Genomic DNA, 66733 nt, shown 5'->3' on the forward strand with positions numbered 1-66733 from the left:
CAACTGAGGTAAATCCAGGGGGTTGGCTCATGTAGACTTCTTCATTCAGGGTGCCATTGAGAAAGGCATTATTGACATCTACTTGTTGAATATCCCACTTGTAAGTAATAGCAAGAGTAAGGATAACTCTAATAGTAGTAGGCTTGACTACAGGGGCAAAGGTTTCAGTAAAATCAAACCCCTCTTCTTGATGAAATCCCTTTGCAACCAACCTAGCTTTGTGTTTATGAACAGAGCCATCAGAATTTTGTTTGAGTTTGAAGACCCACCTACACCCTACAGCAGTTCTATCAGGGGGTAAAGGTGCTAAGGTCCAGGTTTTATTTGCCTGTAAAGCATTGAATTCATCTTGCATAGCTTTAGCCCAAGATGGACTAAGTAAGGCCTGTTTGTAACTGGTTGGTTCAGAATCAGTTTGAGCTAAGAAGGCTTTAGGTTTTGAGTTTCCAGTTTTAGCTCGAGTAAGCATGGGATGAGTATTCTGAAGAGAGACTGTAACAGGTTTGCTATTGCCAATAGAAGGAGATTGAGAAGACTCAGAGATAGGAATGCAAGATGACAAAGTAAGTTCATTGGAAGAAAATGTGAGGCTAGGAGGTGAAGGAGGGATATTACCATTTTGTGGGTTAGAAAGAGTGAGAGAGTGACTGACTGTATTATCAGTAGTATTAGGAACAACATTATCTTTAGGACAGTTGTGCAGACTATTGGCCTCTGGAATAGAGTGAGTAATAGGATTGTCCTCTGGACATTGGTGCACATTAGTATCCTCTGGACCTTTGGTAACACCATTACTAGGAGACCTGTCATAACCCTCACGGTTAAAGGAACCCAAATTGCCACTATTAGAGTCAACATTGGGTTGTGGAAAACTATCAGGCTGAACAGCTAAGATATCTCTAGGAATATGTCCAGGATGTTGACTAGACACAGACTTGGCAGTTAAATTTAAAGCTGAATTATTGCCAGGAGTAGCAGACTGATGGGACTGCTGAGGACTCACATGGAAAGTAGGAGAAATATGGGTAGGAGATACATTGTTGGGATTAGTAGAGATCCTAGGAGTAGCATGGCCAGACTGAGCCATCAACTCATTACTGACTGGAGTACAGGAATGCTGGTTGTTATTTAAAGATGTAGGGAGAAACATAGGCTGCAACATACAGGGTGAGTGAGAAGCCTTAGTAGAAAGTAAACCAGAATCATCCCTAGGAGAAGTATGGGAAGAATACTCAGAGGAAAACATAGTAGGGAAAGGAAACTTAGCTTCATTGAATGTAACATCTTTGGATATAAAGATTTTGCCCTCAGAGCTAAGACATTTAAACCCTTTATGTTGTGGGGAGATCCCTAAATAGACACACTCAGCACTCCTATGTTGAAGTTTGTTTTTGTTAAAAGGCCTTAAGAGAGGAAAACAGGAACAACCAAAAACTCTTAAGGTTTTGTAATCAGGGTGTTTTCCATAAAGGGCATAGTAGGGTGAAAAACCATTTGATAGAGGAGTAGTAGGTAGTCTATTAACCAGATAAGCAGCTGTAGCAAAACTGTGATCCCAATAAGAAAGTGGGATGGAGGAGTGAGACATCATAGTGAGTCCCATTTCAACAAGGTGTCTGTGCTTTCTTTCCACAGTCCCATTTTGATGAGAAGTATGTGGACATGTCAATCTGTGGGTGATCCCTAGTTCAGTTAAAAATTTGGTGAAAGGTCTATATTCCCCACCAAAGTCAGATTGGACAGATTTGATAGTGACATTAAACTGAGTTTGGACAAAGGCATGAAAAAGTTTGAAAGCTTAAGGCTTCAGATTTTTGTTTCAGAAAATACAACCAGGTATACCTAGTGTGACCATCTACAAATGCAATATAATATTTAAAACCAGCACTAGAAGGAACATGTGAAGGCCCCCACAAATCAGTGAAAACAATGTCAAATGGTTTCTTATACACAGTATTAGTCAAAGGTGCATGAATTTTATGAGCTTTGCCTATATTACAAGAGGTACAGAAGTAAGAACTGTGTTTATTAGATGTAGAGATATTACACATTTTGAGAATATGAGAAACTGTATTGAAATTAGCATGGCCTAACCTATGATGCCAAAGAATGCTAGGATTACATTTAACATTGTTATAAGGAGCTGTATTTGAAACAACATAGCTGTGAATGGCAGCAGGCAGAAGCAAACTCTTATGGGAACTGGAACAGCTGATGAGTTCCAATGATTGTTGGGAAAAGCAATACAATCCATTAGCATCACGGGCTCCTTCAACAAGAAGTTGCTTAGAAGCCTGAGATTTAATGAAGCATTTATCAGGCAGAAATTCAAAGATAACATTATTATCACTAGAGAACTTAGAAACAGACAAGAGATTCCTAGTGATGGATGGAACATGAAGGACATCAAATAAGCTTAGTTTATAATTGGGTAAGAGTTTGGAATAAAAGTGCAAGGAACCTATAGAGTGTATGGTAAGGGTTTGTCCATTTCCTACAAAAACTCTATTTAATCCAACATATGGTTTCTTATTCTGTAAAAGTAAATCATAGGGAGTAAGGTGATGAGTAGCACCTGAGTCAGCGAACCATGATTGTGATTCCAATTCAGCAGGAAGAGAATACTCTTGAGTATACCCAGCACGCTTGGTAGTGGCCATCATGGCTATGGCTTGATTAGGTTGAGTTCCATCTTGAGTAGTGTCCTGCTGTACAGTAGCACTATTGGTGGAGTTTGCTTGAGTTGTGGAGTTGGCTGGTGGTGAATAATTCTCATCAAATCGATGCCAACACGATGCTACAGCGTGTCCATATTTGCCACACAGTTGACAAGTAGGACGAGAACCAGTAGATTGTCTTCCTCTTCCACCACGGCCTCTGCCGCGAGGGTACCTGTTACCTCTTCCTCTATTGCCCGAGTAAGCTCCTCTGGAGCCATGACTCTCTTGTCCTGAATGAGCAAGATTCGCTGCGATGGTTGCAGCAGCCAATTCTTGGCGGAACTTGTCTAATTGTGCTTCTTGCACATACAGAAGTGCCTCTACATCACAAAGATTAAGGGTGACTGGACTACCATACATTTGCATCACAAAAGGATTGTATTCTTCTGGTAATCCTTCAAGAATGGAATCAATCTGATCCTGTTCCGTAATAGAGTCACCAACTACAAGGAGCGAGTTGGCAATGGCTTTGATGCGAAGAACATACTCCGTGACTGTGCGATTGCCTTTCTTCGTAGACTTCAGCTCCACACGCAATTGACGCACTCTAGCCTTCATCTGAGCATTGAAGTATTGGTGAATCTTGTCCCAAACTTCAAAGGCGTGTTTGCACGCTAGAACCCTAGGTAAAACAGATTCGGAGATTGTGGATAGAAGCCAGATAAACACAGCTTGATCTTGAACAATCTAGGCTTCATATTCATCGGAAACAGTACCTGAGATACGATCTTGAGCAGTCTTGAACTTCACCGGAACTTGCGGATTCGCCACGATTTTGTGCATCTTCTGAGTAAGGATTACTCCTTCAACCTGTTGATTCCAGAGAAGATAGTTATTCTCCTGAAGTTTGATCGAGAGCTTCGGTCCGAACGAGTGAGCACCTTTGGAGGATGCAAACATAGTTGCCAAATATTGATGTTGAAGGATAGAAAAACACTTAGAAAGGGGGGGGGGGTTTGAATAAGTGTAGCTTTAAAAACTTGACAGATAAAAATAAATTGCACAGTTATTTTTATCCTGGTTCGTTGTTAACTAAACTACTCCAGTCCACCCCCGCAGAGATGATTTACCTCAACTGAGGATTTAATCCACTAATCGCACGGATTACAATGGTTCTCCACTTAGTCAGCAACTAAGTCTTCCAGAGTCTTCTGATCACACACTGATCACTCCAGGAACAACTGCTTAGATACCCTCTAAGACTTTCTAGAGTATTCTGATCCACACGATCACTCTAGTTACAACCTGCTTAGATAACCTCTAAGACTTCCTAGAGTATTCTGATCCACACGATCACTCTAGTTCCTTACAACTTAATGTAATAAATTCTAAGAGTATTACAATTGCTTCTTAAAAGCTATAATCACAAACTGTGATATTTCTCTTAACGTTTAAGCTTAATCTCACTAATATATTACAACAGCAATGTAGTGAGCTTTGATGAAGATGAAGATTCTGAGCTTTGAATAGAACAGAGTTTCAGCAAGTTAATAGGAGTTGTTTTGTGCAGAATCGTTAACCTTGCTTCTCATCAGAACTTCATATTTATAGGCGTTGGAGAAGATGACCGTTGAGTGCATTTAATGCTTTGCGTGTTCCGTACAGCATCGCATTTAATGTTATACGCTTTTGTCAACTACCTCGAGCCTTGTTCACGCTGTGTCTACTGACGTTGCCTACAATAGCTTTTAACGTTCCTTTTGTCAGTCAGCGTAGCCTGCCACTTGTACTTCCTTCTGATCTGATGTTTGTGAATACAACGTTTGAATATCATCAGAGTCAAACAGCTTGGTGCAAAGCATCTTCTGATCTTCTGACCTTGAAGTGCTTCTGAGCGTGATACCATCAGAACTTCAGTGCTTCTGATCTCATGTTCTTCTGATGCTTCCATAGACCCATGTTCTGATTCTGCTTCGACCATCTTCTGATGTCTTGCCAGACCATGTTCTGATGTTGCATGCTGAACCCTTTGAGACAAAGCTTCTGAGCGCTAAATTATGCATACTCTTTATATATTTCCTGAAAAGGAAATTGCATTGGATTAGAGTACCATATTATCTTAAGCAAAATTCATATTATTGTTATCATCAAAACTAAGATAATTTGATCAGAACAAATCTTGTTCTAACAATCTCCCCCTTTTTGATGATGACAAAAACATATATAAATGATATGAATTTGCGATCAGAAAGAGCATACAGCAAAAGACAAATTACACAGCTATAGCATAAGCATATGAATATGTCTCCCCCTGAGATAAATAATCTCCCCCTGAAATAAATACTCGAAGAACTTTAATAAAAGACTTCCCTGATTATTTCGGTAGAGACGATCATATAAGCTTCTGTCTTCAGAGAATTCATAGCTTCTGACTTCTGCTTCCATTGGACAGCTTCAGAACTAGAATTTCTTTAGATCCTTAGAACACTCACAGCTTCTGATTCCTGCTTCCATCTAGGACAGCTTCAGAACTTGAATTTCTTTGATCTTCAGAACATTCACAGCTTCTGATTTCTGCTTCCATTTAGGACAGCTTCAGAACTTGAATTTCTTTGATCTTCAGAACATTCACAGCTTCTGATTTCTGCTTCCATTTAGGACAGCTTCAGAACTTGAATTTCTTTGATCTTCAGAACATTCACAGCTTCTGATTTCTGCTTCCATTTAGGACAGCTTCAGAACTTGATTTTTCTGGATCTTTAGAACCTTCACAGCTTCTGATTTCTGCTTCCCTCGGATAGCTTCAGAGCTTTGAATTTCTACCAACATCACTTCATGCTAGATTTGTATCAGAACATTGTTGAATGTACCAGAGCATCTTCAGAGCATCTCTACATCCTGAAATGTTACAGAACAAAAACTAAACGACAAAAGTCAGCATGAACGAGTCAGAACATAAAATGTATATTCGAACACATGATATGTATTAGAGCCATATAGGCTAAAATATTGTATCAGAGCAAATAGAATTTTGTCAGAGCAAATAGACAAATATGGATCAAATTCTATTATCAGTGCTTCTGATTTCTGAAGCTTGACAGCACTCAGCTTGCTTCAGTTTCCATGAGTTTATTCTTTTTACAGAATAACACTTCTTATGGTTTTGCTTCTTGTGTTTGCTTTGAAGATTCTCTTCACTTCTTTATACCTGCAAAACACTTAAGCCATATAGTTCACTTCTTTATACCTGCAAAACACTTAAGCCATATAGAACTTGCAGTTCTTGTTAGTCAATGCAACTGATTAAATCAAATCATTTATCACATATTTCTCCCCCTTTTTGTCATATCATCAAAAAACAAAAAAGATTCAGAGACAAACAAAACGAAACACACGGAGGAAGAAGATGATTTCATTGAAGTTCAAACAGCAGGTACAGAAGTACATGAAGATAAGTAAGATCAGATGCACAAAGACAGATGCAACGAAAAGAAAGAAACAACACAGACTCAATCTAAGATGGCCCTAGCCTTGACAAGATCTTGGCCAGCATCTCTTGAACCTCATTGTTGTGTCCATCTTGCCTCACCATGAAAGCTCTATACTCAGCATTGAGTGAGCTTTGCTCATCCTGTCTCTTCTGAATTTCTTCCAGAGTCCTTGCAAGACGAGAAGATTCATCAGAAAAAGCTTCACCGCTTTCAACCACAGGAATAGCAACTTGATCTGTAGCTTCCATGGATAGATCATTTGCAGGGATTTCCTCAACAGGATCTGATTCAGCAACATGATCTTCAGCATCTGCTTCTTGCATAGAAGCATCTCCATATTCTGCAGCAGGAATTTCCAAGTCTCCATTCTCAAGTGCCTGAAGAATGGCAGCTAGATTCCTGGGAGCAGAAGGACCTTCAACTTCTGGTGGGTCAACAACTTCTGGAATGACCAAGCTTGGATCTTTCTCAGAAGGGTTTTCCCTCAGATAGTCAAAGAGAGTCTTGAAGTCTCCGAGCAGAACAGGATAATCAGGAATAAAGATCACGATATCCCTGCATGGATTTGCTTCCATTTCAGCAGCCAGTCTTAATTGTTCCATCTCATCCAAGAAGGGCTTCTCTTCCAACAGATGTCTTCCTTTGAGACTAGCAAACCAGAAGTCTTCATAATTCCTCAGAATTCCACGAGGCCGTGGGGCAGCAGCTACACAGGCTTTCTGAAGTTCTAGAAACAGAGCATCTGATTCTCTGCGAAAGATCCTCCAGAAGTTCCGCATAGCAACATCATTCAATCCAGAACTTTCAGCAATTCTGAGAGTATCAAAGATACTTCTGAGATTCCTTTTTATGTTTTCAAAAACTACACCAATAGGATATACAAGGCGGAATTTTATTTGGGTTTTTGAAAAGGCAGGGTTGGAAGTGAAGTACGGATGAGGTTCTCTATCCAACCTATAAGAAGATTCTGCTTCAGTATCAGAATCTAACACTACCACTTCAGCTTCAGGACGAGGCTTGGGAGTGTAGTTGCAATCACGGAGCAGCTGCTCATGTGATGCAGAGGTTGGAAGAGGAGAATCACAAAGATTGTTTTGAGAGGTGGAGGGAGTATGTTCAAGGGTGGCATTGAGAGAAGGTTGAGATGGAAAGAGAGTTTGAAGGGGTGGTATATCCAGAACAGGATTTATGGTAGGTGGAGAGGAAGGAATGGTTATAGGAGAAGATGGAGGTGTAAGAACATGGACAAAGACAGGTGATTCTGATGTGGCTTTTTCTGGTTCAGGTGTAGGGACAACCTCTATTGGTGCAACTTCTGAACGAACAGCAGGAACAGAATCAGGTTCAGAAATGCATATACCTTTGGAACCTCTCAGAAAAGCTTTGGCCACATCCTCAGTCTTCTTCTGCTTCTTACTCTTCGACTCTTCAATAATCTTTGCTTTGCCGCTAGCGATTTCTTTCCTTCTGACATATGCCAGAACTTCTGGTTGATTCTCAGCCTCTTGAGAGACATTTTCTTCATCAGACTCTTGAAGAATCATCTTCCTTTTTCTTGTTTTCTTCTTCTCAACAGCTTCTTTCCCTTTCTTCTCAAACTCATCAGAGACAGACTTAGCAACCTTTGCAATGACCTCTTTAGAAACATCTTGTTTCTTAGAGACAGCAGAAGGATAATCGTGCTTTCTTTTAGTCCTTTCTTCCTTCTTCTTATTTATTTTCACTGGAGCACCCTTCTCTTGATTTTTGAGATATTTATTTTCTTCTTGTGATAACAGATACCTAGTTTTGACTCCAGGTACCTCACAGTTGAAGAAAGTTTCAAACTCAGCAAGAACAGGTGCTCTTCTGATTCTTGTATCAGTAAGAGGTTGAGGAGTCTTACTGATAGTCTTAATTACTTTCATCTTCTTCAAAGTGAATGCATTCAGACAAGCCCCAGATGTGACAGCAAGGTCTTTCACAATACCTTCAGATTCCAAACTTTCAACAATCTTTGAATGCACCAAAAGATTTGAAATAATCCTTCCAAAAGGAATGATTGTTCCACCTTTTTCTCTGAAAGCGTTTCTGGAATCCTTTACTGCTTTCCACAAGTGGTTGAAGATGATGTAGATCGCATCAACCTTCTTCCTGGTGGCAATGCAATAAAGAATATACTTTTGCTCATTACTGATGAAATCCGAAGCATGTGTTGCTTTCCTATGGTAGAAACACCCATGAATGATCTTTGTCCAGATTTTGTAGACATCTCTCAAATCCTTGACGCTTTTTGTTTTCTTGACATTTGGATAGAGAGTGGATAGAACATCTTCCCAAACTGCCCTTTGATCAATCTCAAAAGCCCCTTCAGGGTTTTTCAGATCAAACATCACTCTTAGGATGTTTTCAGTAATAACAACAAACTTTCCATGGACGAAAGAAAGTATTGATTTTGGAGCAACCACCGCATGTGCCCAGAACTCCTTGACAAGATCCGGATAAACTGGGCCAACGAACTCAGTAAACAACGAGGTCCATCCTTGAAAGATGATGTCTTCTTTAAGATGAAATCCATGTTCTTCAAGGTTGTCAAAATCAACTATAAGTTCACATAGAACTTCTAATTTGTCCTTGGGAATAGAACATGCAACAACAGGAGTAAGTTGCAACGTTTCTTCTTGGAGATGGTGAGGAACAGATGAATCAGCATTTTGGGATGAGAAGGCAGCCATGGATGCAGAATGAACAAAAACGAACAAGAGAAGCGAACTGGGTTTTTGATTAGGGTTTTAGAAAACGGCTAAGAACTTTTCAAACGAGAGAATGCAAGAAGAAAGAGAGACAAGGGAGCGAAAAAGATGTATGATATGATTTGAAAATAATATAAGGAGACGAATATAAAATAGAGAATAAATAAACAAAATGAATAGTTTTAGAATCAAAAGAAATCATTTTCATTAAATGACGAGTGACGTGAGGAGAGAGATCGTGGTAAAAGAAATGATTTAAAACAGTTACCTAGGTCGGCGTCTTTTCAACTGCACGCTTCGTACTGACCGTAGAGACACGTGTTCATCATCAGATAATGGATGACAGGTGTGAAATATTCAATAGGCTTTACGCCTTCTGATTCCAATCACTGCTTCTGAATTGATCAAGTTTCTCTTCTGGAAACACTCCTTCTGAAGTGTGCTGATATAAATCTGAATGATCTTCTGATCCATTACTTCTGATATACACAGCTTCTGGAGATTCACTTCTTTGTTCTGCAGCTTCTGGTAAGACAAAACTGTATCTGCAGAAATTCTTAAGCTGCTTTGTTTCATCAGAAACAAGTTTATCATCAAACCAGATATTTATTGATTCGTTCACAATCAATGTTTCAATATTGTATATTCTGTAGCATTTAGAGCATTCAGAATAAACAAGAACGAAACATCAAAGCTTTAGAAACAAACAAAACAGATGGTTCCAAGACTAATAAACTTTCTTTTCTGATCTCCTACGAACATAGTTTCTTCAACAGATTTAAGTACCAGAACTTGGAAGACAGTCCTTCTTCCCTTCAAGTGTTGAGACCAACTTGAGTCCAGGTGACATGTCATGTTGACTTTTATCTTCTTTGTCGCCAAGAGAATCTGCAAAAGAAATAGTCTTTTTCTTTGGTACCCACATTTTCTTGGGTCCTTTCTTGTTAGATTTTCTCAAGTTCTGATTGAACTTGGGTTTAACATTGTAAGCAATAGGAGGAACAGCATGATAATTTTTAATGTGAGTTTCATGATATTTCCTAGGTTGTGTCACATGCTTTTTGGTGTGTGTTATGTGAAAACTTTGAGCATGTGAAGTGTGCCTAATATCATGGGAGTGGCCATACTTGAACTGATCATACAATGGCTTGTATGTGAATTTCATTTCATCAACAGGTTCAAGTTTGTATGGGGTTTCACCCTCAAAACCAATGCCGACTCTTTTGTTTCCAGACACAGCATATATCATAGAAGCTAGCTGACTTCTGCCAATACTTCTAGATAAGAACTTCCTGAAACTTAAATCATATTCTTTCAGAATATGGTTTAGACTAGGAGTGGATTTTTCTGAATCAGAAGGGGATCCAACATTATTGGATAATTTTAAAAGTTTTTCTTTTAATTCAGAATTCTCCAACTCAAGCTTCTTTGTTTCAAATTCAAATAGCTTTTTCAGCTCTTTGTATTTGAGACTAATCTGAGACTTGAATTCCAGAAGTTCAGTTAGACCGGAAACTAACTCATCTCTAGTAAGTTCAGAAAATACCTCTTCAGAATCTGATTATGATGTAGATTCTGATCCGTCATCTTCTGTCGCCATCAGCGCACAGTTAGCCTGCTCATCTTCAGAGTCTGAATCATCTTCTGACTCATCCCAGGTTGCCATAAGACCTTTCTTCTTATGAAACTTCTTCTTGGGATTTTCCTTCTGAAGTTTTGGACATTCATTCTTGAAGTGTCCAGGCTCATTGCATTCATAGCACATGACCTTCTTCTTGTCAAATCTTCTGTCATCAGAAGATTCTCCACGTTCAAATTTCTTTGAACTTCTGACGCCTCTGAACTTCCTTTGCTTGTTCTTCCAGAGTTGATTTAGCCTTCTGGAGATCAAGGACAGTTCATTTTCTTCTTCAGATTCTGATTCTTCAGGATCTTCTTCTCTAACCTGAAAAGCGTTAGTGCATTTCATGATATTGGATTTTAATGCAATAGACTTACCTTTCTTTTGAGGCTCATTTGCGTCCAGCTCTATTTCATGGCTTCTCAAGGCACTGATAAGCTCTTCCAGAGAAACTTCATTCAGATTCTTTGCAATCTTGAATGCAGTCACCATAGGACCCCATCTTCTGGGTAAGCTTCTGATGATCTTCTTTACATGATCAGCCTTGGTGTATCCCTTGTCAAGAACTCTCAATCCAGCAGTAAGAGTTTGAAATCTTGAAAACATCTTTTCAATGTCTTCATCATCCTCCATCTTGAAGGCTTCATACTTCTGGATTAAAGCGAGAGCTTTAGTCTCCTTGACTTGAGCATTTCCTTCATGAGTCATTTTCAAGGACTCATATATGTCATAGGCCGTTTCCCTGTTAGATATCTTCTCATACTCAGCATGAGAGATAGCATTCAGCAAAACAGTTCTGCATTTATGATGATTTCTAAAAAGCTTCTTCTGATCATCACTCATTTCTTGCCTTGTCAGCTTTACGCCACTGGCATTTACTGGATGTTTGTAACCATCCATCAGAAGATCCCATAGATCACCATCTAGACCAAGAAAGTAACTTTCCAGTTTATCTTTCCAGTATTCAAAGTTTTCACCATCAAATACCGGCGGTCTAGTATAACCATTGTTACCGTTGTGTTGCTCAGCAGAGCCAGATGTAGATGCAGGTGTAGACTTTGCAGTTTCATCAGCCATCTTTTACTGAAGCGTTTTTCTCTTCCTGAATCTTTTCTAAACACGGTTAAGTGCTTGCACCTTAGAACCGGCGCTCTGATGCCAATTGAAGGATAGAAAAACACTTAGAAAGGGGGGGGGTTTGAATAAGTGTAGCTTTAAAAACTTGACAGATAAAAATAAATTGCACAGTTATTTTTATCCTGGTTCGTTGTTAACTAAACTACTCCAGTCCACCCCCGCAGAGATGATTTACCTCAACTGAGGATTTAATCCACTAATCGCACGGATTACAATGGTTCTCCACTTAGTCAGCAACTAAGTCTTCCAGAGTCTTCTGATCACACACTGATCACTCCAGGAACAACTGCTTAGATACCCTCTAAGACTTTCTAGAGTATTCTGATCCACACGATCACTCTAGTTACAACCTGCTTAGATAACCTCTAAGACTTCCTAGAGTATTCTGATCCACACGATCACTCTAGTTCCTTACAACTTAATGTAATCAATTCTAAGAGTATTACAATTGCTTCTTAAAAGCTATAATCACAAACTGTGATATTTCTCTTAACGTTTAAGCTTAATCTCACTAATATATTACAACAGCAATGTAGTGAGCTTTGATGAAGATGAAGATTCTGAGCTTTGAATAGAACAGAGTTTCAGCAAGTTAATAGGAGTTGTTTTGTGCAGAATCGTTAACCTTGCTTCTCATCAGAACTTCATATTTATAGGCGTTGGAGAAGATGACCGTTGAGTGCATTTAATGCTTTGCGTGTTCCGTACAGCATCGCATTTAATGTTATACGCTTTTGTCAACTACCTCGAGCCTTGTTCACGCTGTGTCTACTGACGTTGCCTATAATAGCTTTTAACGTTCCTTTTGTCAGTCAGCGTAGCCTGCCACTTGTACTTCCTTCTGATCTGATGTTTGTGAATACAACGTTTGAATATCATCAGAGTCAAACAGCTTGGTGCAAAGCATCTTCTGATCTTCTGACCTTGAAGTGCTTCTGAGCGTGATACCATCAGAACTCCAGTGCTTCTGATCTCATGTTCTTCTGATGCTTCCATAGACCCATGTTCTGATTCTGCTTCGACCATCTTCTGATGTCTTGCCAGACCATGTTCTGATGTTGCATGTTGAACCCTTTGAGACAAAGCTTCTGAGCGCTAAATTATGCATACTCTTTATATATTTCCTGAAAAGGAAATTGCATTGGATTAGAGTACCATATTATCTTAAGCAAAATTCATATTATTGTTATCATCAAAACTAAGATAATTTGATCAGAACAAATCTTGTTCTAACAGATGTTGCGTTGAGTCTTTGATCACGGAATCTTGTTGATCATCAGAATCCATTGACGAAGCTTGAAGGAAGACGAAGAGGAGAGAATGATGAACGGTTTGATTTTAGGGGGAAGCGTAGTTGATCGTTACCGCGAATGATACCATGTTAGAGATAGATCTCTGATCTCATCTCACACCAGAAAAATGAAGAAGAAGGTAAGAGTAAAGTTTTCATTAATTATCCACAGAGCAATACAAGAGTTTATATACATGTTATCCATAGCCTTGTGTAATACGGTGAACTGACTTTTTATCGATCGAAATGTCGCGGTTAAGCATGAGTCGCCACCGTCTTTTATTTTATCCAAACAAATTCAGAAAGGCAAAAAGAAACAGAAAAAAAACCTTTTAAAGAAAATCTGAGTTCGGGGGGTAATTTATGCAAAGGGAAGGTTTAAGGCACCCTTTGCATCCATGGTTTTCCATGGGCTCTTAATTGCTTTGCTTGCTCGTTTGTTTTTAGAAAAAAGTAGATGGAAGAAAAAAGTGGACTTTAGCTCGTAAATGAGCGTAGCCAGTTTTCGAAGAATTGTGAGAAAGAATATTAAAGATGAGCATAGCAAGGCAATTAGGGGCAATTACCTTAAACTCAGATGATAGGTCTCTTTTTAGCCTTTCAGAATGAGAGGGTCTATCCTTGCCATAAGAGGGCAGGAAGCCTTTCGTTTGGAGGTTGAAGGGTCGTCGAAGCATCCTTTGCCCAAAGACTGACCCATGCCATAGAGGGGCAGGTAGTCTAAGGGGAAAGATCAGAATAGCCTTTCGTAGGCAACCAGAAGATACCTCAGCCCTTTTCCGTAGGCAACTTCCGAGGGTCGAGGTCATGTTAGTGTATCGAAGGCAGCATCATTAGGGACCATGACCTTTAATCGAGGCAACATGGCTGAGGTATCCTCATATTCGAGGGACTGGCTATTCTGCAAAAAATACAAGGCAACAAGGCAACAGGAACAGGCAACAAGGCAACAGAGAGGTTACCCAAAAGTGTGCGTGTGTGCACCAATCATGTGATTATATTCAAATATATTATCTTGTAAATTTAGTGATTCTATGTTCAGTTCAAAGGTTGCACTCCCTAGGATTACTAACCACGCATTTAAATAATATAATCAAACAGATATGGGGGAGGGAAATTGTAACCAGCGGATCCCTTAATAGGGTTTGACATAAGTAATAATAAAGCATAAAATAAAATAGGGTTTAGGGTTACCAACGACGTAGCTTTGGCATTTGACAAACCCTGAAAAGGAAAAAGAAGAGACAGAAAACAGAGAGTGAGTGCATTACCGGTTCGAAGGCGAACTTTATTAACCATAAAAGTAAAAATAATGAAATTAATAAATAAAATAATAATAAAAGACACTTAGCTTCGAATTTGATCTGATATGGTTGGCGGAAAGCCTCGGGGGTAACCCTGAAAAAGGCAAAGGCAGAAATAGTGAAGGCAAGACAAACCCTTGATTTTAAAAGAAAATAAAATATGCTTTAAATATAAGATACTTAGCTCTGGTTTTTTTGATCAGGCGCGTTGCCGGAGTGAACCATGTCGATAACCCTGAAAAGGCATAAACAGAAAAGAAAATTTTTCAGTGTATATGAATGTTCGTCCTAAACCCTGATTAGGGCACAAGTTAACTATGGTTAATAGAGTAAATAATCGATCTTATTAATTATTGGTTTCTCAACCTAATTAATCAAATCGATAGACAGTAAATTTAATCGGAAAGAAAAAAAACATTCCCATAATTTTTGTTAATTAAAACAAATTAGTTATGATTTTATGAAAGAACGTGGATTTAAGAAATCAATTAAATAAAATAAAAAATAATAATCAAATAAACCAAATAGAAGTTATATTATAAATAAAAATAAAAGTTTTATTATATATATATAAAAAATAAAAGGTTTTATTATATATATAAAAATAAATTTATTAAAAAAACAATATGTATATATGTATAAGTGAAAACTAATTTACATAATAGTAGATAAATAAATCAAAATTAAAAGACTTAGCTCTTAATCCTGTGCTGCATGGTTGAGTGTCCATGTGATGATCCTTCAACATGATGTGTTGGATCTGATTGTTAGAAACATCTGAAGGTAGATGCGTGATGGTGTACTGTAGGTACGTGCCTATGTGACGCACTGGATCGGTGGAGTGAACAAACCACTAAAAATGTAATTATATGCAACCTCAGGAATCGAACCCGTTCCCATAAGGTTACATGCATCAGGCTTTGCCATCTGCGCCAGGTTAACTTGTTGATAACATAACAACACCGTACCGATATAACATAAACAAAAGGTTAAAGAAAATTTTAAATCTAAAACCAGCGCGCCTAGTCTTCGTCTTCCTCAAGAAGACTGACTTTTTGCCCACGATACAGCTATGGTTTTGCTACGAATGCTTTCATAGCCAATTCCTGCGTTTTCAAAAAACTCCACAAACCAAGTTGTAAATAACAAATAAATACACAGATCAACTAATAAATCCATCCTGAATCCAGTAGTGACATTAATTTTGGCCAATTTAGCCTACAACTCATAGCCCCAAATCAGAGCTCCTATTACCTAACAATGGCGTTTTGCAATCCCTGCATCAAAACTCAAAACCAGCGATCCAGAAAGCTTCTATGCATTGATACGAACATGAATATGCAACGAAACAGTTTTTATGATGCATAAATTAACTGAATCGAACAAGATAAGATAGAGACAAACCGTGGCAAATTGGAGATCGTTTGAAGACTTCTGGTTGTTGGAAAGGGTGCGTTTACGTCCAGGGATCCTTCAGGAATCGATTGAGACACCTCTTTTGGTCTGAATCAAGCCGCAACTCTAAAAACGATTTCCAATTTTCTTTGAATTTTGAGAGACTCGGTTAGTGCCTTTGAGACTGCAAAAACGTGAACCCTAGTATGTGGATTGGTTCATGTACTTATAGAGATGATTTTAGGGTGAATCTTCAGTCTTGAATCTCAAGAGATCTTTGATTGAAAATATGGGAAATTTGATTTGATACAAGCTTCCAAATTTGGACTTTGATTGATTTTTTACACCTCTAATTATGTGGACGAAATTTTATTGTTTTAATGAGGAAATTTGATTGATATTTGGCTTGAGATTGGAGAAAAAATCATATCTTTTATTTTTATTTTTTTACATGATTAAATTATGATTTTTAATAAATAAAAACCATAAAATATCAATAAAAACAATACCAAATGAAAAAATATATTTCTAGGACGTGCATGGGCCTAAGATGAAGTTTGGGTGAAAAAAACATAGGCCCATTTGGAAATGTTTGGAGTTTTGAACCTTTTCTCTTCACACATTTTTTCCAAGATAGTCCAACTTTGACAAAGCGTTTCTCCCTCAATTTTTGAGGTATGGAAGTGTTCTAAGACATTTTAGAAACCTTGGAGAGTCCTCTAACCAGTGTCTTTGGTCTCATATCAAAATCATTTTCCATGCTCCTTGTATGTCCTTTTTGAAAAAAGTGGCTTTTGTTGACTTTTGAAAAGGACCTGTAATGTATGAAGTCATATCTCTTAAACCATTGACCTATGAGCTCCGACTCTTGGACCATTGGATAGAGGAATGAATTCCCTTTAAAATGAGCTTTAGTGGGAATTTTTCTGATGAAGTATGAATATTTGGTGAATTTCCACAGTTTGGTTGACTTTTTCAGTTCATGCCCAAAATAGTAACTTTTGACTTTTGACTTTTCTGATCTTTCCTCGCATCATCATGATCAAACCTTGAACAAATGATGATTTTAGGGTTATGAGGATGTTTGTTGACCAAATATCTTGAATTTTGACTGTATATTGACTTGAAATGACTGTTTTGCCCTTGGGAGTCGACTGTTGACCTAATCAGGATTTGAGGGACTAAATTTGCTCTGTTTGACTTGAAACTTTATATGGAGATACTTTGGGATGTTAGTGACCCTATGGAACCATCTTGAGCCATTGATTCAATGATTTTCCATTGAATTAATCAAACCCTAGTTCAGAGCTTTTGTATAGGAGAGTGTGTTTTAGAGCTTTGTCTTTTGTTTTGATTTTATGTGTGGAAAATAACATGGGCAAATTTTGGGGTATGACAACTGCCCCTGTTCAATTATCTTAAACCTGAAGATGTAGAGTGGTCTGTATGCCAGTCGGTATCTGAAGGTGGAAGATGATTGAACACTAGAATACCAAGAAATTTGCCCTATTTGCAGTAGGGACTTTTGTCGGAGATGGGCTTGTAGATGCCATCTGGTAGTTGTTGGAGTATGGATTGTTGCAAAATTTCTGCTTTTGTTGTCTTCTTTTTTTTGAATGTTGAGGAACCGTCAAAGGTATCGACTCAAACCTGTGTCGGGTTATTTAAGGAACCATCAAAGGTATCGACTTAAATTTGAAGCATATTGTTGAGGCACCGTCAAAGGTATCGACTCAGATATGCAGACAGATTGTATAAGGAACCGTCAAAGGTGTCGACTTATATCTGAAATGTGTTGTTAAGGAACCGTCAAAGGTGTCGACTTAACTCTTGATGTGGGTTGTTAAGGAACCGTCAAAGGTATCGACTTAACTCTGAAGCATATCATTGAGGCACCGTCAAAGGTATCGACTCAGATATGTAGATAGATTGTATAAGGAACCGTCAAAGGTGTCGACTTATATCTGAAGTGTGTCGTTAAGGAACCGTCAAAGGTGTCGACTTAACTTTGATGTATTAAGGAACCGTCAAAGGTGTCGACTTAATACTTGAGAATAGATTGTTAAGGAACCGTCAAAGGTGTTGACTTAACTCTTTGCAAATAGTAATATCCTGAAAAGTAGAGGTTAGCTTTCTTAGGTCATGATGCATGTGTTATGTAATGAGTACCTCAAAATAAATGAGAGACTTTGTATGTTTATGAGGTGATGTATGCGATGTATGAATATGTTTGTGCCGTATGGTATGCGAAATATGATTTATGTTGTCTTTTTCGAGAAAATAAATCTCTATGTCTTTGTGATTTTGACGTCTGGTCTTGTCTTGAAGATGTTTAGCTGGGGATTTATGACTTCTGCTTGGGGATGAATAGTAATTTGATGGATCCTGACTGGGGATGAAAGATATTAGTAAGCCATGTTGGAGAAGAACAAAGTGTCGGTGGTGTTGAAGATGTCAACTCTGTTGGGGATGTGATTTTATGAACCTGGCTCTGTGGGGATGTGATTTTATGAACCTGGCTCTGTGGGGGGACATGGGTGTCTTGAGAGTTGCCCCCAGTATTATAACACTTGTCATTCCTGGATCTGTGTTGATTAGAACGTGCCAATGAGTGTTGATCGAAGATGTCAAACTAGACTTGCATAGATTTGCCCCAGTTAGCAGGAACTTTGGTAAGATTCGCCTCGCGAGGACTTTATGAGAGGTACACTATGGGTGATATGCTCCCAGCGCTCATAGGCTCAAGACAATGTCCCATGTTGATTGGGGGGTATCTTTAGGTATACTTGGATGCGTGCCCCTGATTGCTCAAGTATCCATAAGAGATTCTCGGAATTTTGACTTGATTGCCCCAGATTTGATCGCGACATAGTTCGAAACCCTCTTGCGATGTATGCCTCTTGACTTTTTGGCATTTGAGAGATTCTTCGACTCTTGACTTGATTGCCCCAGATTGATTGGGCAAAACGGGCCATGCCCCTTGTATACGTAGAGACATCGCTTCTCGGAGTAATTTTGTCTATCGGGATAACTTTCAGTCATTAGTTGTACCCTGTGCAAGTTTTTTCTGATGCTAACTTTTGAAATTATATAGCAGAATATGTTTAATAATGAATTCATGAGATGCAATGCATACGTTTGTCTTGAGTTTTTTTTTTTGAAACATTTAAAACAGGATGTAATAAAGCATGACATTTGTAAAAGCATGATATTTGTAACAATGTGATGTTTGTAAAAAAGAAATATCAACTCAGCATTTTTGGTAAACCTTAAGGAGTCAGGATACCCTTTTGGTGACAGTACGCTTTCGAACTAACCATGCTTCAATTAGGACTTTCAAGGGTTGTAACGTGGCTTGGTTCACGGTTTTAAGAAACAAAGGATAATGGCTCAAAGTTTATTGTACCCACCCCTCTTCGTGATGATCTTCAGTCCTAAGCTCAGCTAAATCAAACTTATGCATTCAGGTTCCAAGAGACTTTTGGATTTGCACCTTTGATAATGATGATGGTTCACGAGCAAAGAGAACTTTTGAGACGGCAGTCACTTCCTTCTTTTAGTAGTCATAACATTGCGTTGTTCAGAAATTTATTGACTTCTCTTTTTTTTTTTTTTTTTTCTCTTTTTGATATCCCTAACTTTTGCCTGAACTGTCTATTTTGAGCTTACAGTCAGCGGGATGCCTTGATTTTTGCCTAAGTCACCTTTTTGATTTTTGACTTAGCAGGCTTTTCTTTGTATATATGTTTTTTCATTCATTTTTTTCCTTTTGAAAGATATTGACTGCCTTGTTTGATGATTGATGAACCGTCATTGTCTTTTGATTGACATTTCTGATACTTCTTTGATGTGTGTAGATGAACACGGGTGTTTGAAACCTTTACTGGAAGGTGTACTGAATGATTCTCTCAAAATAGAATGCACAGCCAAATTAACTGAGAACTACCCTGCCCCAGGTTATGATCAAGGGTTCTAATTAGTACAAGAAAGAAAACTTCTACTTCTTAGGCTCAAAGGGGTTAACGAGGGATTAACATCCTTATATCTCCACTGTTTAGGAATTGAAACAATGCCTGTACATCGTCAGCATAGTCTGTTCAAAAGCATACTATATGAGGTTGCGGTATCGTTCTCGTCATCCTCCCTTAAAAGGCTTACAGCTTAGCAGGAGTTGAGTATCACAAAACATATGCAGAGTAACGACATAATTTAAAAAGAGTGATAGCGAAATAATTTATTCAAGACAAACATATGCAATGCACTGATGATGATTATTAAAACAAATAATGTCTATCATAATTGGAGTGTTTAAACAAACAGAATAGAAATTGCAAATGAAAGTAAATCTAATGATCTAAAAAGTTCATCCTTCTAGGTATTAATCAATCTTTTTGTGATTAGGCATAGGAGTAGTGATCACCACAGGAGTCTTGGGATGATAGAATTTAATTTCACCAGCATCGATCATGTCTTGAATCTTGTTCTTCAATGGCCAACAATCATTCGTATCATGCCCAGGGCTATTGGAGTGATATGCGCACCTCGCATTGGGCTTGTAGCTAGGGGCGGCAGTGTTAGGCTTTACAGGAGGATCCCTTAAAGTAATCAAGTTCTCTCTCAGCAAATGTTGTAGTGCCTGAGCCAGTGACATGTTGATCTTTGTAAACTGACGTTTAGATGTATCTGACTTGCGTCTTTGTTGTGGAACTGGTGTAGAGATCAGAAATGTCCCCACAGATTGATTGTGTTCGTTGCGACCTTTCCGATTGTACACAACCTTAGTCATGCGAGGTTCTTCAGGTGAGTTGAAGTCAATGATATTTTCATCAATTAAGTCTTGAATCTTGTGTTTCAATGGTCCACAATCCTCTGTATCATGACCAGGACTATTCGAATGATAAGCACATCTCGCATGATACTTATACCCAGGAGCGGGATTAGTAGGAAATGAATATGGAGGCAATAGAGTTATCAAGTTCTGGTTGAGCAGTTGTTGCAGAGCTTGAGACAGCGGCATGGGTAACGGAGTGAATGACCGCTTAGGTTTGGATTTCCATTTATCATGCCCACCTTGCTCCCTTTGTTGGTCCTTCTCCTTCTCGGCCAGAAGTGCCTTTAATTCTTCTTGCCCCTTGGCCAAGTGAAAGATTATTTTCTGGAACTGGTTATTCTGAGCCTGAAGATTTTTGACAGATTGTTCGAGATCCATTTCCTTGCTGAAATAAACAGCGGGAAAATGAGGCATTTGTTTTTGTGAAACCTGTGATGCCATGTTTATGAATGATATGATTATGCATATGCAATGTTTTCGAGGACCTTGGAATTCAAATTTGTTTAAAACAAAACAAAAGAAACTTTATTAATAATACTTAAGGGAAAGAATTTGCAATTTGTTTTATTCGTATCTTTTACAATAATGAAAATATAAAACTAGGAATAAAAAAAAATAAAAAACAAATAATAAAAACAAAAGTCTTCAAGTCTCCCATGGACGCTTCCTTTTTGAACCGATGAAGTTGTTGATGCCTTGCTCCGCTTGAAGTAGCCTTGTGAGCTCTAATACTTTCTTTTCTTTAGCACGAAACTGAGCTTCAAAAGCGTCTCTTTCTTCTTTTAATTGAATCCAAGATCTCTTTAATTCTTCGATGTCAGTTGCCATGTCTGGATGAGCAATAACTTGAGGAACTTTTTCCTCGCAATCGGGCTCCACTATCACAGGTAGGACATATGGATAAGGCATGACGAGACGTTGAGCACGAGTGCGCACCCATCTAAGATAAGGTCCCAAAGGAATGGAGTTTCTCTGCCCCAAGCTCTTGCTATCAATTCTGTTCACCATATCCCATGCTCGTATAAACTTCCGGCGGTGATTTTGAGTATCATCTTCATAATCAAACACAACCCTTTGTAAAAGCATCTGATGAGGACCATCTCTTCGAGCGTAACCAAACTGTCGCAAGGCCAAACAAGGATTATAAGTAATACCCCCTCGTATGCCAAGTAACGGCACATTAGGATATTGTCCATAACGGTCGATGATGGTAACACTCTCCTTGGATAAGGAAAGCCAGCGGATATCAGAATGAGAGAGTGACATTATTCTCTTATGCCATTTCAGCCTTTGATCGTTCCTCATTACTGAGCGAGGAAAGTGCGAAATAAACCACTTAGATAGCAAAGGTATGCAACACATAAGAGTCCCTCGTTTCTTCATAGTACGAGTGTGAAGAGAGTGTAGGATATCTCCAAGCAAGGTAGGAACTGGATTGCGTGTCAGAAATATCTTTATGGCGTGCACATCAATGAACTGATCAGGATTAGGGAATAATACCAAACCATAAATGAGTAAAGCTAATATGTCTTCGAAGGCTTGATAACTCATGGACTTCAAAAACATGCGAGCTTTTCCGAATAAGAACTTAGCGAGGAATCCCTTGACTCCACTTCTGGTTTCCCAATGACCATCAATATCAGACTTCTTAAGATGTAAAGCGGGAGCGATAACTTCTAATTTTGGAATTTCTTCCAAACCAGTGAACGGAATCTGATCTCGGATGGGGAGTCCAAGTATGTCAGCAAACTCTTCCATAGTAGGTACCAACTGATAATCCGGGAAAGTAAAACAATGATGCTCGGGATCGAAGAATTGAAATAGTACACTCATCATTTCTTCGTCAAAACCTGAAGTAACTAAACTGGGCAAGAGACCATGTCTTTCAGAGAATCGGGAACCTCCAGGAATCTCTAATACCAATTCTTTCAGTTCGGAAGGTATCTTCACAAAGTTAACTCGAATGGTGTTTCTAGTCTCCATGACCTACAAAACAGAACAAAGATGAATTACTTGGTCCTCGAATGGTTAGTCATGATGTTATGATGCTTATGATGTTTATGATGTCATGATGTCAAGTAGATAACAAACACAAACAAGTCACACAATTTTGCCTTAAGGTTAGGCTTGCATGTAGTCCAGAGGTGCGTACCCTCCCCCTGAAGTTTAGTCGGTTCAAACCTGTCCTATATAAAGATCGGGTTCTAGGGAGCTCATATCATTGACCTTTCTCGAAGGCGCTTATCTCAGTTCGGCAATCGAATCGCCAACCGAAAAGGTCCTGAAAGTCCAGTCCATATGAGTGTAGCTTCGAGTATCAACCAACTTCAGTCGGAACCAAAGCCAACCATCTCGCTACTTTTTAAAAGGCCAAAGTCAAGTTCGACTAAGGTTCTAAGGGCGAATTAGTGCTTAATGACACCACGCGGCAGCCAAGCATTTCCTCAGGTCGGATCCCAAGGAACACCAGGACAAACCAATGTGTCACACTAACGATGGCCATCAGATCAACCACATCAGTATACGCTGTGCAGTCTCCTTGATCTCATGCCATATATCTAAGGTACTCAGATCCGGGTTAGGATCTTTCACACAACAGAATACCCAAAACAGCCCTGCAAAATTAAATCAAACAAAGCAAACAATAGAAAACATTTAAATGAATCCTAAACTTTTAAGGTAACCCCTCTTTTATCGAAAATTTCTCCCCAGCAGAGTCGCCAGTTCTGTAATACGGTGAACTGACTTTTTATCGATCGAAATGTCGCGGTTAAGCATGAGTCGCCACCGTCTTTTATTTTATCCAAACAAATTCAGAAAGGCAAAAAGAAACAGAAAAAAAACCTTTTAAAGAAAATCTGAGTTCGGGGGGTAATTTATGCAAAGGGAAGGTTTAAGGCACCCTTTGCATCCATGGTTTTCCATGGGCTCTTAATTGCTTTGCTTGCTCGTTTGTTTTTAGAAAAAAGTAGATGGAAGAAAAAAGTGGACTTTAGCTCGTAAATGAGCGTAGCCAGTTTTCGAAGAATTGTGAGAAAGAATATTAAAGATGAGCATAGCAAGGCAATTAGGGGCAATTACCTTAAACTCAGATGATAGGTCTCTTTTTAGCCTTTCAGAATGAGAGGGTCTATCCTTGCCATAAGAGGGCAGGAAGCCTTTCGTTTGGAGGTTGAAGGGTCGTCGAAGCATCCTTTGCCCAAAGACTGACCCATGCCATAGAGGGGCAGGTAGTCTAAGGGGAAAGATCAGAATAGCCTTTCGTAGGCAACCAGAAGATACCTCAGCCCTTTTCCGTAGGCAACTTCCGAGGGTCGAGGTCATGTTAGTGTATCGAAGGCAGCATCATTAGGGACCATGACCTTTAATCGAGGCAACATGGCTGAGGTATCTGTTAGACGCTGGCCTAAAGATCTAGAGGGGGGGGGGGGTGAATAGATCTCACTAAGTTTTTACGGATTTTTCTACTGACTCGAGCGAAAGCGGTTCTGAATCGACTTGCGTCTATTCCGGACCGCTATTGCAAAGGTCGTATGTGTTTCAAAACCAAAAAGTAAGTGGAATTGATGGTGAAGTAATATGATGGCTAACCAATACGTTTAACAACTGAAAACCAATTAACTTCTAGATTGACAACTTTGATTTGCAATGCAGTAAGATTGGATTAAGCAAAAACACAAACACTTGGTGATACGTTCAAATTGATAGTGATTCAAGTTGTGGTGAATTGTGATGTTTGTGCAGAACTTTAATTCACAATTTTAACACTTGAATCGTTGATCAATTTTGCACTTATAACCAATTATGAACAGAAAGTAAAAGAGAAAGTAAAAGCGACAAGAACACGATATTTGTTTAGGCAGTTCGTCGATCGTCCTCGCTACGACTACGTCTGCCCCCAATTCCAAATTGAAATTGGGTAATCTTTCATTAATGTTGAAAGTAGTATATACAAAGAAGATAACAAAGCGATAAACGATAAACCAATTATGTCGATCCTTTGAATCTTCTTCCCCCTTAATCTTGAGCCAGATCAAGGTTATCCAAGAGCTTCACTTTGATTCCCTTCTGCAGTGTCTTGATTCCTTGAACTCCCCGTTCCTCAATCGTTACACTCAGCCGAATCCTCAATGAACGCCTCTTGATAAAAACCCCCAAGAACCACCCGTCGTGGAGGACAAAACCCGTAGATTTTATTCACCAACAAACCCCACAAACCTTCACCCACTAGGAATCTTCAATTCCGTTCCATGGACGTTATCAAACTCATCACTAACCCGCAACGCAAGAATGATTATGTGTAATTGTGTTGGAGATGATGAAGAACGAAGATGAGAAGCGTTTGTGTATCTTTCAGTCGTTGGTGGTGCTTGAATAATTACCCTTGCACAATATATATGATTGCATAACAGTTAGAACCAAGAAAAACTGATTTTTGAACTTTCTTGATCAGTTAGGTCGACCACTTATAGTGCTTAGGTCGACCTAACAGAGCTTGCAGAATTTTGCTCTCAGTTAGGTCGACCTGTTGAAGGAGTAGGTCGACCAGAATCCTCTTCTGATGCATTCTGGGGACATTTTCACAGATTAGGTCGACCTAGTTGATGTGTAGGTCGACCTAACAGGCTGGTATGTAGAATTCATCAATTTAGGTCGACCTAAATGATGTGTGAGTCGACCTAGCAGGGATATATGAATTTTTCTCCATTTTAGGTCGACCTGGGTTGATGGTAGGTCGACCTAACTGCTGTTTTTCTGCATTCTTCTTGTTTTGCTTGTGTTGAGGCAACCTATAAACATATAAACATAATGGGTTGACCTATGAGTGATCAATGCTTGCTTTTCTTTAAGTTTTCTGCTTCCGTCTTGTTGTTTGAATGCTTATTTGAGTTTGCCATGAATCAAAAACATCTTTGAGTGTAATCTTGTATTCACATACTCCCCCTTTTTGATGATGGCAAACCATTCGTCTAAGCTTTGGTAGTAAATGATAAAGACTCAACAGAGCTCCCCCGTACATCCAGCATCTATCTCTCAACAGGGCAATCTCTCAACAAAGCTCCCCCGTACATCCAGCATCTATCTCCCCCTTTGTCAACATCAAAAAGAGAAAACAGGAGAATAGGAGAGTAACAAGAGAACCATAGATAATAATGCTAGCATGTACAGTAAAGTAGGTAAAAGGTAGTTAATGATAGAATGAGACACATATGTGAGCAGGAGCAGTTTTTATGCATGAAGTCACTATAAGCATGTTAATTGATAGCATATTATAGTATCAATAATATTTTTGGAAGTGAACAACAATTACGTTACCGCTTTTTCAATATGACGCCTGGCTTGATGATGAACTACCTTTACGCTAAGAAAAATGTTAGCAAGACAAATAGATATATACATAAAGTAAAGAAATAATATTAAGAGAAAACAAACGTAATTAGCCCAAATTAGAGATATCGAGTATCCCTAATTCCCTACGAATGTTGAAATATTGCTCCGTTGCTAGAGGTTTGGTGAAGATGTCAGCTAGTTGCTTCTTGCTTTCTACATGTTCAAAAGTAACGTCTCCTTTCTCTACATGATCTCGTAGAAAGTGATGCCTTATTTCAATATGTTTGGTACGTGAGTGTAAGACAGGATTTTTACTCAAGTTTATGGCGCTTGTGTTGTCGCACATGATAGGTATGTGATCAAGCTTAATACCAAAGTCAAGAAGTTGTTGCTTGAGCCATAATATTTGTGCACAGCAGCTTCCAGCAGCTACATATTCTGCCTCAGCAGTGGATAATGCAACCGATACTTGTTTCTTACTATGCCAACTTATTAATGAGTTTGAGAATAGATGACACGTTCCACTAGTGCTTTTTCTATCGGATTTGCAGCCAGCAAAATCTGAATCGGAGAATCCTACCAAATGACACTCATTTCCTTTTGGATACCATAGGCCATATGTAGTAGTTCCACGTAAATATCGCAGAATTCTTTTGACAGCTTTCAAGTGAGATTCTTTTGGACAAGATTGATATCTTGCACACATACACACACTAAACATAATGTCTGGTCTTGAGGCAGTAAGATACAATAGTGAACCTATCATACCTCGGTATAATTTCACGTCAACCTCTTTACCTTTCTCATCTTTGTCTAGATTTGTATTTGTTGCCATAGGTGTGTCAATTTCCTTTGCTTCACTCATTCCAAATCTTTTGAGCAGCTCCGTACAATATTTAGTTTGATTCACAAACGTTCCATGACTGAGTTGCTTGATTTGTAGGCCAAGGAAGAAATTTAGCTCACCCATGAGACTCATCTCAAATTCACTCTGCATAAGCTTAGAAAAGTCTTTGACAAGTTTTGCATTAGTGGACCCAAATATAATATCATCTACATAAATTTGGACTAAGAGAATATCCTTATCTTTTCTTTTAATAAAGAGAGTAGTATCAACTTTACCTCTAGAGTACCCTTGACTAAGGAGAAATTTGCTCAAACGTTCGTACCAAGCCCGAGGGGCTTGTTTAAGACCGTATAGAGCACGTTTCAGCTTATAAACATGAGTTGGATACATGTAATTCTCAAAGCCGGGTGGCTGAGCAACATAGACTTCTTCATTTATATAGCCATTTAGAAAGGCACTCTTAACATCCATTTGGAATAGTTTGAAGTCTTTAGAACAAGCATAAGCAAGTAAGAGGCGAATAGCTTCGAGACGTGCTACAGGAGCGTATGTCTCTTCATAATCAATACCTTCCTCTTGATTGTAACCTTGGGCAACTAATCTAGCTTTGTTTCTAGTAATAACACCGTTTTCATCAAGTTTGTTACGAAAACCCATCTAGTGCCTATTACTTGATGATCTCCCGGATGAGGGACTAAGTCCCAAACATCATTCCGTTTAAATTGGTTTAATTCTTCTTGCATGGCCATTAGCCAATGCTCATCAAGTAATGCATCCTTAGCGTTTTTCGGCTCAACTTGTGAAACAAAAGCAAAATGATGGCAGAAGTTACTTATCTTTGAGCGTGTTGTAACGCCCCTTGAGATGTCTCCTATTATATTGTCAATTGGATGGTCTTTTACGTTTGTCCAGGCCTTGGGAAGTTCTTCATTGTTTGAGATGCTTTCTTTTTCATTTTCATTGTGAGACTCATCTTTCTCTCTCTCAGCATCTTTCTTTACAATACTTTCATCCTCATCTTCCTTATCCTTGACAATGTCTTCAGTGGATGGGCCTGCACCATTAAATGAAAGACCTTTCTCGACATATTTTGCATAAGATTCATCAAAAGAAACGTGTACTGACTCTTCTACTATAAGTAATCTCTTATTATATATTCGATATGCTTTGCTAGATTGTGAGTAACCAAGGAATATGCCCTCATCAGCTTTAGCATCGAATTTGCCAAGATTATCCTTACCATTGTTCAAAACAAAACACTTGCAACCGAATACATGGAGATGAGATACATTTGGTTTTCTACCCTTTAGTAATTCATAGGGAGTTTTGTTCAGTATAGGACGTATTGTTATCCTATTCAAAACATAACATGCTGTACTAATCGCGTCAGCCCAGAAATACTTTGGTAGATTACCCTCATTCAGCATTGTTCTTGCCAGCTCCTCTAGAACTCGATTTTTACGTTCAACTACTCCGTTTTGTTGAGGTGTTCTAGGAGCTGACAAGTTATGCTCAATTCCATGTTTATCACAGTATTTTTCAAAAAGAATGTTTTCAAATTCTCCACCGTGATCACTTCGAATTGCAACTATTTTGTTGTTCATTTTGTTTTGACATAATCTTGCAAATTGTGTAAAGGCTGGAAAAGTTTGATCCTTACTAGGTAAAAAGATTGTCCAACAAAATCTCGAGTAATCATCGACAATGACAAAACCATAGGTGTTTCCACCTATGCTTTTAGTCCTTGAAGGGCCAAAGAGATCCATGTGAAGTAGTTCAAGAGGGCGTGATGTTGAAACCACGTTCTTTGATTTAAAAGAGATTTTTGTTTGCTTTCCCTTTTGACAAGCATCACATAGATGATCTTTTGAAAACTTCATTTTGGGTAAGCCGATTACTAAATCTTTTGAGACAACTTTATTTAGTAAGTCAAAATTTATGTGGGCGAGACGTCTATGCCAAAGCCATGAGTCATCGCCTAGAGCAACTAGACATTTGGTACTAGACTTAGATACCTCATCCAAGTTTAGCATGTAGATGTTGTTTACTCTTAAGCCCTTAAACATAATGTCTCTTTTCTTAGTATGTTCTATTGTGCATCCAGAATTTGTAAACATTACTTTAAAATCTTTGTCGCACAATTGACTTATACTTAAAAGATTATGTTTAAGACCTTCTACTAGCAGCACATCAGTTATAGTAGTGGTAGAAGGGTTACCTACACTTCCTTTACCAAGTATGGCTCCCCGATTGTTATCTCCATAGGTGACATACCCCTTTTTCTTTGCTTGAAACTCAACGAAAAGAGATAGGTCTCCAGTCATGTGTCTTGAACATCCGCTATCAAGGAACCACAACCTTTCGGCAATGTCAAGACACTTTTCAGCTTTCTTTTTCTTGTTTTGATGAGCCATGAAACATAGGTTTGCTGATTCTTCTTCATCGCTTGACGAGCTTTCACTAGATGAATCACTTTCCCATGCTATGTAAGCTCTTTTAGATTTGTTATGACCTTTTCTTTGGTTCTTCTCCTTTTCTTTCTTAAGGTATGGACAATCCGGTTTGTAGTGACCGGCTTTCCCACAATTGAAGCAAAGACCTTTGATCTTTCCTTTGTTGTCGTCATCTTGTTTGAACATGTTTGATTGCTTTCTATAGTTGATCAATCCTTTGTCGGAATGTTTTGCTCCATTTTTCTTTAGATATTTGTTGTATCTTCGCACAAACAGTCCCATTTCCTCATCATCGGAGTCTTCGTCATCACTTGTGTCACTATCCTTTGGCTCTCGTTTTGAGGTCTTGGAGCTCGAAGCTTTTAGAGCTATTGACTTCTTCTCTACCTCTTTCTCCATGTTCTTTTCTTTCTTTGTCCTCTTCTCATGCATGTCAAGGCATTTAAGATGCTGTTCATGTTCCTCTAGTTTACCAAAGAGAGTGGTAATGTCTAAAGTGTTGAGATCATTTGCTTCCTTAATTGCTGTAACTTTGGGCTGCCATTCCCTGTTCAAACACCTTAAGATTTTGTTAGTAGCAACTGCATTGGAAACAGGTCTATCAAGAGAATTTAATCGATTTTTCAGGTGAACGAATCTTTTCTGCATGCTTTCGATGGTTTCACCATCTTCCATGTGGAAAAGTTCGAACTCTTGAGTTAACGTATTGATCCTAGCTAGTTTGACATCATCCGTTCCCTCGTGGGCAACTTGCAATGTGTCCCACATAGCTTTAGCTGATCTACAATGGGAAACGCGATAGTATTCATCAACTCCTAGAGCTGAGATTAGAATGTTTCTCGCTTTCCAATCGTATGCATATTTCTTTTCATCTTCAGCATTCCAAGTATCTTCTGGTTTTGGAACAACTGCACCAGCTGCATTTGTCATGGTGATCTGAAATGGACCATTGACAATAGCTGTCCAGATGTTCCTATCAATTGCATTGATATGGACACACATACAATCCTTCCAATAGCCGTAGTTTTCTCCGTTGAAAACTGGAGCTCTATTATGAGCCCCTTTAGGTCCGGAAGCCATCTTTCCAATAAGTGTTTCACGTAGCACGGAATAAACCAGAGCTCTTGATGCCACTTGTTAGACGCTGGCCTAAAGATCTAGAGGGGGGGTGAATAGATCTCACTAAGTTTTTACGGATTTTTCTACTGACTCGAGCGAAAGCGGTTCTGAATCGACTTGCGTCTATTCCGGACCGCTATTGCAAAGGTCGTATGTGTTTCAAAACCAAAAAGTAAGTGGAATTGATGGTGAAGTAATATGATGGCTAACCAATACGTTTAACAACTGAAAACCAATTAACTTCTAGATTGACAACTTTGATTTGCAATGCAGTACGATTGGATTAAGGAAAAACACAAACACTTGGTGATACGTTCAAATTGATAGTGATTCAAGTTGTGGTGAATTGTGATGTTTGTGCAGAACTTTAATTCACAATTTTAACACTTGAATCGTTGATCAATTTTGCACTTATAACCAATTATGAACAGAAAGTAAAAGAGAAAGTAAAAGCGACAAGAACACGATATTTGTTTAGGCAGTTCGTCGATCGTCCTCGCTACGACTACGTCTGCCCCCAATTCCAAATTGAAATTGGGTAATCTTTCATTAATGTTGAAAGTAGTATATACAAAGAAGATAACAAAGCGATAAACGATAAACCAATTATGTCGATCCTTTGAATCTTCTTCCCCCTTAATCTTGAGCCAGATCAAGGTTATCCAAGAGCTTCACTTTGATTCCCTTCTGCAGTGTCTTGATTCCTTGAACTCCCCGTTCCTCAATCGTTACACTCAGCCGAATCCTCAATGAACGCCTCTTGATAAAAACCCCCAAGAACCACCCGTCGTGGAGGACAAAACCCGCAGATTTTATTCACCAACAAACCCCACAAACCTTCACCCACTAGGAATCTTCAATTCCGTTCCATGGACGTTATCGAACTCATCACTAACCCGCAACGCAAGAATGATTATGTGTAATTGTGTTGGAGATGATGAAGAACGAAGATGAGAAGCGTTTGTGTATCTTTCAGTCGTTGGTGGTGCTTGAATAATTACCCTTGCACAATATATATGATTGCATACCAGTTAGAACCAAGAAAAACTGATTTTTGAACTTTCTTGATCAGTTAGGTCGACCACTTGTAGTGCTTAGGTCGACCTAACAGAGCTTGCAGAATTTTGCTCTCAGTTAGGTCGACCTGTTGAAGGAGTAGGTCGACCAGAATCCTCTTCTGATGCATTCTGGGGACATTTTCACAGATTAGGTCGACCTAGTTGATGTGTAGGTCGACCTAACAGGCTGGTATGTAGAATTCATCAATTTAGGTCGACCTAAATGATGTGTGAGTCGACCTAGCAGGGATATATGAATTTTTCTCCATTTTAGGTCGACCTGGGTTGATGGTAGGTCGACCTAACTGCTGTTTTTCTGCATTCTTCTTGTTTTGCTTGTGTTGAGGCAACCTATAAACATATAAACATAATGGGTTGACCTATGAGTGATCAATGCTTGCTTTTCTTTAAGTTTTCTGCTTCCGTCTTGTTGTTTGAATGCTTATTTGAGTTTGCCATGAATCAAAAACATCTTTGAGTGTAATCTTGTATTCACAGTATCCTCATATTCGAGGGACTGGCTATTCTGCAAAAAATACAAGGCAACAAGGCAACAGGAACAGGCAACAAGGCAACAGAGAGGTTACCCAAAAGTGTGCGTGTGTGCACCAATCATGTGATTATATTCAAATATATTATCTTGTAAATTTAGTGATTCTATGTTCAGTTCAAAGGTTGCACTCCCTAGGATTACTAACCACGCATTTAAATAATATAATCAAACAGATATGGGGGAGGGAAATTGTAACCAGCGGATCCCTTAATAGGGTTTGACATAAGTAATAATAAAGCATAAAATAAAATAGGGTTTAGGGTTACCAACGACGTAGCTTTGGCATTTGACAAACCCTGAAAAGGAAAAAGAAGAGACAGAAAACAGAGAGTGAGTCCATTACCGGTTCGAAGGCGAACTTTATTAACCATAAAAGTAAAAATAATGAAATTAATAAATAAAATAATAATAAAAGACACTTAGCTTCGAATTTGATCTGATATGGTTGGCGGAAAGCCTCGGGGGTAACCCTGAAAAAGGCAAAGGCAGAAATAGTGAAGGCAAGACAAACCCTTGATTTTAAAAGAAAATAAAATATGCTTTAAATATAAGATACTTAGCTCTGGTTTTTTTGATCAGGCGCGTTGCCGGAGTGAACCATGTCGATAACCCTGAAAAGGCATAAACAGAAAAGAAAATTTTTCAGTGTATATGAATGTTCGTCCTAAACCCTGATTAGGGCACAAGTTAACTATGGTTAATAGAGTAAATAATCGATCTTATTAATTATTGGTTTCTCAACCTAATTAATCAAATCGATAGACAGTAAATTTAATCGGAAAGAAAAAAAACATTCCCATAATTTTTGTTAATTAAAACAAATTAGTTATGATTTTATGAAAGAACGTGGATTTAAGAAATCAATTAAATAAAATAAAAAATAATAATCAAATAAACCAAATAGAAGTTATATTATAAATAAAAATAAAAGTTTTATTATATATATATAAAAAATAAAAGGTTTTATTATATATATAAAAATAAATTTATTAAAAAAACAATATGTATATATGTATAAGTGAAAACTAATTTACATAATAGTAGATAAATAAATCAAAATTAAAAGACTTAGCTCTTAATCCTGTGCTGCATGGTTGAGTGTCCATGTGATGATCCTTCAACATGATGTGTTGGATCTGATTGTTAGAAACATCTGAAGGTAGATGCGTGATGGTGTACTGTAGGTACGTGCCTATGTGACGCACTGGATCGGTGGAGTGAACAAACCACTAAAAATGTAATTATATGCAACCTCAGGAATCGAACCCGTTCCCATAAGGTTACATGCATCAGGCTTTGCCATCTGCGCCAGGTTAACTTGTTGATAACATAACAACACCGTACCGATATAACATAAACAAAAGATTAAAGAAAATTTTAAATCTAAAACCAGCGCGCCTAGTCTTCGTCTTCCTCAAGAAGACTGACTTTTTGCCCACGATACAGCTATGGTTTTGCTACGAATGCTTTCATAGCCAATTCCTGCGTTTTCAAAAAACTCCACAAACCAAGTTGTAAATAACAAATAAATACACAGATCAACTAATAAATCCATCCTGAATCCAGTAGTGACATTAATTTTGGCCAATTTAGCCTACAACTCATAGCCCCAAATCAGAGCTCCTATTACCTAACAATGGCGTTTTGCAATCCCTGCATCAAAACTCAAAACCAGCGATCCAGAAAGCTTCTATGCATTGATACGAACATGAATATGCAACGAAACAGTTTTTATGATGCATAAATTAACTGAATCGAACAAGATAAGATAGAGACAAACCGTGGCAAATTGGAGATCGTTTGAAGACTTCTGGTTGTTGGAAAGGGTGCGTTTACGTCCAGGAATCCTTCAGGAATCGATTGAGACACCTCTTTTGGTCTGAATCAAGCCGCAACTCTAAAAACGATTTCCAATTTTCTTTGAATTTTGAGAGACTCGGTTAGTGCCTTTGAGACTGCAAAAACGTGAACCCTAGTATGTGGATTGGTTCATGTACTTATAGAGATGATTTTAGGGTGAATCTTCAGTCTTGAATCTCAAGAGATCTTTGATTGAAAATATGGGAAATTTGATTTGATACAAGCTTCCAAATTTGGACTTTGATTGATTTTTTACACCTCTAATTATGTGGACGAAATTTTATTGTTTTAATGAGGAAATTTGATTGATATTTGGCTTGAGATTGGAGAAAAAATCATATCTTTTATTTTTATTTTTTTACATGATTAAATTATGATTTTTAATAAATAAAAACCATAAAATATCAATAAAAACAATACCAAATGAAAAAATATATTTCTAGGACGTGCATGGGCCTAAGATGAAGTTTGGGTGAAAAAAACATAGGCCCATTTGGAAATGTTTGGAGTTTTGAACCTTTTCTCTTCACACATTTTTTCCAAGATAGTCCAACTTTGACAAAGCGTTTCTCCCTCAATTTTTGAGGTATGGAAGTGTTCTAAGACATTTTAGAAACCTTGGAGAGTCCTCTAACCAGTGTCTTTGGTCTCATATCAAAATCATTTTCCATGCTCCTTGTATGTCCTTTTTGAAAAAAGTGGCTTTTGTTGACTTTTGAAAAGGACCTGTAATGTATGAAGTCATATCTCTTAAACCATTGACCTATGAGCTCCGACTCTTGGACCATTGGATAGAGGAATGAATTCCCTTTAAAATGAGCTTTAGTGGGAATTTTTCTGATGAAGTATGAATATTTGGTGAATTTCCACAGTTTGGTTGACTTTTTCAGTTCATGCCCAAAATAGTAACTTTTGACTTTTGACTTTTCTGATCTTTCCTCGCATCATCATGATCAAACCTTGAACAAATGATGATTTTAGGGTTATGAGGATGTTTGTTGACCAAATATCTTGAATTTTGACTGTATATTGACTTGAAATGACTGTTTTGCCCTTGGGAGTCGACTGTTGACCTAATCAGGATTTGAGGGACTAAATTTGCTCTGTTTGACTTGAAACTTTATATGGAGATACTTTGGGATGTTAGTGACCCTATGGAACCATCTTGAGCCATTGATTCAATGATTTTCCATTGAATTAATCAAACCCTAGTTCAGAGCTTTTGTATAGGAGAGTGTGTTTTAGAGCTTTGTCTTTTGTTTTGATTTTATGTGTGGAAAATAACATGGGCAAATTTTGGGGTATGACACCTTGAAAGAGCCATTAAGCAAAGGACACGTGGATAACAAACTATAACTACCAACCAGAAATAGCAAAGTAAAATGCTGATACAGATAGATAAGCCTATGTGGAAAATATACTCCAATAAGACACAATTACATTTTGTTACTTTCAATTTTGTTCCTGAATTTCTTTAGACACAATTTAATTTTAATTATTGTTATTTTTTTCACAAAATGTTAAGTACTTTTAATATAGATTTTTTTCTATTAAAAATATACATCTGAAACAAATGTCCGTCCCGTACTAGAACCCGTGTCGCACGGGTTTGTTACTAATTTTATTTAAGGATATTGCTTAATCATGTCAAAGTTCATACATCATATGATGAAATCAAAACAATTAATGATGTTAAATTATAAAGGTGAAAATTTGGGGTACACAAATTTATTTAAGGAGTTTATTCTCAAAATTATTGGCGTCAAATCAACTATCAAGGCCATATGTTATTTGTGAAATTACTTGGAATTATTTGAGCGATGTCTTAATACATAGGCAAATACGTCTCCTTGATTTTCAATGTAACTGTATGTTATAATAATTCTTTATCTATATATAATATATGGTGGCAGCTGTTTTAGCCATTTTAGCCATGGAAAAGATCATAAATTTGGGTTGGAAGAATATTTGGTTGGAATCTGATTGCACTTTGGTTGTAAATGCTTTTAGTAACTCTTCTTTGGTTCTGTGGAGTATCAGATCTCGTTGGCTCAACTGTGTTGCGATCCTTGGCACTATGGAGTATCCCATGCTTTTAGGGAGGCCAATTTTTGCGCTGATACTTTGGCGAACATAGGTTTTACGTCTCGTAGCTATGCTTGGTTTAATTTTGTTCATTCTACTATTGCTAAAGACTTCCTTTTAGATAAGGAAGGTGTTCCTAGAATTAGGTTATGCTCTCTTTAGGGGTTTTGGTGTTGTCCCCCCCTGTTTTTGTGTATGTTTGTTTTCTCTTTTAATATTTTCTTCAGTTTAAAAAAATATATATATATGGTGGCAGCTAGGGTGAGGGTTTAAACAAATCTCCCACGGATGGACCATCATAAAAAATAACTACAAGTCATTGGATTAAATAAACTTATATGATCTTACAACATAATGCCACACTAAGATTCTGTTTGGTAAGACAAAAAAAAGAGCTTTTAGCTTTTTAGCTCGTATTAATAAAAAAGCTCTGTTTGGTAACTCTATTTTAGCTTTTAGCTTGTAGCTTTTTTACTAGCTTTTAGCTTTTTTTTCAAAAGCTATTTGAAGTAGCTTTTGAGCTTGTAGCTTTTAGCTTGTGAGTTTTTCTTCCATTAATACCCTTATTATTTTAACTAAAATATATTATTACCCTAATTAATTAAAATGCCATTAATGACATTTTGTATCTATCAGCTAATGAAACAGCTAATTTACCAAACATTCACATTAGCTTACCAACTATCAGCTACCAGCTACCAGCTACCAGCTAAAAGCTACCAGCTATCAGCTATCAGCTAGTTTTACCAAACAGAACCTAAATCACACTTTCGCCCATTTCCTTTCTCTCGACCATGGTAGCTATTTTCTCTTATTTTTTACCAACTCTCCTCTTATAATAATAAATCTGAACTGTAAAAAGTATTTGCCTCAGTTGTCATTATCATTCATAAAAAGAAATTTCAAAAAAAGAAAAAACTAATCAAAACAATTAAGTTGTTTGTGTCATGGTTCAACATAAAAAGAAGATGAACTTGTTTATAACTCAATTGCTATGACTCAAATTTGAAATTTTTGCTTTCATCGATTAGGTTTATGGTAAAAAAAGTATCCTTTTTTGATTCATTGCTCATTCTTCTTTTCCATTGGGTTGTATTTTAAGTTTTTTCTTATTCCTTTTCATTAATTACTTATCAGATAAATTGAGAATCTCAACATAAAATTGAACATCATATTTCTTTCAAGATCATATTCAAAAAAACAAAAGCAAGGAAAAAGAGGTTAAATAGTGTGTTTTCAACTGGAATTGATGGACACTATAACCGATGAAAATGATATTATTAAGAAAATAATGTAGCACAAAAACCAAAAGGAAAAGTAGTGTGATTAGAAGAAGAAAGATGATTAGAGGATGATGGTACCAACAATACATCAAAACATGTTTATCAATTCAGGCAAATGATTTTTTTTTTGGATATTGAGATAAAAATTCAGTACTTAAAGAATATCATAAGATTTAGTAGAACTACTTGATTTAACGGTTTCAATTAGTGGTTCATGGTGAACCACATAGTAGTAGGTTCACCTTAGTCTTTACCATAATATGTAGATAGAAAGTTTATGGAATAAAATATTATGTAATTCTTATTTTATGTTGTGAAGATTTAATATTAACTTATGAATAATTGAAGATCTACACTTAAAAAATTGAGATGGTGTTACAAAGACACATAAAATTTTTATCTGATTTCCGGTCAAGGCCACAGTCAAATACATCGTTGATTTCCAAAAGTCGGAACATATTGATATATGATGAATTGAATTATGACTGACAAGCTTTGGCTGAGGAACATGTTCGATTAGTGTTAACAATGACTTCCGAGTAAAGCAACATTTATGACATAATCGTGACAAGGGTCAACAGAGGCAAACTTGGTCTCTTTATAATGGAACAGGGAAGATATTTATTTGGAGAGCCATTTGGGCTTCTATAAGGTCAAGAGCGGAGATTGTTTTAATTGTTGCCTTGAGTGGGATTGTTGCATTACTTATACCTAGTAGAAGAAATGCACATTCAAAGTTTTATATACCCATAAATGTTCAACATGCTCCATAACACCAAATACTCCTTTAGCTCATCATATGGGATAAAGCACCAATGATGCATAAACATTATTTTAAAGTTGTTGATCAAAATTTTAAAGATGTTCTCCAGTGTTACCATGAACAAAATTTGAACATTCCATTTGATGGAAAAATTGTAGTGTTAGGTGGAAACTTTCATCAAATTTTTCCAGTTATACCTAAAGGAGCTAGAGAAGAAATTGTGCATTCTGCTATTAATTCATCAAATCTTTAGGATATTTGTGATTTTATGACATTTTCAAAAAACATGAGGCTTCTTAATGGGTCTTTAAGTTTCGATGTTGAAGAGAGACAAAGGTTTTCTAAGTGGGTTTTGGGAATCGATGATGGAACCATTGGAGAAAGCAATTATGTGGATAACACATTTTATATTCCACCTGATTTTTTTATTCCAAGTTTTGGTGATCCTTGTGCCTCTGTAGTTGATAAAAAATATCCATCACTCAAAGATGACCTGAATGATATATCTTTTTTCCAAGATAGGGCTATAATAGCTCCTAAGAATGCAACTTTTGATATGATTAATGATTATATTTTGGACTTGCTATATTTGAGCTATGATACTCCTTATTCAGCCAACTCCATGATACAGTAATTGGTGTCCATACTCCAGACATTTTTCAACACAATCACTACTTCTGGACTTATAAATCATAAATTGAGATCGAAAGTTTAAGTGTTAGTCATGTTGTTGAGAAACATAGATCAATCTTTAAGGTTGTCCAATGAAACTCGATTGATAATTACTACAATGGGAAAACATGTTGTTGAAGGAAAAGTGATACGGGAAGTATTATTGGAGATAAAGTTTCTATATATATCAAGATTGTCTTTAACACCTTTTGATGTAAGGGTAACTTTTAAATTGTTAGAAAAACTTGTTGGAATATATCTTCAAACATCAATCTTCTCACATGATCAATTATATGTTGATTTACAAATAATCATATACTCAAATTACAAATATAAAAAGAAGTTACGTACGCTACTAATATATAAAAATTCATCTTTGATAAAAAAAATAAAAGCAATATTAGTTATTATCGCCTTGACTAATCTTTAATGGAAGTTTATGGAGATGAAAGTTAAAAAATAAAACAGCAACATTAAAAGCACCGTCCACTTACTAAGCAAATTTTTGTTTCATAGTTGCATAGAAAATGTAATAATAGAGAGAGATCAATCCCATTTCACTTGCATTAACCTCTTCTCCCTCTTACACCATGGCTCCAAAAATCTGGGATGTTCTTTCTCAATCTAAACGGGTTATAGAAGCTCAACCTCGCCATTACCTCACTCTCTCCCTAATCTTCATCTTACCCCCAATTTTCATCTCCTTTTTCGTCAACTTGCTTGCCAAACACTTTCAACAACAACCACAACAGGAGACCATCTACCCCACCTTAATATTCACCCTAGTTTCTATTCTCTTCCTCCTTATCTCTTCCATCTTCACCTTCTGTGCATTTATCTCCATCACTTATAGCGTTTACCAATCCTTTTTTAATCAACCTATCAAACTCAAAGAAGCCTTCAAATCCATCTCAACTTCCTTCTTCCCGTTACTCGCCACCGACATCCTCATCTTCACCATCTTCATCGTCGGCTCTTTTCTGGTTGGACTTGTCATTGGAGTTGTTTCGTTTCTCATCAAATATCTAGGCGGTGTCAACCTCCAAGCTTACTCTTATTTAGCTGTGGTTTTAGTAATGCTTGTTTTTCTCCCTCTTCTGATTTATTTGATGATTAACTTTAGTTTGGCGAAAGTTATAGTGGTGGTGGAATCAGTTTGGGGTTTTGAACCATTGAGAAGGAGTTGGAAATTGGTGAAAGGAATGAAGAGGTTGATCTTCTCAATCTCTTGCTTGTTTGGGTCATTACAATTAGTGTTGGTGTGGATAACTGGTTATAGCTGGGTACTGATTTTAGTGATTTCTCCAATATTTGCTATGCTTTCGCTTTACGGTAATGCGGTTCTTACGGTGTTGTACATTTACTGCAAGGAGAAACATGAGAAGCTAGCAGATGAAGAATTTGGGAAGGAAAAGAACGAGGCTAGGTTGCCCTTAATTTCATCATAAAAAACTCTTTCTTTCTTTTTACAAGTTGATGGATTGCTTGTTTTTATTTAAAATATACTACTTGTATTGTATCCATCTTTGTAATCAATAAATAAGGTTTAGATCTTCTACAAAAATAGTATCGTGCACACTTTATGCACTTTCTCGTTGCCATAGGGATCCATTTCTCAATATTATGGCAAGTAGGGCTGACCGAAAAATCTTCAGAACCAAATCAAATTGTTGTTAAATAACCAAACAATTTTATTCGGTTACTGAACTGAACCATAATTTATGAAACTGTTCAATAATTCAACCAGACTGTGGTTAACCGAATCAAAACTTGCCGAACGGATCGGGAATCGAAAACAAGTAACCACTTATGGTATCATGGTTGGTGAATTCTTATCTATCCAACTCAAAAAGTTGGGTAAGGTTACCTCCCATGTAAAATGCCTTGAAAACAACAATCAATTGTAATATTTAATAAATAATTAATTGTGTTAAAATTAGATGGCATTATATAATTGGTTGAATGTACACTACCCAATTTTTTGTGATGGGTAGAGAAGTTGTCCCCATAATGGTTTGATATATCTTAAGGATACGCACATATTATTCACATTAAAGAAGGTCAAAGCAAATATCAAGACATTCAAGTATAGACAATTATAGACCAGACAAATTAGTATACAGATCCTTGTACTCTTATATATATATATATATATATATATATATATATATATATATATATATATATATATATATATATATATATATATATATATATATATATATATATATATATAAAAGAATATATATATATATATATAAGAATATATATATATATATAAGAATATATATATACAAGAATAATACATAACAAAATTCCTTTTATCATATGGTATCAGTTTTTCTCTGGTTAATCTCCCTTAGTTTGTGTTTATCATCCTGTTTCAATCCTTCTTCATCGACTCACTCACTCACTCACTCGCATCATCATGTCAGATGTTCCACCACCTTCACAAAACCCGTCGATCCATGCGTCACCCATCATTCCGACAACCCTGCAACTGTCCTTGTTACACCTCTACTCACGGTCGACAACTATGGTTCATGGAGCCGAGCCGTAATAATGGCACTTCGTGCCAAAAACAAATTCGGGTTTGTCGATGGAACCCTAACCTGTCCAAAGAAGGCTGATGATATCTCTAAGTGGCGCCGCTGCAACGATATGGTTGCAAGCTGGATTCTCAACTCGGTTTCAACCGAGATTCGCCCTAGCATTCTCTATGCTGAAACGGCGGCACAAATCTGGACCGATCTCAAGGATCATTTCTCTCAGTCCAACGCTCCGAAAATCTATCAATTGAAACAATCTATCTCTGTCCTAAAACAAGAGGGCATGTCTGTAGCTCTGTATTTTACTCAGTTGAAATCTCTCTGGGATGAACTCCATTCCATCGCACCTATCAATTTGTGCATCTGCGGTAATGCCAAGAGTATTATTGATCAACAAAATCAGGACCGGGCCATGGAATTTCTTCAGGGCGTCCATGACCGATTCTCGGCCGTCCGCAATCAAATTCTCCTCATGGATCCTTTTCCTTCAGTTCAGCGTATTTATAACATCGTACGCCAGGAAGAGAAACAACAAGAGATTAATTTTCGACCCCTCCCTGCTGAGGAATCAACAGCGCTTCAAGCTTCTAAAGTGCAGTATCGCACTCAAGGCAAACGGCAGCGTCCGTACTGTGAGAATTGCAATAAGTATGGTCACACTATTGGTACTTGCTATCAGATTCATGGCTTTCCAAATAAGCCACCAAAGAAATTTGAACCATTCCCATCTACTTCTGCTACTCAACTCTCAAGCGCACAATACCAAAAACTCCTATCTCTCTTAGCCAAAGAGGACACTATAGGATCATCTGTGAATTTAGCAAGTACCCCGCTTTTACTTGTGTTCCTTTTTCTTGGATTATTGATTTTGGCGCTTCAAATCACATATGCACATCTCTTTCTTATTTTTCTTCATATTCACCTGTTCATAAAAATATACTTGTTCAATTACCCGACGGCTCTCACGCGTCCGTGAAACACATCGGCAATATTCATTGCTCGCCGTCACTTACACTCACGAATGTTTATCACATTCCATCTTTCAAATATAATCTATTATCTCTTTCACAATTAACAAAATCAATACATTGTGATATTATTTTCTCATCCTCTGGTTGCATATTTCATGACCGAGCAACGAAGAAGACGATTGGTCGGGGTAGTGCTCGGAATGGACTCTTCTATCTGAATGAAGAACCACCATTAAATAAAGATGACAAGGATCACTATTGCCTTGACCATCCATCAAGTTCTTTTTTTAGTTCTAAGCAATGTAATAAGGCTGACCTATGGTATTTACGCCTCGGTCACCCATCTATTTCCTGCTTTCAATTTATTGTTAAGAACTCTCCAAATATTAATGCAAATAAAAATTTTGTTTGCGACGTTTGTCCGCGTGCAAAACAATCACGTTTACCTTTTTCTTCAAGAACATCATATTCATCTCATTGTTTTGAGTTAATTCATGTCAATATTTAGGGTCCATTCTCTACTCCATCACATAATGGATCACGATATTTTTTAACAATTGTCGACGATTATTCACGATGTACTTGGTTATATCTCATGCAACATAAATCTGAAACATTTACTACGCTAATTCATTTTTTTAATCAAATCAATCACCAATTCAACACTAAAATTAATAAAATTAATTCCGGCGATGGGGGCATCTTTCTTCCCCAACTTCAAGCTATTCGTTCCGACAATGGTTCAGAGTTTTTGTCCAAACAAATCCAAACATGGTTTCATGATCATGGCATTACTCATCAACGCAGCTGCGTTGCAACCCCTCAACAAAATGGCGTTGTGGAGCGCAAGCATCGTCATCTTCTCGACGTCGCAAAAGCATTACGTTTCCAAGCGAAATTACCCCTTTCCTTTTGGGGTGAATGCATGCTCACTGCCGCTTATCTCATAAACAAACTTCCTACTCCCATTCTGAAATATAAATCTCCTCATCAAATTTTACTCGGTTCTCCTCCTTCATACTCATCACTACGTGTGTTCGGATGTCTCTGTTTTGCCAAAAATATGAACATTCAACACAAATTCGATGAACGAGCCAAACCTGGTATTTTTGTCGGTTACCCTTTTAATCAAAAAGGATACCACATCTACGATATGCACACTCGCAAAATATATGTCTCTCGCGATGTTCAATTTTTTGAAACCATGTTTCCTTATCACGACCTTCAAACTCTTTCCATCGCTAACAACATAAGCATCAACACTCAAATCCTTGATTGTGAATTTGATGATTCCTCTTCCAACTTATTACCTGCATCAAGTATCTCTCCCGGCATTAGTCATTATGATGACACAATTGTGCCCATTCCCACCCCTCAGGATGATAACTCATCGAATATTCCATCCAATATTCCATCCATTCCTGTAGAAACTCCCCAACAACATTCACCTACAGCGATCAATCCTGCAGAATGTCGTTATCCTCAACGTCTTCGTACTCCTTTCATTCGCCTCACGGACCACGTATGTGACATTAATAATGTCACATCACAGAGTGCCTTCCCATTAAAGAACTATTTCTCTTTATCCAATTTGAGCACTTCTCATCGAGCTCTTCTTGTTAATATCATTGAAAATAAAGAACCAACATCTTATTCTCAAGCTATCAAATCAGCTGAATGGCATGACGCTATGACTAAAGAAATCCACGCCCTTGAATCCAACAACACTTGGGTTTTATCTCCTCTCCCGAATGGCAAAACCGCCATAGGTTGCAAGTGGGTATACAAAATTAAATATCACTCTAATGGTACCGTTGAGCGATATAAGGCTCGTTTAGTCGCCAAAGGCTACAATCAAGTACATGGTATTGAATACCATGAAATATCCGCACTGGTTGCCAAACTCGTCACGGTTCGACTCCTTCTCTCCATTGCTGCCATTAAAAACTGGCTGTTACATCAGCTTGATGTTAACAATGCTTTCCTCCAAGGAGACCTTAATGAAGAAGTTTACATGAAATTACCACCCGGCTTCTCTCATAAAGGGAAATCATGTGTTTGCAAATTAAACAAATCCATCTATGGTCTCAAACAGGCATCCCGTCAATGGTTCTCAAAATTCTCCACCACCCTCATTCAAAAGGGTTTTCATCAATCCACCTCTGATTATAGTCTATTCACTTTCAAAAGTAATCACACGACTATATTTGTACTCGTTTATGTAGATGACATCATCATCACTGGAAATAACGAAGACGCTATCTCCGATATCAAGAAATTTCTCGCCCAGGCCTTTTCCATCAAAGATCTTGGAAATCTTTCATACTTCTTAGGTATCGAAGTATCCCGTTCTAAAAAGGGAATAGTCTTATGTCAAAGGAAATATACACTTGACATTTTATCCGACTCTGGTATGATTGGTTGCCGACCATCAGATTTTCCTATGGAGCAACACCTCCGTTTATGGCCCAATGAAGGAAGCCCTCTTCCTGATCCGACAATCTATCGTCGCCTCATTGGTCGTCTATTATATTTAACAGTGACACGGCCCGACATCCAATTTGCTGTTAACACTCTCAGTCAATTCATGCAATCTCCATGTACAACTCATCTCGATGCGGCCACACGAGTTCTCCGATATCTTAAAGGGAGTGTCGGCAAAGGCTTATTTCTTTCGGCTTCTAACTCCCTCAATTTAGTTGGATATGCCGACTCTGATTGGGCTGGTTGTCCTACTACTCGTCGCTCCACTACCGGCTATTTTACCATGTTGGGCTCTAATCCTATATCATGGAAAACCAAAAAGCAACCAACAATTTCTCGTTCCTCTGCTGAAGCAGAATATCATTCCCTTGCAACTTTATCTTCCCAGTTACAATGGTTAAAATATCTTCTCTCGGATCTCGGCATTGATCATCCTCAACCGATCACCGTTCATTGTGATAGTCAAGCTGCTATTCACATCGCCGAAAACCCAGTTTTTCATGAACGCACAAAACACATTGAAATTGATTGTCATTTCGTTCATGAGAAAATTAAATCAGGTCTTATCAGCCCTTCTTATCTCCGATCTTTTGACCAACTAGCTGACATATTTACTAAACCTCTTGGAGGCGATACTTATAAACGACTACTCGGCAAGTTGGGTGTTCTTGAGATCTCAATCCCACCTCCAACTTGAGGGGGTGTTAAGGATACGCACATATTATTCACATTAAAGAAGGTCAAAGCAATTATCAAGACATTCAAGTATAGACAATTATAGACTAGACAAAGTATATTGTATCATAATTGTATTTAAAATAGGATTTCTATTATAGGCAATTATAGACTAGACAATTATAGGCAATTAGTATTCAGATACTTGTACTCTTATATATATATATATATATATATATATATATATATATATATATATATATATATATATATATATATATATATATATATATATACATCATTACAAGAATAATTCATAACAAAATTCCTTTTATCATAATATAGCCTCAATTTCTTTTAAGAGGCTTGCTATCTTTACACTTAAAACCAACAGTTTTACCTCTACACCGTATAAAAGACAACAAGTGCACTGTGCATGGTTGGTGTGTGTCAGAAAAAAGTAAAATTAATAATTAAATATTAAAAAAACCAAAACCGTATAGAAATACGGTGTAAGTGTAATGGGTAGTGTAGAAATATCATTTCTGTTCTTTTAAATCACGTATTGTTACTGTACTGTAACTGAACTGTTATTCTTATTGTATACACTATGTGGTTTTATAGCATTGTTATGCAGTAAATATATAAAAATGATTTAAAAAGGAAAATATATTTCTCACAAAAATATTATTTTTTTAATAATTAACATATTAATTTAGAAATGTTTGTTAATCATATTAAGTTTGTTCAAATTAAAATGACAAATGTTAAGAGATATACCTATTATGATAAAATAGAATCTTAAACTACTAAATAATTGTTTTATTAAAATTTATAACAGTTCACTAGATTTGAAAAAGGAAATTATTAAGAAATTGTTAATATTTCGGTACAGTTTAAAATTCAAAACCGGTATACTGAACCAATAGTTTGGTTCAGTTCGATTCTGAATAAATTTAAACGGTTAGGTTCGGTGGTTTAACTTTTATTATGGTTCTATTTGATTTGGTTCAGTTTTCTTGCTAAACCATACCATAAACAGCCCTGATGGCAAGAGGAACTCATATTCTTGAGATTATGGGTATGATTGAGTATGACTCATATTGTAAATATTATTATAGGTGGGAAATTCGGAGTTGTGGGGCCTTAAGTGATATTATAGTTGAGCCCTAATATTATATAATACTTGTAATACTGTAATTTTAATTCAGCAGATCGAAACAAAGGAAAGTATAGTTGCTTAATAGTCGTAGAGGTAGGCATATTGACCGAACTATGTTAACAAGGATCGATCGCGTTTATTGTCTTTTACTTTTTTATCTTTAATCTTCCATAGTGATTGTTGTTCTAACAATTGATATCAAATGTGATTAACTCTGGTGCGAAATTCGAAGTAACAAGGTTTGACGGGACTTGTAATTTTATATTATAGCAAAGGAGGGTTAATGATCTGTTGGCTTATCAAAGTTCATAAGAGGCGTTGAGTGATACAAAACAGAACGACATGGAAGATATCGATTGGGCGGAGATGGAGGAGAAGGTCGCGAAATTGATTCATCTACGTTTTTTAGACAAGGTGATGCATCATATCTTGGACCTAACCACACTGAAGAAGGTTTGGAACAAATTGAAGAGTCAGTATATGTCAAAGATGTTAATGAACAAATTGTTTGTGAAGTGGGGATTATAAAATTTAAAGATGCAAGAAGGATTCAATCTGAAATATGTCAATGTCTCCAACAATATAATCACCGATCTCATGAGGCTAGCGATGAAGATTGATGACAAAGATAAGGCAATTATCTTGTTGTGCTTGTTACTAGGTTCTTAATTATGGCCACCTAGTGTCTACTCTTACCTATGGGAAGGACACTGTCAGTTTTGATGTGATTATTGTTTCATTTTTATCTTATTTTCTGTGAGATATTGGATCGAACTCTAGTATTGTCGAAGGGTAGCTTCTTGGTTCGACAGTTCGACAGAGTTAAGCATGAAGTCGAAGGATTGTTCACATGCTGGTGTCGAAGTGTGCATGCTGTAGTCAAAGATGGGTTTAACATGCAGATGTCGAAGATGCTAGGGTTGTTAGCATGTTAAATTAGGTTTTAGTGTTTAAGCCCTAATTTGTTAAGTTAGCTTGTTTATTAAGTTGGCTTGTGTAATGGGCCTTGCTGAAAAAGCCCATTAGTTAGTATGTTAGGTTTTATTATAAATAGCATACTAGTCTCTCATCATTGCTAAGCTGCAAATCCTAATAAAGGGTGAGAGAGGTTATTTGTTATTCTTGTAAACTTGTAATCTTGTTTAAAGAGAAAGTGAAAGAATAGCAGTTATAACCAATTCTTGTGTTCTTCTTATCCTCTCTAATTCCCTATTATACTTTGTTATTGGTATCGTTTTTCACAACAAATTGGTGCGGTGAGCGTGGATGAGATGCCTTCAACAAAGTATGAGATTGAAAAGTTCACTGGAGTGAATGATTTCGGTCTGTGGCGCTTGAAGATGAAAGCCCTACTGGTTCAGCAGGGTTGTTTGGAAGCGTTGAAGGGAGAGGCAGCCATGAATGCTGCATTAACGGCAGCGGAGAAGACAACTATGATCGAGAAAGCACACAGCGCAATTCTGTTGAGCCTTGGTGATAAGGTTCTCCGGCAGGTATCAAAGGAGACGACGGCATCAGGGTTATGGGTGAAACTTGAAAGTTTGTATATGACCAAATCGCTGGTAAATCGACTCTACCTGAAGCAAGCTTTGTATTCATTCAAGATGATTGAAGACAAAGTATTGGCTGAGCAGTTGGATATGTTCAACAAGCTGATTCTTGATCTTGAAAATATTGATGTGAAGATCGATGATGAAGATCAAGCGTTGTTACTATTGTGTTCTTTGCCTCGATCACATGCCCACTTCAAAGAAACTCTCTTGTATGGAAGGGAGTCCCTGACGTTTGAAGAAGTTCAATCAGCCTTGTACTCTAAGGACTTGAATGAACGAAAAGAGCATAAACCTTCGACTGTTGGCGAAGGTTTGGCCGTTAAAGGAAAACTCTTACGAAAGGATGGTAAGTTCGACAAGAAGAAAGGCAAAAGCCAGTCGAAGTCTTACAGTGGCGAAGCATCTGGCATTCGATGCTACCATTGTAAGAAGGAGGGTCACACAAGAAAGGTGTGCCCTGAACGCCTGAAATATCATGGAGGTAAGGATAATGGCAACGCTGCCATTGTTCAAGATGATTTCGAATCATCTGATGTTCTTGTGGTTTCAAGCAGTGACTCTAAGAAGGAGTGGATTATGGATTCAGGTTGCACTTGGCACATGACTCCAAACAAAGACTTGTTCGAGGAATTATGTGATCAAGATGGTGGATCAGTATTGCTGGGAAACAACAAGGCTTGCAAGATTGCAGGTGTTGGATCTATGAGATTCAAGCTCCATGATGAGTCAATAAGGTTGTTGACTGAAGTCAGGTATGTTCCTGATTTGAAGAGAAATTTGCTTTCTCTTGGTGAATTCGACAAGAAAGGATATGTTTTCCAAGGAGAAAAAAGTATCCTAAGAGTCATGAAGGGGTCGAAGGAAGTCTTGAGAGGCGTGAAGAAACAAGGCTTGTATACCCTTGAGGTTGAAGTTGTAAGTGGTTCGACAAATGTTGTATCCACGAAACCTTTGTCGAAGACAGAAATCTGGCACATGAGATTGGGCCATGTCAGTGAAAGGGGTCTGGTCGAATTAGGGAAACAAAATCTGCTTGGTGGAGACAAAGTCGAAAAGCTGAAGTTTTGTGAACCTTGTGTACTTGGAAAATCTTGCAGAGTGAAGTTCAACAAAGGCAAACAAAGAACACATGGATCCCTTGATTACATCCATGCTGATCTTTGGGGGCCTGCAAGGTGTGCATCACATTCAGGAGCAAGGTATTTTCTCTCCATAGTAGATGATTATTCCAGAAAATTATGGGTATTCATCCAGAAGACTAAGGATGAAACTTTTGAGAATTTCAAAAGTTGGAAGACTCTGGTTGAAAATCAGACTGGCAGGAAGGTCAAGAGGTTGAGAACCGACAATGGCCTTGAATTTTGCAATGAGGCATTCGACAGTTTTTGTGCTGCCTTTGGTATTGCAAGGCACAGAACTACTGCAGGTACTCCACAGCAAAATGGTTTGGCTGAAAGATTTAATCGAACTATTTTGGAGAGAGTCAGATGCATGTTGACTAGTGCGGGGTTAAAGAAGGTGTTCTGGGCTGAGGCTGTTTCGACAGCAACATATCTGATAAACAGATGTCCTTCGACAGCGTTAGATATGAAGACACCTGAAGAAGTTTGGTCGGGACATCCACCAGATCTCGACAAACTGAGAGTATTTAGCTGCGTAGCCTATGCACACATTAGGCAAGACAAGGTCGAACCTAGAGCTCTGAAATGCATGTTCATGGGATACCCTGATGGAGTCAAAGCTTATAGGCTATGGTGCCTAGAGCCAGGTCACAGGAGGTGTATCACCAGTCGAGATGTAGTTTTCAATGAAGCTGAAATGGCTTTTAAGAAAACTGATGATGTTAGTCGAAGTACAGAAACATCTGACGAAGAGCTGGAACAGGTAGAGATTCCTGTTGAGGTGGAGCATGTTGATGCTGAATTGCATATCCCAGATGAAGTCGAAGAAGAAGCAGAAGATGCTGAAGTTGAGGAAACTGACGATGACTACCTATTGTCGAGAGATAGGTCGAGAAGAGTCGTCAAGCCACCTCAGAGACTTGGATATGCAGATCTTATAGCTTATGCCTTAATCTCTGCAAGTGAGGTTCTAGACGAAGAACCCAGAGACTATAAGGAAGTTATGAGGAGTCGAAATAAGACTGAATGGCTGAAGGCCATGGATGATGAGATAAAATCTCTTCATGATAATCATACTTGGGAACTGATCAATAAACCTGTTGGGGCAAGGTTAGTCAGCTGTAAATGGATTTTCAAAGTTAAGGAAGGAATTGAAGGAGTGACGTCGAAAAGATACAAGGCAAGGTTAGTTGCAAGGGGTTTCACTCAGAAAGAAGGTGTCGACATCAATGATGTGTTTTCTCCTGTTGTGAAGCATAGGTCCATTCGAATGTTGCTTGCCATGGTGGCACAGTTCGATCTTGAACTGGAACAGATGGATGTGAAGACTGCGTTCTTGTATGGTGATCTAGATGAAACGATCCTGATGAGGCAACCTGAAGGGTATGTCGAAAAGGGGAAGGAAGATTATGTATGCAAGTTAAAGAGATCTTTGTATGGGCTGAAACAATCTCCTCGACTGTGGAATAGGAGATTCGACAAGTTCATGGCACGCATAAGTTTCATTAGAAGTCAGTTCGACCACTGCGTTTACTTCAGATTTCGACCTGGTAATTCATTTGTTATTTTGTTGCTTTATGTGGATGATATTCTCATAGCTAGCAACAGTGTTGAAGATGTGATGAGGGTGAAGGCTGAACTCAATAAGGAGTTCGATATGAAGGATCTGGGAGCTGCTTCCAGGATTCTTGGAATTGACATTCGAAGAGATAGAAAGAAGTCGAAGTTATGCCTATCTCAAGAGGCATATCTACGGAAGATTCTTGAAAAGTTTGGTATGTCGAATTCGAAGCCAGTTGTGACTCCAACAAACCCTCAATTCAAGCTGAGTATTGATCAGTGTCCCAGTACTGATGTCGAAAGAGCCTATATGAATAGCATCCCATATGCTAATATAGTTGGTTCTTTGATGTATGCTATGGTATGTACTAGACCCGACATAGCATACGCAGTAAGTCTTGTAAGCAGGTACATGGCGAATCCTGGAAAGGCTCACTGGCAAGCATTGAAGTGGATTTTAAGGTACATAAATGGATCTCTAAACAGAGTCTTAATTTATGGTGGAGCCTTGGGTGAAGATAGTAAAGCAGCAATAGAAGGATATGTCGACTCTGATTATGCAGGTTGTATGAATTCTAGAAAGTCTATTTCTGGATATGTTTTCACTATGTTTGGCACAGCAATTAGTTGGAAAGCAACTCTTCAGAAGGTTGTTGCTCTATCAACCACTGAAGCGGAATATATTGCTCTCACTGAAGCTCTGAAAGAAGCATTGTGGCTTGAAGGTTTTGCGAAGGAGCTGAAACTTCAAGGTCGAGGTATCACTGTTAAATGTGATAGTCAAAGTGCAATACACCTGTCAAAGAATTCAGCCTATCATGAGCGAACTAAGCACATTGATGTGAGGCTGCATTTCGTCAGAGGAGTAATCGAGCGTGGAGAAGTCCAAGTGCTGAAGGTTTCGACTGAAGACAATGCTGCTGATATGATCACCAAGACATTGCCGAGTTGCAAGTTTTTCCACTGTATGCAGTTGATAAAGCTGCATGAAGAAAGCTAGTCTGTTCCTTGACGTTGTAGAGTTAGGTCCAAGGTGGAGATTTGTGAGATATTGGATCGAACTCTAGTATTGTCGAAGGGTAGCTTCTTGGTTCGACAGTTCGACAGAGTTAAGCATGAAGTCGAAGGATTGTTCACATGCTGGTGTCGAAGTGTGCATGCTGTAGTCAAAGATGGGTTTAGCATGCAGATGTCGAAGATGCTAGGGTTGTTAGCATGTTAAATTAGGTTTTAGTGTTTAAGCCCTAATTTGTTAAGTTAGCTTGTTTATTAAGTTGGCTTGTGTAATGGGCCTTGCTGAAAAAGCCCATTAGTTAGTATGTTAGGTTTTATTATAAATAGCATACTAGTCTCTCATCATTGCTAAGCTGCAAATCCTAATTTATGGTGAGAGAGGTTATTTGTTATTCTTGTAAACTTGTAATCTTGTTTTAAGAGAAAGTAAAAGAATAGCAGTTATAACCAATTCTTGTGTTCTTATTCTCTTCCCTAATTCCCTATTATAATTTGTTCTTGGTATCGTTTTTCACAACATTTTCAAAGGAGACAAATTGTAGAGGAAGAAACTTAAGGCGACAATCTTGGTGTGAAATGGGGTCAAGATCGTGGGGAGTGGGGATAAAGGTAATGGAGGTTTTGGAAAGAAGATGTTTAAACCCAACGGAAAACAACTGAGTGTTATAGTTGTAAACATATTGGGAATCGGGGGAGGGATTGTCCAAACAAAAAGCAAGGCTCGTCGAGTTCTACAAATGTGGTTCAAACAGATGATTCTAACAATGAATCAGATATATTATGTGTTTCATCTAGCAAGTGCACATATGTACGGATTCTTGACTCTTGTTGTTCTTATCACATGATGTCGCACCAAGAACGGGTCACGACATTCAGGTCAGGTAATTTTGGATTTGTTTATTTATATGATGATAAAGCATGTATTATCATTAATATGGGACAAATTAAAATTTCTATCGACGATGGTGTAACCAAAGACTATGAGCATCAATGAATTGTTTCTCAAGGTTTTGTGTCAAAATATTGTTGATTTTAGCAACTTGGATGAAAATGGGTTTAATCTTAAAGCTTATGTAAAATTCAAGGTTGGGAACCTTATTTTAAGATATTGGAAGGACCTATTTTTTCTACACCTGTAAAAGAATTTTGGGTCTACGTTGAATCTTCTCAAACAATGATTTCTTAAATTTTTATGGGTTTTCATATTCACCATAAGAAAAATCACAGTTTTAACGTCCTTGGTTGCCCAAAAGAAGGCACAATCAATCATGTAAAGAATGATCAAAACTCCGAGAACAAGAAAGTTCTAGGCCTTCTTTTTTACCAACACACTTCCGCCAACAAAAACCCATCACCTAAGGAAAATTTTCAAGGTTATGTTGGGTTTTCTAACACCAAGAAAATATTCAATTAACTACACTAACTGGGATCGGAAATACATTATGTATTATCGGAAACTCCAAAATAAAATTAACTTGCCTACAACAATCTTTAGATATTTGAGGGATAGAATCAAGGCCGGTCCCGACATTTTAGATGCCTAGGGCAAACAAAAAAATGAAGCCCTAATAAAAAATTGACTTTTTACTCACCTCTAAAATGCTAAACCATGTCATGGCCCTAGTACGCAAATTTATTTGATTGGTAAGAAATTTATTTCTATGATCAGAAAAGTAATAAATCAAAGCACAAATGATAATGAATTTGATTTAATCATAAAAAATTGATAATAAATAAATTGTAAGATAAAATTTTAAATATTTAATTATAACATATAAATAGTCTATAAATTTATACTAAAATAAATTAAGACAAAATTACGAGGGTTCGAATAAATCACTATCAAGAAAGAAATTTGATTTAAATTGTCACTATAAATTTTAATTGATTATATACAACTTATTTTATAAAAATTTGAAAAATACTAATTGTGACAATAATTATATAGAAGTTCATTGAGAAATTCACACCAAACTCCCACTACAACACGGAAGGGCTTTAAAAGCGCTTTTTATGGGCTTTAAAAGCGCTTAAAAGCGCTGTGAAAGGCAGCGCTGGCGTAGGTAACAAAAGCGCTTCAAAAAGCGCTCTGGTAGGCCCCCCTATAAGAGCGCTTTTCTGGAAAAAGCGCTCTGGTAGGCCCCCCTATAAGAGCGCTTTCCTGGAAAAAGCGCTCTCGTAGCCCCCCCTTTAAGAGCGCTTTTTCCAGAAAAGCGCTCTGATAGCCCCCCTGTGAGAGTAAAAAATAAAAAAAAAACGCAACATACGAAAGCGCTTTTGGAAAAGCGCTCTTATAGGAAGGGCTTTAAGAGCGCTTTTTCTGGAAAAAGTGCTCTGATAGCCCCCCTATAAGAGCGTTTTCCCAAAAGCGCTTTCATATGTTGCTTTTTTTTTTATGCTTTTTTTATTAATCTTTGGCAGCGCTTTTACTAAGAAGCGCTTTAGTAGGTGGACCTTTAAGAGCGCTTTTTAAAAGCGCTGTCGTTGCTAAATGAGGTATTTTAATGTGCAGCCTGTAATTTAATCCTCCCAGTCGACCTGTAATATTTTCGACCTGTAATATGTTTTCAACCTGTAATATTTTCGACCTGTAATTTATTTTCGACGATATTATTTCAGCCATCAGTAAGACAATATATATACTAATATAATACCATTATAATATCCAAAATTATATATATACATCATTACAACATCAATAATATTATAGTTCAAATCGACACAAATCCTACATGAAAAAGCGCTTAATATAAAATTGACACAAATCCTCTTTTATTTCTTCCAACTTAAGTCTCGGGTACCCAGCAGCACGGAATTCGTCAAGGTACTACAAAACAAAAACATAATATGAATGATACATTTAGTTAAATGTAATAAATTATATGAAATTATCTTAAGTTATAAATTCATACCGTGAGCGGAATCTCTAATTGATTTGCCTGAAGGATTTCTTTCATAAACCTCAATACAAAGTATCCGCAATCGTAACTATTTCGCTGTTGCGGACACTACATAGAAAAACAAATAAGATTCTATAGTTGTCTTGTTTTATCAAGTAGCATAAATATATTATAAGCAAAATTGTGAAAAATAATGTACCTGCACTTGGATCCAAGTAATGTTGTTAGATTTAGTTCGGGATACCTGTGCGTCCCGTTGACTTCGGAACACTTGTATTGATCTAATTAACAAATATATAAAAGCATATGTTTAGATCAATCCCACAAATAAGTAAATATATAAATATACACGAATATATATTTAGAACGATCCCACTTACAAATCAACGATGTCCTTCATAGCCGGATAATTGGTCCATTCACCATTTACCGAATTCAGATAATACACGACTTCCCTTATAGGGTTGATAGCAAGCAGCAACCAGTGTGCTCTATAAATTAAAACAATAGGTTATATGAAAATTTTGCTATACACAAAAGAAACAGAGATTAGATGAACAAAGAATGAGAAACTAACCCTACTGGTCGGGTATTATACGCCCAAAGATGCAGACTTTCTGTATTGTCGGTGGACATGAATCTATCGACTAAGCGTTGTCTAACTGATTCCGGTTCTGAAGCAATTGCCATTCCGCTGCAATGGGCGGAAGACACGAAACGGAATCTGTTAGACAATGGATTCCCGCGCAACACTCTGTCATACAACAACCTTAAATAAAAACATAATAAACATTAGATTATTTTCATTAAAATGTGTAAATAAATTATATTGTGGGACTAATTAAATAATATATCGGATGAGTGAATATTACCGGATGTATGAGTGCATGTTAGTGACGCCTAGTTAATCATGCCTAAAAATCTCCTCCAAGTCATCAATTGTAATAAGTGACTTGAATTCAATACCGAAGACACTTTCATCCATATCGATTTCACGTAAAGCACCATCCTTCATATCGGACATATCAACCATTGTTGCGAGCGTCGACCAGTATCGAGGCACAAAAGCACCGCCTTTTTTTCGCGCTGGATTTGGAGGACCAGTGGGTGGTACGGTACGAACTTGCTGCGTCACTTGTTGTGACTCCCGAGCGGATGCCTAAAAATCATATAAGTTAGGTAAAATATAAAATCATGCAGATTTAGATTCAGATTAATTATTAACACTTTAAATGTACCTCTTTTAGTGATGCAACGTACTCCTCCTCCTGTAAAATCCCTTTACCCTTAATTGCGGGTTTTATAGGAGCAGTCTAAAATTAAAATGTAAAAAATAATTAATAAACGGTTTAGAATTGACATTCGAAAACTAAATGATTCATAATCGTTTTCAATATACCTCATCACTAATGGTAATGAGCTCCGAGGGCCATGCAACAAATGATCCTATTGCATCTCGCAGCAATGTCGTCTCTGAGACCATGTCAGGTATCGATAGGATCGCATCATGATCTACTACAACATCCACCGATACTTTCAGGTGTCCATCCGGGAGCGGTCTATGGTGAAGTAAATCTCCCAAAGTGTTGTGCACTTTTCCCTTGCCAACTAGTCGATAATTCGGTTCCGATAAGTATAGTTGGCAAGATGAAATGCCCTAAACCAATAGTAAATATAAAGTCATTATCATTAATAAAATAGAACAATTTAAAAGGTAAAAAAATTATAATTACCTCGGGAAATTTCCTTTGATAGTTGATACTAGCCTTATCACTAGTTTCTTTCACCGATGAAGTGTTGCACTTTTCTCTCATATACATCTCTTTATCTCTTTGCAATTCAGAGACTTGTGCTTGCAATTCCTGCAACTTTTGCAACACTTCTTCATTGGTAGGATTTCTTCTCCTAGGACTCTTGTAAAAAGAGGTTGGAGTCACACCATGACCCTTACCCCTCACCCGACCGGGATACTCAGGAGCATCTAGTGCTCTACTAAGTACGCTCCCCTCATCGGTGGATGCCGATTGCGACAAGGTCTCCTGTAATTCATAAAGACACAGTATTATACTTACACATTCAGTAAAAACTCTCTGAACTTCGGGATCGACAGCTTGATTCTTGCCCACACGAGCTTCCCTCCACAACACATGTACAGGAAGTGAGGTTTCCTCACTTTTAGTCTCCTCTAACTATGCATTGACACAAATGATAAAATCGTCAAATAAAACACATTTAGACAATTAATTAAAATGCATTTCTATTTACTTACAAGTTTATCCTCTAAGCGTGCATATCCCATACGCCCTTTTTTGTATGGATACGCGGGTTTGGATGCTCTCGCGCTATTCGTGGCACTCCTTTTCCGAAAATCTTCATCTCTTTGATTTACAAACTCAGTCCAATCTTTTTCACCAATGAAGATCTCATACTTTTTTGGCCGTCCCGGTGCCTCTTCAAGAAAGTTTCCATCTTTATCCTTAAGATAGGTGTTTGTCAAAAAAGCTTTCCACCCTCTATATCTTTTGCCGGCCAAACTAAGTATGTAGCGTCTACGATCATCTGGTATCTCAAAAGTCCTCTGCAAAAAAACATACACATAGTGTGTTAGTATAAGTAATTTAAACAATTTATCGTCAAGATAATAACAACAATTAACCATATATGATATATACCTGAAGCTCGTCCCAAATCGCTTTTTTTTTCGCATCCAACTCTTCGCTTTTCAGATTCCATTTAGCTGTGGAGACCGGAATATGCATACGAACAAGTGTACCAATATAGCTTGTCAACTTTGCAGAATTAGGACCAATTGCTTGTTTATCAGAATTCCAATCCAAACGGTATACTAATCCTTGGTCTCTATGTCGAACGATTCCCTTCATAATGGTGATGCCTCGTGCAACTTCTTTTGCTTCAGTATCAGGTGGAGCATTTGTATCTGTGGCATCTCTTTCTTGAGCATCTCTTTCTTGTGAGTTTTCTTGTGAGTTTTCTTTAGGAGCATCTCCATCCGGAGCCATTGAACCTGTATCAAACAAACTAAAGCACATTAGTACACTATTAATAAGCTAACAATCTATACAAGTCAAATGGAAGTCAAACCATGCATGTACAAGTGTATCGGAAACGAAATCGGTACAAATCAAAATAAGCGTCAAAAAAAGAAAGTTGTCGGAATTGAACGAAATTTACATGGCTATGGTAAAACGTCCCCACGGACTCAAAAATAAAGTCGGTTTTCCAAAATTCAGACCCTAAGCCCGACTTTTGATTACGGGCAGAAGCAAAACCGATAAAAAAACAGTCCCGAAATGTAAAGATAAGTGCATGAGCAGCTCCAGAATCGTCAAAATAGTATAGTTACATGTAAAGAAGTCGACAAACGGATACATGGTTCAAAAGTTATGTACAAAACGAGAATATGCACCAAAATTGAATAAGTACTATACTATTGATTAAAACAATCGGTACAAATTGAATAAAACAAATTAGTCGGAATATGTATACTATTACCTTTATCACTAACGTCTCTTTCTTTTCTTGGTAGGATTGTGTTCTACGCGTCTCTTAACAACGCGGACGGTTGGATTGATCCAAATACCCTCATTATGATCATTTCTAGTACAAGATTCATTCTCATTTTGATCGTTTCTTGTACAAGATTCAATGCCAACACCAATATCACCTTGATCTTCAATGTTTTCATCAACTATTTTGTTAGATAAAAGCACTATAGACCATTTCGTACTTGTCGGATCATTGACATAGAACACTTGTTTAGCTTGAGAGGCTAGAATGAAAGGCTCATCTTTGTACCCTACCCTATTGAGATCCACTTGCAAAAATCCTGACTTATCCATTCGTATGCCACTATTATTTTCAACCCACTTGCAACCAAATACAGGAATCTGAAACTTCGCGTAATCAAACACCAAAATGCGCTCGATAACCCCAAAATATGACAAATTTGCAAATTTCGGATTTAAGTCATTCGCACTTGATATGTGCATTGCTTCAGCTACCAAGGTAACACCACTATTTTGCATAGTACTTTTATCATCATGTTCTTTGGTATAAAATGTGTATCCATTAATAGCGTATGCGCTATAAGAAAGCACAATTACAGTTGGACCATAGGCTAAACATCTCAACCTTTTTGTTACTGAAGCAGGATCTGAACGATACTTTGAATAAATATGATCCCTAAACCACGGTATGAAACTTCGATTGTGCTCTCGTACTATCCAGTTCTCATTTCTATTTGGATTTAAATCTCGGAGAACAACCTTGTGCATTTCAACATACGGCTCAACCTCAATCTCATTGTGCAGAACATACAAGTGCGCTTGATCCCGTTCGACCATTGATACTGTCACAACTTTATTTCCAATTAGCCTTTTTCCTTCTTTTTTTTTCGACAATATGAGATTTGGGGAGTCCAATTGATTGAACATTTGACAGATATTCAGTACAAAACTCAACCGCTTCTTCAACAACGTATCGTTCGGCAATACAACCCTCCGGTCGACTTCTGTTTTTCACGTACCCTTTTAATATTTTCATATAACGTTCAGTAGGGTACATCCATCTCATATAAGTTGGTCCGCACAATTGTGTCTCTTTCACAAGATGAACGACTAGATGAACCATTATGTCAAAAAACGAGGGAGGAAAATACATTTCAAGATCACATAAAGTAACAACTATCTCTTTTTGCAATGTTGGTAAGATCGCGGGATCGACCACCTTACTGCAAATTGACCTGAAGAAGAAACACAGCTTAGTTATTGCGCTTCTTACTTTTTCTGGCAGAATAGAACGTATACCTATTGGTAAAAAATGTTCCATTATAACATGACAATCATGCGTCTTCAAACTCTTTAACTTGAGGTCTTTCATGGACACAAGTCTTCTAATATCTGAAGAGTAGCCTTCTGGAACTTTAACTTCACTGAGGAACTTACACAATGTTTTCTTCTCCTTTCTAGATAGAGTGTAAACAGCAGGTGGCAGATATGTTCGTCTTCCTTTTGTCACGGGTCCCAATTCAGTTCTCATTCCCATGTTTACCATGTCCTTCCTTATGTTAAGGCCATCCTTAGACTTTCCTTGTATATTGAGTAACGTACCTATGACGCTGTCAAATACATTTTTTTCAATATGCATAACATCCAGGAAATGTCTTACGTACAACGACTTCCAATATGGAAGTTCAAAAAAAATGGACTTCTTCTTCCACCCACCCTTGACAAGGGAATGTGCAAAAGGCTTGCCAAACTGAGTGCTCACATCTTTCACCTTTTCAAAAATTTGATCACCTGACAAAAAAGGCGGGGCTGTACCATGTTCGGCCTTTCCGTTGAATGCTTTTCTCCACCCACGGTAGTGATGATTAGAATTTAAGAATCTACGATGGCTGAGAAAGACATTCTTCTGACAAAGCTCCAATCGTGTCGTATCGGTTTCATCTTCACAAACGGGACACGCCTTTTGACCTTTATTGCTGTACCCGGATAGATTTCCGTATGCTGGAAAATCATTAATTGTTCCAAACAACATCGCCCTCAAGTTGAAACTTTCCTTCCTATACCCATCGTAAACCTCTACACCGTTCTCCCACAAAAACTTTAAATCTTCGATTAAGGGTGCCAAGTATACGTCTATGTCATTCCCTGGTTGTTTAGGCCCAGAAACTAGCATAGATAACATCATGTACTTACGCTTCATACATAGCCACGGAGGTAGGTTATAGATCATAAGAATCACAGGCCATGTGCTATGCGAGATACTTTGAATACCATGCGGGTTCATTCCATCAGTAGACAATGACAACCGAAGGTTTCTTGCTTCTTTTCCAAATTCAGGATAATCAGTATCAACTTTCATCCATTGTGGTGAGTCTGCCGGATGTCGCAACTTTCCATCAATAATTCTTTCATCTGCATGCCAAGTCAAGTGTCTTGAATCGGTCTCACTACGATACATGCGTCTAAATCTCGGAATTATAGGAAAATACCATAAGACTTTAGCAGGAGACAACTTTTTCTTATATCGAGGGGCACCACATTTAGGACACTCATTCAACGCTGCATACTCGTTTCGAAACAAAACGCAATCGTTTGGACATGCATGTATCTTATCATAGCTCATGCCAATAGAGGACAGCATCTTTTTGGCTTCATACGTTCGATTGGGAAGAACATTATCCTCTGGTAGCATATCTTTCATAAGGGCTAATAACTCTGTGAAACTTTTATCCGACCATCCATTTTCCGCCTTTAAGTTGTACAACTTTAACACCGCAGACAATCTTGTGAATTTTGAACAACCATCATACAACGGTTTCTCTGCATCGCTTACCAACCTCTCAAACATTTTGGGACAATCCGCAAGATCTTCTTCAAGCGCTTCTGCAATCTCTTCGACTCGATCGCAATCATATGTGTCTGTGCAATCGTCGTTTGAAGCATACTTCCTATTACACCTCGACTCAGCATTCCCGTTACTTTTCTCACCATGCATTGTCCAACATGTATAACTTCTATCAATTCCAAACCGTAGTAAATGGGATCCCAACTGATTCCCGTCAACCTTACCCCCATAACAGCAACCCAAGCAAGGACACGGCATTCGAAGCGGGTCTTCGGAGTGCGCAACCGCAAACTCAACGAATTCCCATACCCCTTTCTCGTACTGTTTCGACAATCGGTTTGAATTCATCCATGTCTTATCCATGTCTTAATTAAGCTAAACAAATGCTTCTTGATTTCTCTATCAGGTACTAAGAAATTCTGTCAAGATAATAAATAGCTATCATTATAATAGAATACCTAATCAGAATACCCGATTTCTTAAAGAAGACATTACCTTATTTCAAGGTAATATAAGTCCACAAACCAAAAAATTGGTTGAAAATGAAATCACTAGTAAAAATTTGAAAGAGAATAATGTAAAATTTGAAAGAGAATAATGTGAATGTTTCCCATCTCATTTCATTTCAGAAATAAATATAGATATTTCCTTCTTATCTCTTAAAGTCAATTTAATATATGAGCATGTTTTAATATAGTTCAATCCATTTCAAAACTTGTAGAATTCCATAAACCAAGTTGCAATAAAGTAGAGACATCAATATGAACTCATACATTAAATCCAAGACCAAACTAAGACACCTTTTTCAATTTACAAAATAGCAAGAGGAAGAGTTGAAATGTTTGTATTACATTCAAACATGCTCATAGTGCACAACGATCATGGTTTAGAATAAAGATAGCATTTTCATTCTAAATATACCTCACGAAATAGTATGCCAAAGTTTTCATGTAATCAAAATAACAGTAGAACTTCAAAACTTATACTTTTATATAAAACCTCACGAAACATAGTTCCAATAAGTCAACAAAACCTGAAGCATAACAACCTAACTTAAGTATACTTAAGTATAGTTAAGAGCACAAACCTGAACTAAGGAGAAAGAAGAGTGGTGATATATTGGGAACAAGGTTAAGCAATTTTCTTTTAGAGATTCAGATTCTGCAGATACAAAGAGACAATCATAAGTCATCGTATAATAGAATACATTACTACTACCTTAGATACTTAATACAATTGAATAATATATGAATCTTGCTAAGATTGAAGGATGAAGTAGTTTATGTGTGTAAGTTAAGAACAATTGTTGATCTAATTAAATTCTGTTTAGCTAGAATTGTGACATGCCAAACATAATGCTGATTGCATGGTTGATAATTACATATTTTTTGATGCAGCATTTAGACGAGAAAGAGCATGATCGTACTATTGGCCTATACAAGAAAGTTCAACAGTGGATTAAGAGCTCAAAAAATGCAATGAAGCCATATTTTGACGAAGTTCATAATGTCCTCTATAAACTCAAAGTGAGGCTTTCAGTGCAGCAATCTAGTAAAGCAGATGACCAAATTAAATCTGGGAATAAAGCTCCCATAATTTCAAAGATATGACCTATCAATCATGTGTCTAAAATACTGGACACCATTTAGCCATGTCTAACATTTTATACATTGATGGTTGCAATTGTGGCTTGATTATGTATTGAGACTCATTACTGAGATTGCTAAGTTTGGCAGATAAAATATTTCAATCAATTCAAAGATTCATGAATCAACAAGTCCTTAATTCAGAAGCAAAATTGGCATTACATATGTTAGTTTGTCTGTTTTTTAAGTTTGAGTACAAAATAATTCAAAGGAGCTGGTACATTGCTGTATAGTATTTAGCTATGAAGAAATATGACAATAAATTTGTATACAGACTTGTCTATTCAGCAAGAGAATCAAAAACTAATAATCTAAAACTAATAATCTTTAACCTCAAGAAGTTCTATTCAGCAAAAATCACAACGAAACAATCATTTCGCACGAGAATCAAGAATCTCGACAACAATATCACATAACCCATAACCGAAAAGTTGATGAAAAACGAGAAGAAACGAACCTGTGAAGAAATCGACGGGTTTTCGGGTACTTAGGGCTAACGAGTTTCCGTTGAATCCTGAGAGCGAGCTTGTAAGTTCGTTTGAGCCCCAAGAAATACGCAGTTCCGAGTGTTATCTCCCACAGCAACACTTTGGATGGATTGCTTGTAAATGCGATTTGTAGGAAGGCGGCGAGATGGAGAAGGAGGCAATACGGAGTGGAGCTGAACGGCTATGCCCGTGAGTTGAAGAGCGTCGGAGAAGAAGAAGAAATTTTGGGGTTTCAGCGTCGATTGAGAAGAAGAAGAGGAACTGAGGAACGTAACTGAGCAAAAGGGGTTTTTGTTTTAATTTGTTTTTAAAAATTTAATTTTAAAATGACCTATGAAAGCGCTTTTGAAAAGCGCCTTAGTAGATATAGCTATACCAGCGCTTTTAAAGGAAAAGCGCGCTTGTACCCCACCCCGTATAGCAGCGCTTTTAAAAGCGCTCTCATAACCCCCCCTACCAGAGCGCTTTTCAAAAGCGCTCTCATAACCCCCCCTTACCAAAGCGCTTTTCAAAAGCGCTCTCATACACCCCCTACCAGAGCGCTTTTTAAAAGCGCTCTCATACCCCCCCCTACCAGAGCGCTTTTTTTCATCATTTTCCTTTGTTTATTAATTTTGTTTTTAGCGAACCCTACGAGAGCGCTTTTTGCTAAAAGCGCTTTAGTAGCTGCGCTGCTACAGCTTAATTTTGGCGTAGTGTCCTAAGGCAACGACTAAGTCGCTGGGCTACAAGAAGGAAGTTGAGGCTCTAATTATTTTTCAGTATTATTATTTTTCATGATTTCTAAAATTGAGGCTCTAATTTTTTTGAGGTCATGGCCTGTGGACCTGCTTGTTTAGGCCTAGAGCCGACCCTGGATAGAATAAATAGCTCAACAGGTAGTCTAAGTAAAGAAATCCCCTTTAAAAGACTCGTCTTAGAATTATATATCGAAGGTATAAATTGATTTAGAAATTTCACAACAGAAGATATGGAAAAAAATTATGGAACTCCTTTAAATGTTCTCAGCCTGATCTAGATGCAAGTTTTGAATAAAACTAGTCTTGTGAAACCAATTGCACCATATGTAATGCTAGCTAAATTTTCCATAATTACTTTGGATGAAAGTGACTCTACATTGCAGAATGTAACGTCCGTTTATTTTATTTAATTATTTAAAATTTATAGGAATAATCTACATAATATTATGTTTTAATCCAACAATTGATTTTAAAAAATATTTATCCAATATGAAGTTATTGAGTTAGTGTAACTCATGATGTAATTTTTCGAGTGTAATTTGAAGATAGATAATTATCAAAAATGAAAAATTACTAAAAAAAAAATATACTTTGAATGAAGATAGATAAGAGAAAGAGAGAAAAAAAAATTCAAATAACCATGTTTAAAAATAAATACCCCAAAAACCAGATTTTCAGAAAAATTACCTGCATGACCAGGTTTGGGAGGTGGCCTACACGTAGGAGCCACCTCCCGTGGCGCCAACACATAAAACCATATACACATGCGCCACCTGGGGTGGCTTCAATGTGTAATTTGAATTATGAAGGCACCTAGGGTGGCGCCTAAGTCATTTTTTTTTTGTTATTTTTTGTTATTTTTTTGTTTTTTTTAACATATTTATTTTGTTTTTTTAATTGTTTTAATATATTTTAAAAAAAAACTATTAAATAAATAATTAGACAGGTAGTGTTTAATGATATAAATAGGGAAGAAACATTACAAATACGGGAGATACAGGAAAAACATTACAAATACGAAAAGTACGGGACAAACATTACAAATACGGAAAAAAAGAGAATATTTTTAAAACATTAAAATTATTCTATTCATGACCCCTCTGACCGCCAGTTCCGCAATTTGGAATTGTTCGAATTCGTTGAGAAGGTTCTCGACGACCCCTTTCTCCATGACCCCCTAGCCCGACCCCCCCTATTCCTTGGTTGTTCTTGTTGTGTTTGGGTAGGTGGGCCTCGGATTAGCCCCTTCATGCGCTCGTTGGACATGTAGTCTTGTATCCTGCTGTCAAATAGTCGGGTCCCCATGCCCTCAAAGATTGATCTTGCGGTGGAGTTGTGTCATATGGTCGGTAAAACCCAGCGCTTGATTGGCCTTGTAAAAAAGGCATTGTTTATTGTGGTGTGATGTAGCCATATTGTTGGTGTTGTGATTGTTGGGGTGTGGTGTAGCCATATTGTTGGTGTTGTGATTGTATGTATTTGTCTTGTAGTGAAATTGTCTTCATGACCCATACTGCCAGTCTGTATTTTGGACAGTCAAATACGCATGCTTTCGTCTAGTCCCATCAAGTCAGGCATTGATCAGTCTGTCTGCATTTATCATACAAGTTAGGCGTGCTTGTAAATAGTACGCAACAACACTCCTCTTGTAAATAGGGGTTCCCAGGGTTGAGTTTACACACAGAAACACAAACACCAAACACCAACACAACAATGTCTCGCATTAGGCCATCTGGATGTCACTGGACAACAGAGCCCCCGCCCCGGAGATCAACATGGCGTATCGAACCTGAACCGGAGTATCGCAGAAGGACCGGACATGTCATATTCTCTGCTGTCAAACCTCCCATGCCAGTGATGTTTTGGAATATCTCTTCCGTCGAGCAACTCAAGAGGACTCTCATGTCTTTTCTAGAGAGGGAGTACGAATCCGGCGAACAGATCAGAAGCATCAAGAGGCTTAAAACAAGGGCCGATGATGTGACCGGAGCAACGATAAGTTTTTGGGATAACGTGGAATACGACAATGATTGCATTCAAATGATGCATGGACCCAATGACATTGTTTTAACCGTAGTGATTTCTTAGATGTTTTAGTTTATCTTTTTCTGTTGGTTATTTTCAATGTACCTTTTAATTAATGAATGAATTAATGTTTTTCATGAACATCTTATTTTCTTATTTAATATAAATATTTTTTAAATATGTTAAAATAAAAATAAAACAAAAAAACAAAACAAAAAACAAAACAAAAAACAAAACAAAAAAAAACAAAAAAAAATAGAATGACTTAGGCGCCACCCTAGGTGCCTTCATAATTCAAATTACACATTGAAGCCACCCCAGGTGGCGCATGTGTATATGGTTTTGTGTGTTGGCGCCACGGGAGGTGGCTCCTACGTGTAGGCCACCTCTCAAATCTGGTCATACAGGTAATTCTCCCGAAAATTTGATTTTTGTGGTAATTTTTTTTTTAAACATGGTTATTTAAATTTTTTTTCCAAAAGAGATGAGTGTTTGAAATTTATAATCAATCAACCGAAAAAAGTATACAATATGTTTGAAAGGGACTTAAAATAACTATGACAAAGAAATTAGACAAATTATATATGAAAAGATATTTTCACAAAGAACAAAAATAAAAATTTGAAAACAAACAACTATGGCCATGTATTCAAACTGCACGAAGGATTAAAGTATGAAATTAAGATAAGGAATATTCTTTCACCTTTACTTTTCTATTACTTATTAGATATCAATAAAATATAAAAATAAAGCCAGGAGAGAGATCAATCCCACTTCACTTGAATTAACCTCTTCTCCCTATTACACCATGGCTCCAAAAATCTGGGATATTCTCTCTGAAACTAAACGCATAATAGTAGCTCAACCTCGTCACTACCTCACCCTCTCCCTTATCTTCCTCTTACCCCCTTCTTTCGTCTCTCTTCTCCTCAACATCCTTGTCAAAAACATTCAACAAGCCACCTACCCCATTTTAATCTTCACCCT

The 66733-nt window shown here is 37.4% G+C and overlaps 4 protein-coding genes across 4 annotated transcripts in view; 3 read left to right on the forward strand and 1 right to left on the reverse strand.

The window, feature by feature from the left end:
* Nucleotides 1–38100: 38100 nt before the first annotated feature.
* On the forward strand, nt 38101–38448 carry LOC131605422 (uncharacterized). Its single transcript, XM_058877779.1, has one exon. The coding sequence runs from the start codon at nt 38101–38103 to the stop codon at nt 38446–38448; it is 348 nt and encodes a 115-aa protein (XP_058733762.1).
* Nucleotides 38449–39076: 628 nt separating this feature from the next.
* On the forward strand, nt 39077–39934 carry LOC131605423 (uncharacterized). The gene has a single exon (XM_058877780.1). It carries the CDS (start codon nt 39077–39079, stop codon nt 39932–39934), a length of 858 nt encoding a protein of 285 aa, XP_058733763.1.
* Nucleotides 39935–52837: 12903 nt separating this feature from the next.
* LOC131605424 (uncharacterized) lies at nt 52838–57601 on the reverse strand. Its single transcript, XM_058877781.1, has 6 exons — nt 57148–57601; nt 56745–57053; nt 56548–56664; nt 56209–56514; nt 56010–56132; nt 52838–52930 (listed from the first exon to the last, which is right to left on the reverse strand). The coding sequence occupies exons 1-6, from the start codon at nt 57523–57525 to the stop codon at nt 52838–52840; spliced, it is 1326 nt and encodes a 441-aa protein (XP_058733764.1). The 5' UTR covers nt 57526–57601.
* Nucleotides 57602–66447: 8846 nt separating this feature from the next.
* The window catches only part of LOC131607319 (uncharacterized), a 1145-nt gene continuing 859 nt past the window's right edge, over nt 66448–66733 (forward strand). Inside the window, exon 1 of the mRNA XM_058879334.1 lies at nt 66448–66733. This exon is cut by the window's right edge and continues 859 nt beyond it. Within this exon, the coding sequence (XP_058735317.1) occupies nt 66555–66733 (179 nt within the window). The 5' untranslated portion in view covers nt 66448–66554.

The sequence above is a fragment of the Vicia villosa genome, linkage group LG5, assembly GCF_029867415.1.
Source record: "Vicia villosa cultivar HV-30 ecotype Madison, WI linkage group LG5, Vvil1.0, whole genome shotgun sequence".
Lineage (NCBI taxonomy): Eukaryota > Viridiplantae > Streptophyta > Magnoliopsida > Fabales > Fabaceae > Vicia > Vicia villosa.

What these genes read in the sequence shown, in the direction of transcription:
- LOC131605422 (XM_058877779.1), top strand. Translation starts at nt 38,101, where the DNA reads ATGAGGCTTCTTAATGGGTCTTTAAGTTTCGATGTTGAAGAGAGACAA.
- LOC131605423 (XM_058877780.1), top strand. Translation starts at nt 39,077, where the DNA reads ATGGCTCCAAAAATCTGGGATGTTCTTTCTCAATCTAAACGGGTTATA.
- LOC131605424 (XM_058877781.1), bottom strand. Translation starts at nt 57,525, where the DNA reads ATGTGCTTTAGTTTGTTTGATACAGGTTCAATGGCTCCGGATGGAGAT. An exon ending in CACGCTTAGAGGATAAACTT is followed by an intron (nt 56,665 to 56,744) that starts GTAAGTAAATAG and finishes GTCAATGCATAG; the next exon opens with TTAGAGGAGACTAAAAGTGA. An exon ending in AGAGAGTTTTTACTGAATGT is followed by an intron (nt 56,515 to 56,547) that starts GTAAGTATAATA and finishes TATGAATTACAG; the next exon opens with GAGACCTTGTCGCAATCGGC.